Source organism: Dipodomys spectabilis, unplaced genomic scaffold (genome assembly GCF_019054845.1).
Source record: "Dipodomys spectabilis isolate Male_0828 unplaced genomic scaffold, ASM1905484v1 ptg000669l, whole genome shotgun sequence".
Lineage (NCBI taxonomy): Eukaryota > Metazoa > Chordata > Mammalia > Rodentia > Heteromyidae > Dipodomys > Dipodomys spectabilis.
Window position 1 is genome coordinate 1,304,948 of NW_024871346.1, and position 70,063 is coordinate 1,375,010.

The following is a 70,063-nucleotide window of genomic DNA, read 5'->3' on the forward strand; positions in this document are numbered from 1 at the left end:
AGCTAAGGCTCCTGTGTGGCCAGCTGGTGGCCAGCTGATGACACTGTTGAGATAGGGAGGGACTTCCTAGAGGAGGTAGGAAGCCCTTCAGGGGGCCTGGTCTTCCCGCTCCTCTGCTTCCAGTCACCATGGGGTGAGCACTGCACACACCACATCCTCTGGATGTGGTCCTCTGGATTGCCTCACCCTGGGCCAAGCAACAGGACCTAGTGACGGGGCAGACACCTCTGAAATTATATAGCCTGAATAAATCACATTTCTTGATTATCTCAGAAACATTGTCACAGTGTTTTGGAGTATTTACTGTCCCATCTGAACAAATTCAATACAACCCTGAAAATGTGCACCTGTGCACAGATATACATCAAACCAACCTCTAGTGGAGTCTCCTTTCAGAACTGCCTGTCCTTCAAGACAGTTTTCTTGGCTTTTTTTTTTTTTTTTAATTCTTTTGTCGGTCATGGGGCTTGAACTCAGGGCCTGGATGCTGTCCTTGAGTTTTTTCACTCAAGGCTAGTGCTTTACTGCTTTAACTGGTATCACTTCAGATTTTCTGGTGGTTAATTGGAGATAAGAGTCTCATGGGGACTTATCTGCCTGGGCTGGCTTCAAACTGCCACCCTCAGATCTCAGCCTCCTGAGTAGCCAGGACTACAGGTGTGAGCTAGTTGTCTTGGCATTAATGGGCATATTTACTACTGTCACCTCATCTTCCACCCTCCAAACCCAGGCTGGGCCCACCTGGTATGGTTTGGCTCTTGCCAATTCAGCAACTTTGTTGCCAACTCTGAAGGCAACTCCAAAGCAAGCTAATTCTCCAAAATCATTCTCAACAATGACAGCATCACCAGACTTAGTGCACAGCTTACCAAGAGAAAGCTTCTGAAGGGGAGAAATACTCATTTGAATGTATAAACACTGGCCTAGTTACTTTAACATTTGAATACAGAATTGGAAGCATCAGCTGGGCGCTCGTGGCTCACGCCTGTAATCCTAGCTACTCAGGAGGCTGAGATCTGAGGATCGCAGTTCAAAGCCAGCCCAGGCAGGAGAGACCGTGAGACTCCTATCTCCAATAAACCACCAGAAAACCGGAAGTGGTGCTGTAGCTCAAGTGGTAGAGCGCTCGCCTTGAGCTGAAGAGCTGAGGAACAGCGCCCAGGCCCAGAGTTCAAGCCCCACAACCGACAAAAAAAAAAAAAAAAAAAGAATTGGAAGCATCAGCTAACTTTATGTCCAAGGGACCAGATCTGGAAGCATCAGCTAGCTTTATGTCCAAGGGACCAGATCTGCTGCTGCAATGATGCAGGTTTTTCATGCAAGGTTCTGGGACTCTAATAAGCACTATATACCCCTTCATGCAGCAAAGCTGTCCTGAAATGGTCTTTATAAAATGAACACGTTGCCGGGCGCTGGTGGCTCACGCCTGTAATCCTAGCTACTCAGGAGGCTGAGATCTGAGGATCGAGGTTCAAAGCCAGCCCGGGCAGGAGAGACCGTGAGATTCCTATCTCCAATAAACCACCAGAAAACCGAAAGTGGCGCTGTAGCTCAAGTGGTAGAGCGCTCGCCTTGAGCTGAAGAGCTGAGGGACAGCGCCCAGGCCCAGAGTTCAAGCCCCACGACCGACAAAAAAAAATTGAACACGTTGCCCTACCACTAGCTTGAATGATTACTGGAGAGATTTTCTTTTTTAAGGGAAAAAAATGAGCAAGACTCAACAAATGCTAGTCGGCAAAATTGTCCTGGTAGGGAGCTCATCTGGGTGAGTGTGAGAAGCCAGGGCATATGTGTGTGTGTGGGGGCTCCCATGGGGAGATTCCCTTGGGATTCGCAGGCCCTGGTCTTCCTGAATTGCTTCTTCCAGCAAAGAAAACAGTTACCGTGGACAACCAGCACTATAGGAGAAGCTGGTGGTCAGCGGTCATAACCGGCACTATAGGAGGAGCTGGTGGTCAGCGGTGGTACCCGGCACTATAGGAGGAGCTGGTGGTCAGCGGTCATAACCGGCACTATAGGAGGAGCTGGCGGTCAGCGGTGGTAACCGGCACTATAGGAGGAGCTGGTGGTCAGCGGTGGTAACTGGCACTATAGGAGGAGCTGGTGGTCAGCGGTGGTACCCGGCACTATAGGAGGAGCTGGTGGTCAGCGGTGGTAACTGGCACTATAGGAGGAGCTGGTGGTCAGCGGTCATAACCGGCACTATAGGAGGAGCTGGTGGTCAGCGGTGGTAACTGGCACTATAGGAGGAGCTGGCGGTCAGCGGTGGTAACCGGCACTATAGGAGGAGCTGGTGGTCAGCGGTGGTACCCGGCACTATAGGAGGAGCTGGTGGTCAGCGGTGATAACTGATGGTTGGCAGGAATGGCAGGAAAGCGAGCTGCTCATTTGCTGGTGGTGTGTAGACAGCGCCAGCTTCCACCCCGGGGAGGGAAGGCGACTTCAAGGTCAGCCCGGTGGCCCTCGGTAACCGGGCAGCCCTCGGTAACGGGGCAGGGGCAGCCCTCGGTAACGGCCTTCTTTTCAGGATGGGCCGTCCCCTGCGGGAAGTCCCCTGCGGGAAGGACCTCGGCGGGGGTTTGCGGGCCGTGCGTGTGTGCATGCGCACAAGTGTGTGTGTGTGCATGTGCGCATGGACCACAGCCAGCGTGTTAGCTGGCTGGAACAGCGGGTTTGCGGGCCGTGCGCGTGTGCATGCGCACAGGTGTGTTTGTGTGCATGTGTGCATGGACCACAGCCAGCGTGTTAGCTGGCCGGAACAGCGGGTTTGCGGGCCGTGCGCGTGTGCATGTGTCCGTGTGTGCGGGTGTGTGCATGTGTGCGCACGCGTGAGTGTGCACGCGCGCGTACACGCGTTGCTGACTTTCCTCCAGCCTGGCTCCGGGTGGCACAGGAGCACACAGCACCCGAGGACACACCTCCACCCCTCACTCCACGCTGCGCTCTGACCTTGGCTCCTGGTAAAACCGCTCGGTGGTTGGTGCCCCTGGCCGGGGCAGCGCTCTGGGCTCCGGCACTCCCACGCCCCAACCTAGGCCCAGGGTGCGGCCGGCCTGGGAGCACGAGCCCCTCCAGCGTCCACAGCCGTCCGCAGGGCCCAGGTGCGGGGTCCGGGCTGCGGGCTGAGACCCCGCGCCCGCCCACTGGCGCGCCCGCTTTCAGCACGACTCTGCGCGGGGCCACAGCCCGGGGCTCCCCTCCCAGATGCCCCGCGGGTCCCTCCCCTCCCCTCTCCGGATACCCTCTCCCCTCTCCGGACACACCCTCCCCTCCCCGGACACCCCTCCCCTCCCTGGACACCCCCTCCCCTCCCCTCCCCGACACCCTCTCCCCTCTCCGGACACCCCCTCCCCTCCCCGGACACCCCCTCCCCTCCCCTCCTCGGACAGCCCCTCTCCTCCCCTCTCCGGACACCCCCTCCCCTCTCCGGACACCCCCTCCCCTCTCCGGACACCCCCTTCTCTCTCCGGACACCCTCTCCTCTCCCCTCCCCGGACACCCCCTCCCCTCCCCTCCCCGACACCCTCTCCCCTCTCCGGACACCCCCTCCCCTCCCCTCCCCGGACACCCCCTCCCCTCCCCTCCTCGGACAGCCCCTCTCCTCCCCTCTCCGGACACCCCCTCCCCTCTCCGGACACCCCCTCCCCTCTCCGGACACCCTCTCCCCTCCCCGGACACCCCCTCCCCTCCCCTCTCCGGACACCCCCTCCCCTCTCCGGACACCCTCTCCCCTCCCCGACACCCCCTCCCCTCCCCTCCCCGGACACCCCCTCCCCTCCCCTCCTCGGACAGCCCCTCTCCTCCCCTCCCCGACGCCCTCTCCCCTCCCCTCCCCGACACCCTCTCCCCTCCCCGGACACCCCCTCCCCTCCCCGGACACCCCCTCCCCTCCCCTCCTCGGACAGCCCCTCTCCTCCCCTCCTCGGACAGCCCCTCTCCTCCCCTCTCCGGACACCCCCTCCCCTCTCCGGACACCCCCTCCCCTCTCCGGACACCCTCTCCCCTCCCCGGACACCCCCTCCCCTCCCCTCCCCGGACACCCCCTCCCCTCCCCTCCTCGGACAGCCCCTCTCCTCCCCTCTCCGGACACCCCCTCCCCTCTCCGGACACCCCCTCCCCTCTCCGGACACCCTCTCCCCTCCCCGGACACCCCCTCCCCTCCCCTCCCCGGACACCCCCTCCCCTCCCCTCCTCGGACAGCCCCTCTCCTCCCCTCTCCGGACACCCCCTCCCCTCCCCGGACACCCCCTCCCCTCCTCGGACACCCCCTTCTTCCGGGCCTGCCTCCACCGGGCACCTCCCTGGAGGGCGCCCCGAGAACACAGCCTGCCGCTTCCTTTCCCCGACGCCCCCTCCGGGTACAGCCCTGGCTCCCCACCTCGCCAGCTGCCCACCTCCCCTGCTTCCCCCCGTCCCCGGCTCACCGACTCCTACCTCCCCGGCTCCCCCCTCCCCGGCTCCCCCCTCCCCGGCTCCCCCCTCCCCGGCTCCCCACCTCCCCACCTCGCCAGCTCCCCGGCTCCTACCTCCCCAGTTCCCGCCTCCGCGCTGGACTCACCAGCAGGAGCCGCCAAGCCCCGGCCCACGCCCGCGTCTGCAGCCCGCAACCGAGACCTGATCTGGCGGCGGGCGAAGACCGGGGCGGGCCTGGAGGGCGGGCGGGCCGGGAGGGCCGGGCGCTCGGCTCCGCCCCTCCAGGCCCGGGCGGGACGCGGCCCCTCCGCTCCGCCCAGGGCTCCTTTCAACTGCGAGCCCAGCCCGGCCCAGCCACAAGACCACCCCCGGGGAGCGGGGCCGGCCGGCCTCCGTGTCGGGCTAGTCCGCGTGCCCCGCGAGGGCCGGGACGCGGGCTCGGGTGCGGCCCCCGCGGCGCAGGCGCTCCCCAGCGGACAGCGGCCGAGCCCGCCGCGAGCACCGCCACGCCCCGGGTACCCAGTCCGTGAACGAGGGTGTGGACGGGGCCGTGCCTGGCTCGCGCGCGCCCCCCACGCTCACACACACTCACACCCACACTTGAGTATGAGGAAGCAGGTGTGCTTCTCAAACCGACCCCTGGACCCTCTCCCGGGGGCAGTGGCCCCGGGTCCGGGCCTGAGCCAGGACGGGTGAGCCTGCGCCCCTGGGCCGCGTGCGGTTAACGCGGCTCTGCTCGGTTCCCACGCAGCCAGGCCCCCCTTCTGCGGTGCGGGCACAGCCCGCTGGCTTCTGGGGTGCTCTGCTAACCCGAGAAACTGTCAGAGCCCGTCCCGCGCGGGGCAGGGTGGGGGGGAGGCCACGCCCACTTCCCTGGGTGTAACACTCAGCCCACCCCCGCGGGGAGGCCACGCCCACTTCCCTGGGTGTAACACTCAGCCCCCCCCCCCCCCGCGAGGAGGCCATGCCCACTTCCCTGGGTGTCACACTCAGCCCCCCCCCCCCCCGCGAGGAGGCCATGCCCACTTCCCTGGGTGTAACACTCAGCCCCCCCCCCCCCCAGCGGGGAGGCCACGCCCACTTCCCTGGGTGTAACACTCAGCCCCCTCCCCCGCGAGGAGGCCACGCCCACTTCCCTGGGTGTAACACTCAGCCCTCCCCCCCAGCGGGGAGGCCACGCCCACTTCCCTGGGTATAACACTCAGCCCCCCCCGCGGGGAGGCCACGCCCACTTCCCTGGGCGTAACACTCAGCCCTCCCAGCGCGGGGAGGCCACGCCCACTTCCCTGGGTGTAACACTCGATGGATGCGAGGTGTGGATTTTCCGTGTGTGTGCAGCAATTCAGCCAGCATTCCGTCTCGAGCCACAGACACCGGCCATGGAATAAATGGTCCGCTGGATATGCGACATTAAGGAGCGCTGTGTCCGTGTCCTTCACAAAATAGCTTGGTCTATTTTATGTTGTGTGCATACCAAACTGACATTGTTTTCATAGACCCTCTGCAGCGTTTACATAGCGTTGCTTTCCAAGGAGCTCAAAACACAAGTGATGGAGCCATACATAATTGCTAAACTTCCTATGTTTAGGTGATGCGGGAAGACAGAACAGTGACCCTTACCATAATAACATGCAGAAATGAAAATGTGACTGATTAAACCATTTGCCTGCAACATGTTGGTATATATAGATATCAACATGTGTAGTTTGAAACTGTTGTGCCCTAAAAGACTTTTTTAAGACCTACTTGTGAAAACTTAAACATCTCATCTCAGAAAGACTGAGGGCCATTAATTTCTTTACTGTCTTAGTGAAGGAAAGAAGACTGGAAGGATGAACTGGAAATTAGCTCATCCCAAGGTTGGGACACAGTGACTGGTAATTAATTTAACCTTTCCTTGCTTCAGGATCCTTCTGTGTGACATGGAAATACTTATGTTGCCTATTTAATCTAGTTACTGATAGAATTAGGTGACAGGACATAATATACAGTTAGCATTGTGGATTTTGCATAGTGAAGGCTTGATAAATGTAGGCAAAAGGCAATGTTTTGGTTTAAGTGGTGGTTTGTAGATCTTTGTTACAATAATTTCTACTTGGAGAGCACATGTTTTGCTGGACTATACAGGAAGAATCTGAGTCAACTTGAATATATATATATATATATATGTATATATGTATATATATATATATATATATATCCTAAAGTCAAATCTGTCTATTGCTTGGCATCTGTCATCAGAGAGCCATCCACCTTGGCTGTTCTATTGTAGATCCCCGGCCAACTGAACACCTGGGTAGAATAACCATGATACTAATTGCACCTACAGGATGCTAAAGAACTGGCCAACTGAACACCTGGGTAGAATAACCATGATACTAATTGCACCTACAGGATGCTAAAGAACTGTGATTGAACCAGGTTAAATCTAAGTAAGAGGAATGGTTTTCTTGTATTGTGTGTCTACTTTGCATCATTTCATGGTGGAATGGTTGAGGCTCACTAATACTTATTGAATTTCCATCTGGAATTGTTTACCATATACCAGGTTCTTAAAAGCTGCTTTTGCTAAAAAGCACAGACTACTTAGGCTCACAAATCAACTAGCATCAGGCAAAAGCTAAGTGTACCAGCCATTATTTGATGTCTGAGTCCTCTCCTGAAGTCACTTTATATCTCTATCTTGGATTCCAGGGAGAAGCAGACAGGAAGGACTGGACCACCATGCAGGTATCAATGACTCTTCCTGTAACACAGGTGCCTCTTGACAATCCTCTTAGATTTGGGACTAGAGAAGGAATGTTACTTGAACTTACCCAGATGAAAAACTAAGGCTTGACTATCAGGACTTCTTCACACCCTTAGGTAGTGTATGTCAGTAGCTACCTGCACATGCCCAGCAGTCTAGAGCTTATTTTAGTCCATCCTCTATTGTCAATGATCCTCTAAGGATCATTAGCAAGGCATAGATCAACCTCTGCTGAACTGCTGGGGTGGGGTGGGCATAGGCTGAGAACATCCTGAAGGGACAGAGTGTTCTTTTTTTTTTTTTTGATCCGGTCATGGGGCCTGAACTGCTGTCCCTCAGCTCTTCAGCTCAAGGCTAGCGCTCTACCACTTGAGCCACAGTGCCACTTCCGGCTTTTTTTTTTCTGCTTATGTGGTGCTGAGGAATCGAACCCAGGGCCTCATGCATGCAAAGCAAGCACTCTACCACTGAGCCACCTTCCCAGCCCCAGAGTGTTCTTTCTGTCTTCCGCTCTTTAGGCTCTCTCAGAGAGAGCATCTTGGCTCTCAGTCTGCTTGTAGGATGGAAAGATGAAAATGGCAATCTTGGGCAAGTTGAGTAACGATTGCATTATTCATGCTTGATTCTGACAAAAAAAATCAATTCAACATTTGACCAGTTTAATTCAACTCATGTTTACTGAGTCTGTTTTCACTGTGTAGAGGTAAGCCAAGGAGCCAAAGCTGGCCTGTCCATGTACCCATCTGGAAAGCCTCTGGCGTGGGAGATGAGATCTAGCTAAAGCAGCCTGGAGCACTCCACTGGGACCCCTGGTGTACCTCTCAGGGACCTGGATGTGGGCTAAGTGGTGAGTTTGGTTAAGGGTCGATGACCTTCTATCAAATGAGGTCAGCATCTTGGGCTGTGCCTCTTTTCGATACTTACATATCTATGCATCAAGATGGACTATATAGACCACATAATGCAGAGACATATGCAGTCTGTCATTCTAAGGTTTAATAAAATGCAAAAGGTAATAGTGTAATATTACTTATGTTTTAAAAATATGTATATCATATATATATAACATACATATATACATGTAATATATCTATGTGTAAATATATTTTAAAATAAGAAAAGTAAAAGTTGTCCATTCATAATATTTCTAGAATTTAATTCTCCTTTTCACAATTTTCAAAATACGCTTAATAAATACTTAAACGAATGGCTGTTGTTCATTGCTCCATGCCAACGTGTAATTCAAATGGGCTATATAATTAATTTGTAGCAAATTATGGGGCAGAGACAATGAAGTAAATTTTAGCAATAGTAGTGGTGTGTGGGATGCTTTGTGAGCACCCTGTGTTTATAAGCTCATAACAACAACAAATAATATTTACTGTTCCAATTGGATATTCACACAGCTACCCTGTAACGGCAACCGTAAGCTGCCAGTGCCACTCAGCCCTCAGTGGCCCAGCAAGAGCTGGTGGCAGGGACGTCAGCATCTGTGCCCACAGTTCCAGGAGCCTGCGTTTCTTAGAGGGACACCGAGCGGCTAATGGGCACAACTGACTCCCTTCCTCCCGTGTCCCATTTAACACATAGTCAAGGTCTCTTAACCCCTCTTTTAAATCAGAGCTCAAAGACACTTGCACCAACTCACGCATTTCTTACTGAGATTTTGTTCAGCAAAGCGGAGGGTGGGGCTTAGCTGCTTCAAATTACTCTCTCTTCCCTGTTAGACAAATCCAATTATCCCTAACGCCACTCCATTTGTGGTGAGGGGGTCAATATATTGTTTAGATCAGAAAGGAAGCGCTGTATTAGGATGCCTGGGGACACTAGAGGGACACCAGGGGCTATTATTCAGTATGCAATATTCTATTGTTCATCCTTTTGTCTGTCTAGAAAATATTTCTTGAAAACTCTTTCAGTGCTCTAAGTACTTTGCTGAAGGCTGAGGTCAGAGGTGCAGGTGGCAGAGGCGAGGTACTCCCATCTAACGGAGCACACAGTGCGATACAAGCGAGGGTGTGAGGAGCACGCAGACGGTGCCTACTCTCAGCTCACATAGGTGTTCAGTGTTGAAAGGATCAGCAAGCAGGTCCAGGGTGAACTGGCAGGAAGTGGGGCACAAACTCCTCCAGGCCACTTGCAGGAAATGTCAGCCGTCAGTGTGTTGGAAACCTGTGGACGCAGCCCCCGCTCACCCCCAAAGTGGAGGAGGAGAGGGTTTACCCACAAGCAAGTCATTTTACTGTTGATTACTTAACCATACACAGGGAATATAAACAAATATAAATATCGTCCTGTGGTCTCCAGTGGCGTGTCCTGAGTCATAAACTCCTCACTCAGGTGAACAGTGTTCATGAACAGCTCTTCTCTCTTCCATTCACCCCTCTAGTTCCTCAAACTAGCACCAACATTTAGCATCATTTCATACAGTGTAAATCTTCGTTCTTTCTCCTCTTAGGTAAATCTCCATGCTTCTTCTGCTGGGCTCCAAGTGCAGTGAGCTGAGCTCAGGGTCCGGTACCTAGCAGAGTTGGATCATTGGGTCTTCCATGAGGTCTTATTTAGATCTGCATTTGAAAGGCATTTGAAAGGTGTTAGATTGGAAGACCTTCTGCCAACTCGCTTGCCTTAGGGAGTACTCTAGGGAGTGAAACCGCTGACCTCCCTTGGGGGTGGGGGTGGGATCATGTTGAGGCCCTCAGGCCATTGTATTTATCAGTCTCCATTCTGAGGGAACCACGCAGTCCTCAGGTGTTAGGTTACTTGCTGTGGGAGATGAAAATGTGTAAGGAGGGAGCTCCCTTGGGGAGATGTTTTGTTTTTGAAAGTTCTGGCTGATAGCCTGGCTAGGGCCGTGAGAAATGGGGATAAGGAGACCAGTGGGCAGGGGCTCTCACCACGTAGACTAGGGGTGAGGAGAGCTTGGAGGACAGCGAAGGTATTGTGACTTGGAGGAGCAAGTCCAGAGGAACTCCAAAGGCAAACTCAGTAGCTCTTGGTAACTAGTTAGAGGGTTGGACCCTCTCACCTGTGCATTCCCATAGAACACTGTTAGAATATATATGTATATATATATATATATATATATATATATATATATTTAAATACTGGGGTTTGAACTCAGGATTTACACTTCCTAGTATGCGCTGTTGTTGAGCCACATATCCAGCCCCTTTGTGTGCTGCTTACTTCTGAGATAGTCTTGATTCCTGACTGTGATCTGCCTGTTTTATGTTTCCAGTTGCAGTTGGGATGACAGGCACCTGCCACCACACCCAGCTTCTCTGTTGAGATAAAACCTCCAGGACTTTTCTGCTATGGCTGGCCAGGGACCGTGAGCCTTCCAGACTTAATCTTTAGATGTGGTAAATAAAATTTTGCTGTTATTAAAGTCTCCTGCATAATTCCCTGAAGGATGAGAATGTATGAATATCGAACCCAGCTATATTTCTAGCACATTGCTCAGAGCCTGATAAAGACAGATCTTTTGACAAGATTATGGATAAGAGGATGAATGAATGACGTAAGTCCTACATAAAGGCCCAAGACACTGGTGGCTAGGGAAGCTGTCAAGGGAGGAGGTGAAGGAAGAAGTGGAGGTTTGAGTCTCAGAGTGGTTTCATTTTGATCATGCTGGGTTTGAGGTATAGATGGGATCTCTGGCTCCAGTTGGGGCCCAGGAGACAGTCTTAGACTGCTGTAATAGATTAGGAAGTTGTCAGCGAATGGGTGGGCATTCATAGTACAAGTAGGTAGAACAAATATATAGGGAGAAGCCAATGGCATAATGGACAGAGAAGTCCTTTTTATCCAGAAGGCTGGTAGCTTTTGATTTTCTCCTTATTTTTATTTTTACTGGCATATCATTCACATGACATAAAATATCATTTTAAAGTATATGATTATGCAGTTTTTAGTCGCTTTACAAATAACAATTTGATATCCTTATATGATTTTGTGCACTTATTCAGCTTATTAAAAACTAAAATAAAAGAAATTATGTCACTCTTTGGTAGAAGAGAAACAAGGGAACTGTTTGGCAGCGCCCAGATGTGTTGGAGTGGAGACTGCGGGTCTTTCTGATCATCACTGTGGCCATGCTACCTCCTTGGTAGACACCAGTATATCCAGAATGCAGGGCCTCATGTTATTTATTCTTTCAATGCCTGTATTTCTCAATTCTAAAAGTCTCAGGTTGGCCTTACGTTCAGGATCCTGTTCTGATGATTCATTTTAATAGAAGTTCTTTGAAAACAATGTTTCCTTTAGCTTGTAAACAACATTTTGTGGACCTTAGTTGTCTAAATTTTTTTTTTTTTTTGTCTGTTGAGGGGCTTGAACTCTGGGCTTGGGCGCTGTCCTTCAGCTCTTCAGTTCAAGGCGAGCACTCTACCACCGCTTGAGCCACAGCACCACTTGCGGTTTTCTAGCGGTTTATTGGAGATAAGAGTCTCACGAACTTTCCTGCCCGGGCTGGCTTTGAACCTCGATCCTCAGATCTCAGCCACCTGAGAAGCTAGGATTACAGGCGTGAGCCACCAGTGCCCGGCTTAGTTGTCTAAATTAAACTCAATGGCCAATAGAGTAGTCTCCAGCTCTGTGTGCTGATGCTGGGTTTATGTTTGTTTGTTTTGAGAGGGATCTTTCTATGTCACCCAGGCTGGTCTTGAACTCCTGGGTTCAGTAAGCCTCCTGCCGCAGCCTCCCAAGTAGCTAAGATTTCAGGCACACGCCACCATGCCAAGCTTCATTTATTTTAAAATAAATGTCATTGGAGTATTTCATACTCCAAATAATAAGGATGGCTTTGGTGTATGATAGTGAATAAAGAAAGAATATAGGGCTGGGAAGGTGGCTCAGTGGTAGAGTGCTGGCCCTGTATATACGAGGCCCTGGGTTCGATTCCTCAGCACCACATAAGCAGAAAAAGCCAGAAGTGGTGCTGTGGCTCAAGTGGTAAAGCGCTAGCCTTGAGCTAAAGAGCTGAGGGACAGAGCCTAGGCCCAGAGTTCAGGCCCCATGACTGACAAAAAAGAAAAAGAATATTTTAAAAGCTATCTTCCCTAGACCTCATAGGCACTCTACCAATACCTTCCACTCTCTTCCTAACTTAGCATAGAGAGAAGCAGGTGGCTAACCAGATAGATACAGGTCAGGAAAATTTTCCATTGGGGTTGGTTTTAGGTCAGAGATATATTTTGGAGGCTCATCAAAGCATGCAATGAAAAGCTTGGAAAAGAGCTGAACTTTAAAACTCTCGGCTTCTCAGAGATTTTTGTTTTGATCCTTGCAGCACATAAAATAGAAAATTACAGTGCCAATAGTTTTTCTTCCCTTTCTAAAATTAACAGACTACTGGAGGGCTGGAAGGATAATGAAAGCCCATATTTCTTTTGGTCTTCAGACACCTGTGGGAAGGAGAGCAGTCGAGACACTGTACTTCACTCTCTACAGGGCGGGTGAATGAGCAGTGCAATCATCTCTGCAGCTCTGCTTCTCTGCCTCATGCACAGGTCTACATCTTCCTATTCGTAATGTCCAGTGAGTAGGGTGGCGCATCCCAAAGCCTGGCTTCTACACTGTCAAAGTAACTGAATGCTGTGGACAGGAACTGTGGATTTTAAGACAGATGTTGCTATGAATCCAATACTAATGAACATTCAGCTTACTTCAGAATGCACTGGTTCTCCGGGGCCCTTTGCTCCAGATGCAGGCATCATAATTTTATGATTTGATTGTTTTTCCTTAGAGTTTTAGAATAAATGGATTGTTTCGCTGAAGTATAGTTAATCTATACTTTTTAAACATTTGAATAAAATATAATTTCCGTGCCCTTTTCACAATATGTGAGATAATGTTTTCAAATGGAATGGCAAATTTGCATGCTTCTACTTATTACTACTGGTTTTGGGAGACTTGCATGTCTCTTAAATTTTTCTTCCTTTGTGTCTTAACTGAAAGGGCAATTATTCTTTCTTTCTTTTTTTTTTTTTTGGTCGGCCGTGGGGCTTGAACTCTGGGCCTGGGCGCTGTCCCTCAGCTCTTCAGCTCAAGGCGAGCGCTCTACCACTTGAGCTACAGTGCCACTTCCGGTTTTCTGGTGGTTTATTGGAGATAGGAGTCTCACAGTCTTTCCTGCCCGGGCTGGCTTTGAACCGCGATCCTCAGATCTCAGCCTCCTGAGTAGCTAGGATTACAGGCGTGAGCCACCAGCGCCCGGCTGGCAATTATTCTTTCTTTGTAAACCAAAGTACCAAAACCATCACCTTCTCCATGCTTGCTGTATCTCCTCAGACGCTGTCCTGCTTACCATATAATTTTGTACTTCCCCATCCCTCAAATTCTCCCTGTCTAAACGTGACACTTTTAGGTCTGCTTTTCCCTTTGAAATGTCTCATTTTCATTTTTTTCTTTGTCCTTTTGTACTCTTCCCTGAGCACTCTCTCCTCAACTTGTTCTACAAGGGCATTAGCCAGATTAACCTTGCTAAAGTGTGACTTTTATATCATCTCTCCTTTACTCAAAAGCCCCCTATGACCTCTTTGTCCCCAGATGAAGCACGGCTTTCTTCCTGTGCTCGCCAAGGCCCTGCAGGCCTGTGCACCAGGGCCAGATGCACCTGATTGCGCCTGTTCCTCCAGTACACCCATCTGGCCCTCAGGCCTCTCTTGTGGGCACACCAAGAACCAGGCCATTGTAGCCACATCTCCCTGCAGGCAACAATGCCCACGCTGACCTGCAGTCATCCCTAAGAATCCAGCTGTGGATACTCAGCCTTCTTACGTTCCATGTATATAGTGGCATAGTATTTGCACATTTTCAGGTAAATTCAAAATCATCTCTAGATAGTATATAATACCCTACCAGGCAAGGTGCTGTGAAAATACTTAGACTAGCAGATGAGGTCTTTTCAGGGAAATGTCTGGACTGGGTGGGAAGGGGAAGGTGGCTGGAGTTTGGTTGTCTTAATTGTTCTGGAATGCTTCAGGCACTTTACTTTTCTCTCCCCATCTCTTGGCCTCTCTACATCCACCAATATACCATGACCACCGCCAATGGTTGACATTTATTTAGTGCTTCTACATGCCAGGTACTTTTCTCAACATATGTATGTGTACATGGGTGTGTGCGTGTGTGCCTTTGAAGTAACTTCTTTTTTATTTTTATTTTGGTGTCAGTCCTTGGGCTTGAGCTCAGGGCCTGGGCACTGTCTCTGAGCTTTTGTTCAAGGCTACCACTGGAGCCACAGCTCTACTTTCAGCTTATTTTTCTGATTAATTAGAGATAAGAGTCTCACAGACTTTTCTGCCCAGGCTGGCTTCAAACTGAGATCCTCAGCCTCCTGAGTCACTGGGAGGCTGGCTGAAGCCGCTGGCACTTGGCCTTTCTTAACATTTTATGTTTCTTATTGATTCAGTGAGTACTCAAACATTCTTTGAGATGGCTATTCTACCCTAATTTGAAAGAGGAGGAAACTGAGGCACAGTGATTGAGTCAATTGCTTATAGTCAAGCAGCCAGCGTAACCAACTTTGGCCTGGTGCTTGAAGCCCTAGAGTACAACAACTTGGAGGTATTCTGACACACCACAGGTGATGCCAGTCCTCCGGGTTTCAGCAAGCCTATCCCTGCAGAGTGCTCCTTAAGCTTTCTTAGCAGCTGAAGGCATAGATTTTGTGACCTATAAGCTTGCATGGCTTTTGATAGAATGTGGAAGTACTGACAGTGGATATGTAGAGTGCCTAAAACACCCTATCAACTACAGGTTTTGCAATGTATGTTGTTTTTGAATATAGATACATACTATTTAGGACATATTAGAAATGCTTATTATGGGTTTGTATGATACGTTTGATTACTTTTTGGCCCCTGGGGTCATAGAGCAATGGAAGGATTGCATACACTTTGTAATCTCTTTGTTTTTCGCTGTCCTGCAAACTTTGGCTTCCAGGGAGCCCCCTAGTGGCTTGGCTTATTGGCATGGGTCCCTTAAGGGTTAAATTGGAAATAAAACAGGAAAGCAAGAGTAAGAAAACCACAGGCACACTACTGTGGGAGTTTCTATGTGCATCTTCCTTTTGCATCAGAAGTGCGGGGGTGGATACACACTGGCTCCGCTAGCCCGGGCTGTGCATGAGGTTTATGTGAACGTCACTGTTTTTTCTTTAGATGCACCTGAGGTGCGAGAGACAAGCAATGAATGGTGCTTCCTTTGCTTAATGATCTCATGTTCTCTGTTAAATATGTATATCCTTCATGGCAGAAGATAAGGACATTAGAGCAAATTGGGTCTTTATCAAGGACCTGGCAGGATCCATTCATTAAATGAAATTTGTCTTTGTTTAGTCTCTAAATTTACCCCAGATTTTTGGAATGCTGCTACAGTAGAGCAGATTTACTAGAGAATTTCTTTTTTCTTTTTCTTTTTTTTTGCCAGTCGTGGACCTGAACTCTGGGCCTAGGCGCTGTCTCTCAGCTCTTCAGCTCAAGGCAAGTGCTCTACCACTTGAGCCACAGCGCCACTTCTGGCTTTTTCTGTTTATGTGGTGCAGAGGAATCGAACCCAGGGCCTCATGCATGCAAGGCAAGAACTCTACCACTGAGTCATCTTCCCAGCCCCTTACTAGAGAATTTCTAACTCAGTTTCCTCTTGCTACTTATGTGGAAATTGAAGCCCAGAAAAAAAAAAAATGTGTGTTAGTTTTAGGCTGTTACTCATTTGGACTTTCTACTGCAAATGACTTTGGAATTTATACTGCAAGTAAGCTTCCTGGTTCTTTTTTTTTTTTCTTTTTCTTTTTTCTGTCAGTTGTGGAGTCTGACCTTTGTACCTGGATGCTATCCCTGAGCTCTTCAGCTCAAAGCTAGTGCTCTATCACTTGAACCACAGCGCAGTGCCACTTCCGTCTTTTTCTGCTTATGTGGTGCTGAGGAATCGAACCTAGGGCCTCATGCATGTAAGGCAAGCACTCTACCACTGAGCCACCTTCCCAGCCCCAGCTTCCTGGTTCTTTTAGTGCTAGTGTCAAGATATTATCAGTGGTGCATTGATATGTTCATAAAATGACTTGTGATAAGCTGATAGAGATATTGTTAATAAGTATATTGTTAATATACGTTAATAAGTAACTATCCCTTACTATATAATTGCAGAATCTCACTTTGGAATTTAACTTTGTGCTTGATTATGCCAACTGATAGCTCATTTTTAGTATGGATTTTTTTCCCCCACTAGGATGGCATAAAACACATAGTAATGATGAACTGAATGACAGCTAGAAATATATATATATATATATATATAAAATCATACAAATAAGTAGCATACATATTTGTTTAGACATTTTATACTTGGGGAATTTATTACCACAGTGAGACTTGCAGACCTTCACACATGAACTAATCATTGATAGAAATTTCAGATACAGCGGGGTACTGGTGGCTCAGGCCTGTAACCCTAGCTACTCAGGAGACTGAGATCTGAGGATTATGGTTCAAAGCCATCCGGGGCAGGTAAATCCATGAGACTCTTATCTCCAATAAACCACTAGAAAACCAGAAGTGGCACTGTGGCTCAAGCGGGAGAGCACTCACCTTGTGCAACAACAGCGCCCAAACCCAGAGTTCAAGCCCCACGACCGACAAAAAGAAAAGAAAAGAAATTTCAGATACAGGACTAACAAATGCTTTTATCTCAAAATCTGGTTTTTTAGTTTCTGTTTCAGTAAGAGAAAAAACATGCAGGAGCATTGGGCATGTTCTTTATTGTGTATTGAGTAGTTACATGGGTGACCTAGGTTAAAAAAAATCATTTCAGATGGGAAGGTGGCTCAGTGGTAGAGCGCTTGCCTTGCATGCATGAGGCCCTGGGTTCGATTCCTCAGCACCACATAAGCAGAAAAAGCCAGAAGTGGCACTGTGGCTCAAGTGGTTGAGGGCTAGCCTTGAGCTGAAGAGCTGAGGGACAGCGCCCAGGCCCAGAGTTAAGGCCCACAACCGACAAAAAAAAAAAAAAAAAAAAAAAAAGATTTGTGCATTTTACTATATGTAAATCACACCAAAAACAAACTAAAATGTAATACAAATAACTGAGGTATCAACTGCAAGCGCAGTTGGACATGCAATTTGTCTCTCAAGTATAATTTCAGGTTTGCTAGGCAGCATTTCAAATTGTTGAGTGATGATCAGTTACTGTGCACTTTCCCTCCTGTTAATTTTTCAGTGAGCTTAATTACTTTAAATGATCTAGTGGTCTTTCCGTAAAGCGAGAGAGCCTTTGCAATGAAGGCAGGTGGTATCCACATCCAGGCTGTGGGCAGTACAGAGGGGAGCTCCTAGGGGCACAGACACTGGGCCCCGTCCCCCCTTTTCCACTCTCCGTGCCCAGATATCAGGCAGCGTTATTCAGATGGGTCTTGAACTGAGTAATTTTCTCCTACGGTCCTCCAATTCTACTTTCTGCCCCGGCGACTTTTAACCCCTTCCCCTCATACCGTTGGAGAGCAGTTATGATTTGCTTTCATGTTTTTACCCTCTTGCGTTGTAAAGCGAGTCCAGCCTCCAAGCTAATTTGGACGCCAGCAAGAGAGGTAACGAACTGCAGCTTAGAAGAAACACGAACTTATCAACAGCTGGGAAAGAGGCCGGACTACAACTCCCAGAAGGCAACGCGTCCCCGTGGCTGAAGGCCCCGCCTCCGAGCAGGGGCGGGGCGGGGCGGGGCGGGACCCTGCAGGCATCGGAAAACCCCGGCGAGAAGAGCCGCCCACTCGGACCCTAAAGTTCCGGTTAAAGGTGTTAACCAATCGGCATGTGGGCCCGCTCCCCGAGTGCCCGCCTCTTCCGGGAGGTCCGCTCTGGTGGCGGGAAAAGTTGTGAAGTTTTCGCGCCAAGGCGGAGCTGCGGCCCGGGTTCCTCCGCGCGGCTCTGCGAGTGGCGGTCCTGAGGTGGCAGGCATGGCGGGCACCGTGGTGCTGGACGACGTGGAGCTGCGGGAGGCGCAGCGAGACTACCTGGACTTCTTGGATGACGAGGTGAGCGGGCGTCGCGGCGCTGCCCAGGCCGCTCCCCCGGACCCGAGGTCTCGGGCCTGGGCGCGCGGCCCCCGCCCGGCCCCCGCCCGGCCCCCCAGCGCCCTGCGGCGCCGCCTCGGCCCCGGGCCGCGCCGGCCTCCGACCTCCGAATGCGCTCGCCCGCGCTCTGCGCCCGGTGCCGAACGAGGCGACTTCCGGTGCCGGGTAGACCCGGCAGGGACGGGGTCCCCATGGGCGCGCGTCGGGAAAGCTTGATAAGCCAAAGCGGTTTGGGCACGAATGATAGAAGGTCGTTCGCGGCTCATTCTTACTTCTGTTTAAGCATACAGAACGTGCTGGGATGAGGGATACCGTCAAGGAAAGACATGCCCATTTCCATTGTTCACTCAGTCCCTGTGCGTGGGTATGGATGGATGTATTATGTGCCAGTACCGGGGCTTGAACTGAGGGCTGGGTGCTGTCCGTTAGCTGTTTTATTTATTTGCTCAAGGCAGGTGTTCTACCGCTTGAGCCACAGTTCCCACTTCTGACTTTTTTTTTTTTTTTTTGGGTCCGGTCGTGGGGCCTGAACTCTGGGCCTGGGCGCTGTCCCTCAGCTCTTCAGCTCAAGGCTAGCGCGCTACCACTTGAGCCACCGCGCCACTTCCGGCTTTTTTCTTTTTTGCTTATGTGGTGCTGAGGAATTGAACCCAGGGCCTCAGGCATGCAAGGCAAGCGCTCTACCACTGAGCCACCTTCCCAGCCCCCCACTTCTGCCTTTTTGATGGTTAATTGGAACTGAGTCTCTTGTACTCTCTTGCACTGTCCCTGCTGGCTTCCAACCAAGCTCCTTAGATCTCAGCCTCTTGAGTAGCTAGGATTACGGGCGTGGAGCCACAGTGCCCGGCCTAAATGTACATGTTAGCAAGTTTTTTGAGCTCGTTTTCATGTCCCCTGAAGGCAGTGCCAGTGCTGAGGGCTGTGGATGAAGGTGGGGGTGATGGCATGGGCCCTGTAGTTATTATACTCTCCAGTAGAGGGCGAGGGTGAGCCAAGAACTGGTTAAGTAAGGCACACTGGGATTGAGCTGTTCCCAGGGTTCACTTAACATATCCTCACCCTCACCAAGAGCTGCTTCTGATTGGACACATTTTTGGGTTTGTGGCTGTTGTTTTGTAGGAAGACCAAGGAATTTACCAGAGTAAAGTTCGAGAGCTGATCAGTGACAACCAATACCGGCTAATTGTCAATGTTAATGACCTGCGAAGGAAAAACGAGAAGAGGGCTAACCGGTGAGTCCACAGGCCAGTCAGCGTCCTGGCACCGACTCAGACTGCCCACCTCCCTGGCCGTCAGATTGGAAAGTCTACTCAGGAGGGGACCTCATTGAAATGTGGTTAACCTAGAAGCCCTCATTGCCTTCCCTGCTCCTATACTTTATTTAGTTTTTAATTTGTTATTTTCAAAAGGAGATGGCTCATTTTTCTTCTCCGTCCAGTGTTTAGTTGAATCTAATATTCATATCTTTGATAAATTAGTCTGCAGAACTCTGGTTTATTTGATTGAATCATAAGATGGCAGGAGAAAGTAGGAGCTGGATCCCTGTTCCCATCCCACTTGAACTGAAGACCAAAATCAAGGCCTTGCACTCGCTATGCAAGTCTTCTTCCCCAACCCCTGAAGCTGTATTTTTTTACCATGATGATCTAAGAGTGGTTATTTCTATCATGAGGGTTCATTTTCTTGAGTTCTACCTGCTCTGCCTAATTATTCTTTCTTTTGACCCCCGCAGCCTCCTGAGCAATGCCTTTGAGGAGCTGGTTGCCTTCCAGCGAGCCTTAAAAGATTTTGTGGCCTCCATCGATGCTACCTATGCCAAGCAGTATGAGGAGTTCTACATAGGACTGGAGGGCAGCTTTGGCTCTAAGCACGTCTCTCCTCGGACCCTTACTTCCTGCTTCCTCAGCTGCGTAGTCTGCGTGGAGGGCATTGTCACTAAATGTGCGTGGGTTAAAGGGGCACTAAGGAAGTGGAGGTGGGTCAGGCTTAGTCAGGAGAGCCTTACGACTCAGATGGCTTCAGAGAGGCAGGGTGATGAAATTACATGGCAAAACTTGTGCAAGTTTACTGTGTCCATGTAAGTGACTGTGTGTTGGCAGAAGGAGGATTCTGCTGAGAGCTGATGGCAGTTTCATTTCCAACCGTGAACGACTGATTTTTAGTAGCAATCAGTGGTACTTAGCATCTGACTTGGATATGGTGATGTTCTGTATGTAGATATAAAAATTATATATGGCAAGTGTTATGCAATAGCTTAATATGGTTGGGAGAACATCAGATTTGGAGCTCATGGATTTAGATGTCACTTCTGTTATTTGTTTGTTTGGTGACTTTGTGTGCACATTTTTCATTCCAAGGCTCTCTAGTTCGGCCCAAAGTTGTTCGCAGTGTCCACTACTGCCCTGCTACCAAGAAGACTATAGAGCGGCGCTACTCCGACCTCACCACCCTTGTGGCCTTTCCATCTAGCTCTGTCTACCCCACCAAGGTGAAGGTCATGAAACAACTGGACTTCCTTAGGGGTTGGAGTCAGAATGATTTTTAATCCAAGTTATTGTGTAATTCTGAAGTCTTTGTTTTAGAAGTAAGCAGGATGGAAAGTAAGGACTAGTCTAAAGGAAAGATTGATTGCCAGTTTAATGTGGAAACTTTACAAATTTTTTTTTTCCAGTCCTGGGGCTTGAACTCAGGGCTGGGTACTGTCCCTGAGCATCTTTTGCTCAAGGCTAGCACATTCCCAGCCCTTTTTTTTTTTTTAAAGAATACTTTAGCTGTGCAATGGTTGTTCATACTTGTAATTCTAACTACTAAGGAGGCTGAGATCTGAGGATTGTAGTTTGAAGCCAGCTAGGGCAAGAAAGTCCATGTGACTCTTTAACTCCAGTTAACTACCAAAAAACTGGAGCTGTGGCTCAAATGACAGAGCAATAGTCTTGAGTGAAAAAGCTCAGGTACAGTGCCTGGGCCTTGAGTTCAAACCCCAGGGACCAGTGCAAAAAGTGAAAAAAAAGTGTAGCAAAGCAATTTTATGGTCTTAAGAAAAAGTAAAATGAAAACTACTTTTGTGACATAATGTTGCTCTATGATTTCACTGTGGATTTGAGAGAAGACTGGTAGACGGAGGGCTGCCTTTATGTGTCCAGATTGACTTGACTGAAGGATGATGTGAGGCTTCCTTTGTAAGACAGACGATTATTAAAACTGATTATTTGAGTCTAAATCAGTTTGTCAGAGAATCTCCTCCTCCTGTCAGATTTTCAAAGCAATCATACCCAGTATGGAGGACAAGATAGGAATTATACCCAGTCTTGTCTTTGACTTTGCCAGCTGATGGAGAAATCAAACACATAGACACCGGATACAAGCATAGATTAGCTTCAGAATCACCAAGTCTACCTCCAGCTGGCATGTTCAGCTCTCCTTGTTGAACTGCTTTTGTTCAGCCTTATATTTTGAGTTAGTCCTACTGTTTTTCTTACATTAGGGTAGAGTATCCATTTAGAGGCAGTTTAATTTAGATACTTTGTAATACTGCCTGCTACTTTGTAATACCACCTCTTAGAAGTAGTGCTGCTGAGAGCCTTGTAGAGAATGGCTTTGGGTGCTGCCTCAGTGTGTAAGCATGTGTGCAGCTTCAGTAGGGGAGTAAGAACCCCCACTTCCACGTTAATGTTTCCCTTTCCATCTGACCGCGACTCTCCGTTAGATAGACTGTTACCAGACCAGAAATGAGGCTGGAGAATGGAGAAGATAACTTGGTTTTAGTTTTGTTTCTAGATACCAAAATTCCATGAAGCCATTTCTCAGTCATGTTGCTCATGCTAGCTGCCCAATGGTTGTGCCATTTTAAACACAAAACTAAATTAACTATTTTTCTGTGTGCCTCTTTTCAGGATGAGGAGAACAATCCTCTTGAGACGGAATATGGCCTTTCTGTCTATAAGGACCACCAGACCATCACTATCCAGGAGATGCCAGAGAAAGCCCCCGCGGGACAGCTGCCCCGCTCTGTGGATGTCATTCTAGATGATGACTTGGTGGATAAGGTGAAGCCTGGTGACCGAATCCAGGTGGTGGGGACCTACCGCTGCCTTCCTGGCAAGAAGGAAGGTTACACCTCAGGGACCTTCAGGTATGGGCTCTGGAAAATGGCGAGCAGTTTCTATTCCTAGCAGTATATTCTTGGTCTAATTGGCTAGTTGGCTGTACGGGGGCTTGAACTCAGTGCCTGCTTTTTGCACTCAAGCTAGCACTCTACCACTTGAGTCACCGCTCTACTATCTGCTCTTTGGTGATTAATTGAAGATAAGAATCTTACAGACTTGCCTTCCTGGGCTGCCTTCAAACCATAGTCCTCAGATCTCAGCCACCTGAGTATCTGACTACAGGTGTAAGCTGCCGGCGCCTGGCTTAGTTGGCTGTATTTCAAAGAGTTCTAACGGTTGAGGGAAGCACCTGTCTGTGCAGTGGATGCCTCCTAAGCCTCTGTCCTTTCAGGTGGAACTGGTGACATTTACTGTCTTAGGCCGAGGGCAGGAATGGTTAGTGACATGATACAGTGTTATGGCTCACCTAGAAGCTTCTCACTTATTCCTATTCCTTCTCCCAACTTGTGTGTGTCAGCAGGAGATAAATAAGTGACAGAAGGAGACGTTGTCATCCTCTTGAGGTCTTTGACAGAGAGTTGATTGTTCGGTTCAGCACAGCCCCCCTGCTGGCTCCCATTTTGCCCCCATTTGCCTGTCTGGCTCTTGTCTTTGTCCCAGGACTGTTCTGATTGCCTGCAATGTGAAGCAAATGAGCAAGGACATTCAGCCCTCATTCTCTGCGGAGGACATAGCCAAGATCAAGAAGTTCAGTAAAACCCGTTCCAAGGTCTGGGCATCGTTGGGGATTTAAGGCTGGGAAAGGATTTGAAGAGTTTGGGTTCTAGCTGTTTCTATGTTTGAGCTAGAAGATGATGATGATGATGATGATGATGATGATGATGATTACCTTCTGTGAAATGTTGGTTGCTGGCTTCATCCAGTTTTGTTCCAACCAGAAGTAAAAGGTTTTCCATTTGATCTGTCATTCTGTTGTGGTGCCTGCTGGGCTGATCGTGAACCCAGTATGAGAGTGGGAGTTAGGCTTTCTGTTTACCTTGGAGTGGGCTGGGACAAGGTGGCGGGTCAGTGCACCAGTCTTAAGTGTAGGGGAAGAGTGACATTGGTAGTTGATTTAAGTGCGATTGTCTCTGTTTTAGTTCTCCATTTCATTTTTTTCCTGTCCTTTTTTCTTTTTAAAGACAGGATTTTTGGGAATGGGGGGAAAGACAGGATTTGCACACTAAGAATTGAACATGTGATAAAAGTTACTGCCAAAGGATAATACATTCATAATAAATCCCAAATGTTTTGAACTTTGCCACCCCCTTTTTTTTTTTTTTTTTTTGCAAACCCAGCGTCTGTGTATGCTAGGCTAACACTTTACCACTGAGTTACAACCCAGCTTGTTCTTTTTTTTTTTTTTTTTGCTTGGTTGTGGGGCCTGAACTCTGGGCCTGGGCACTTCAGCTCAAGGCTAGCTAGCACTCTACCACTTGAGCCACAGCGCCACTTCCGGCTTTTTATGCTTATAGGGTGATGAAGAATCAAACCCAAGGCCTCATGCATACGAGGCAAGCACTTTACCACTGAGCCGCCTTCCCCAGCCCCTTGTTCTTTTTTCTTGAGGAATAAGCCTTGAAACAAACTTTCGGATCTAGGCTGTGTCTTCACCTGCTCTGATACGTGTTCTGATGTGTGGTTTATTGTAGAGCAGGAGCTTCTGCCGTAAAGTACAGTGTTTGGGTTTGTGTAGTTCACGCTCCACAGAAAGAAGTCCCTGAGTGTCACTAAGTTTTTCACTCCATTGGTTCTCCTCCAGGACATCTTTGACCAGCTGGCGCGGTCGCTGGCTCCGAGTATCCACGGGCACGACTATGTCAAGAAGGCAATCCTCTGCTTGCTCTTGGGAGGGGTAGAACGGGACCTTGAAAATGGCAGCCACATCCGTGGGGACATCAACATTCTCCTGATAGGTATGGTGGCACACTAGACTAAAGCCAATCATCTCCCCAAGTGTGTGGAGAGATGGGGCAGCTAAGACTGTCGTGTGCAAGCTTGTGCCTTGTGTACCTGGTCACACTTCAGTCCCATCCCGGGTCAAGGCTACAGTGGATCTTATTCTTGATTTATAATACCTAAAATGCCCCAGTACCTACGTAAATTCAAAAGGCAGTTGAATACATTCTTGTGAAATGGTAAAGGAGAAAGTCAAGGAAATAATATTTAACAATGATTGTATGTCTGTATCATTCTGAGAAGTATGCTGGAAGAATAGAACTTGGCGGCTGGGGAGAAAGGGAAGGAATTTCCTAGAGAGTCATCACTGCCCCGTCCATAGGAGACCCATCTGTCGCCAAGTCTCAGCTTCTGCGGTATGTGCTGTGCACTGCACCCCGGGCCATTCCTACCACCGGCCGAGGCTCCTCTGGAGTGGGGCTGACAGCTGCTGTTACCACAGACCAGGAAACAGGTACGGCCCAGTGGGAGACTGAGCAGAGTCTTTGAACGTGCTGTGGGTACAGGCTGTGTGTGGAAGATACATTTGGAAGGTTGATGGGGCCACATTGTATAAGTCAGGGTATCCTGCAATAGTAGATGAGTTATTTAAGTCTCCGTATGATCTTTTGATGTCAGGGCTACCTAGAATGTGATTTGAAAGCATTTCCAAAGAGAAAGCTTAGTACATTACAAGGGAAATGAAAATGAAGATTAGACAGCTTCATGAACAGAGGAAAGACTTGAAGACCAGTGAGAAGTAGAAGTCTAATTGGTTGTCACTTGAGGGTGAGGTGAAGAAAAGGGCTTTCCAAAGCTTGCTTGGTAGATGCTAGGTCTAGGGGTAAAAGTGGGACAGACAGTTGTGCAGGCTGGAGTTTAGATGGTGATGCTCTAGGATTTCCTTCAGTCTCCAGCAGCCATCTCTTGTATGCTGCAGTGAGAGATGCCTAACAAGGAGGCCAGAGTCCTCCCTTCCCCGTCCTTCGACCCTGACCACAGCAGGCATTTTCACTTCCCCTCTCCCCAGGGGAGCGCTGTCTGGAAGCGGGGGCCATGGTCCTGGCCGACCGTGGTGTGGTTTGCATTGATGAATTTGACAAGATGTCTGACATGGATCGCACAGCCATCCATGAGGTGATGGAGCAGGGCCGGGTGACCATTGCCAAGGCTGGCATCCACGCGCGCCTGAATGCCCGCTGCAGTGTTCTGGCAGCTGCCAATCCCGTGTACGGCAGGGTGAGTGGAATCAGGTCCTTGATCATTGTCCCTGCCCCTCTTGGGTTTTACCTTATCACTGGCTGAGAGTGTGGGGAACACAACTGGTCAGACTAACCTAAGCCCGCTTCTGAATTACTGCCCTTGGCTCATAGTGGCAACTTACCACCATGATGACAGAATCCTCTGGAAAGTGAGCTATTTAAAAAAATTCTCTAAAATGGGAAAATAAGAGTTTTCGTTTTCTTAAATCCCAGGAATGTGCTGGATCCCTAAGCTGTTAGGATTCATAATGACCCGTGAGACATTTATTGAGATTTTTTTACTCATTATCTTCTGAGTAAGAGACTCCAGGGTCTGAACTTTAGACCTATTGGTGTGTCTCTATCCTGACAGCAGGTATGGGAGGTGGATCATTTCAGATTCCATCCTGCATTGAGACTAAGAAGATCTCAGTTGAGCTTGGGAAGGAGGGGGCAGAACTTGAGAGCCACACTCAGCCTGTAAGAGGTTCCTGTATGCGGAGGTTGGCTTCTGAGTTAGCTCAGGCTGCTTGAGCTTCAGCCAGCTTGTGAGTGGAAGAGATGGTTTATAGATTTTTAAAAGCTGTAACATACGTTGTTTTTTTGCTGCTTCTTGTCTGTTGTGTTCTCGGTGGTCTGGTCTCCCATTCTTGTCTGTTGTGTTCTCGGTGGTCTGGTCTCCCATTCTACTCCCAGATTTGACGTGGCTTCATGTTGTGCCTGCTGTTGATGTTGTTCCGCTTTCTCTCTGTGTTCCCAGTACGATCAGTACAAGACCCCCATGGAAAACATCGGGCTGCAGGACTCACTGCTGTCCCGATTTGATTTGCTCTTCATCATGCTGGATCAGATGGATCCTGAGCAGGATCGGGAGATCTCAGACCATGTCCTCAGAATACACCGTTACAGGGCCCCCGGGGAGCAGGATGGTGATGGTGAGGCCCTGGGACAGTGAGGGTGGCCAGCAGAAGGGGTCCTCACTGCCCGCCCGGCGGGGCATGGTGTTGGGTATCTGGGGGGATGCTGCAGATGCCCTCACCTGCCCCGGAGAATGTCAAGTTTGGGGTTCCAGAGTGCCTTTGGCCAACTCAGTGGGCCAGGTAGTTCCGCCTGCTTACTTCCACCAGCTTCCCCATAGGTTCTCCACAGCTGTTACCTCTGGGTCTGGTCTTCCTGTGCTGGAGAAGCATCTTCCCTTGGGTTCCCCTCTTTCTCACTCCCCTCTCTCAACTTGACTTTACCAGCCCTGCCCTTGGGAAGCGCTGTGGAAATCCTGGCCACCGACGATCCCAACTTCAGCCTGGACGACCATCAGGACACCCAGGTTTACGAGAAGCATGACAACCTGCTGCATGGGACCAAGAAGAAAAAGTGAGCATTTCTTGTCCCACGCGAGGGAGCCTGCAGTTTGTGTCTTGTTAGAATGCAGCACTCTGCTCAGGCCAAGGAGCCATAACCCTGGGGGCCATTTTTCCTTTGCACGTGTATACTCTGTCTTGGCTGATTGTCTTGGAAATGTTTGTGGGTGACTCAGCTCAGGGTCAGATCTTTTCCTAAAATAGAAACTGACAGCCTTCCCAGCAGATGGTGTGTGTGAAGTCTTCCTCATACCTGGCATTGTGGTATAGCACTCAGCAGAGACTCGGCCAGTGGGTTTGGCTAAAAGAAACTTGGGAGCAGATGTTCAAGGCCATAGGAATCCTGGGGCACAGTGAGAAGCATTTGTACAATGAACTAGACAATACCTAATTTTCTTCTTAAACAACCCAACTTAGACATACTACCTCAAATTAGTATGAGCAGGTGGAAGGGCTTTGTGTGTGTTCCACAGAAGCAGTCATTGTGAGGGGCCTGTGGTGAGGTACGGTGGGGAAAGGGCACTCAATGTGTATGGCCCAGGGAGAAGATGGTTAGCGCGGCGTTCATGAAGAAGTACATCCACGTGGCCAAGATCATCAAGCCGGTCCTGACCCAGGAGTCAGCTGCCTATATTGCCGAGGAGTACTCGCGCCTGCGCAGCCAGGACAGCATGAGCACCGACACCGCGCGGGTGAGGGCCCGAGGGAGCGAGGATGGGGTTTAGAGGGGATGCTGGGCAGGAGTCCCTGCTCTCCCAGAGCGTGACAGCACTGTGATCCTTCCTGGTCTCTGCACACTTCCCTCTCTGCTAGTGCCTGTCCTTCTCCAAAGGAAAGTGAAGTAAGGACTCCAGCAGTAACAGGTACAGGTTCCTCATTCAGGGAACACAAGAGGCTTCTGGAAACCCCCCTTGACCCTGTTCTCACCCACAGTGGGAAAAGACAGGAACTGTCCTCAGAGAGCTTAGATTAGAGAAGGAGAGGCCGAATGTAGGTACAGAGATCATACGTATTTATTAATTACGCATCTATCTATATACATGAGCCTCATGTGGTTCTTATAAAGGAATGAATGTGAAAAGCTTGAGTGCAGATGAAGACAGTTGCTATGTTTAGCATTCCTTGGAAGAGTGTGGCTGTCAGGGAAGAGGTCCCAGACTGTGATGTTAGTACACTGTTTTCGACAAATCAGTGAGTTGAACATTTGTGATGGTTATGCTAAGCGGTTTCTGGTAACACAATATAGTTTGCCCTTGAACTCTTGAGGCTAGTGTAGCTCACATACGATTTTATGGCAGGAAGTCCCATGCTCAAAGTCCTCATCTGGTGACACAGACTTCCTTGTTTGGATTTAGAAAGGATCCTAGACCTTCTAGTCTAGCCTCATGCCTACTTTGTCTTCTGCTAGAACCGTTTGCTCCTGTGACCATGTGCTCAAAACAGAACTGCATGGGAATTTTAGAATAAAATTCTTATAAATTCTTTAGAATAATATTATTATTGGGCATAAATTTGCTCTTCGTCAACTTTTACCCATGACTTTGAATTTTGTTCTTTAAAGATTACATAATGCTTGTCTTCATATTAAACTCCTCTCTTTTGTCCTCTCCCCATGAACGGTTCTGGGTTGTTAAAAGCCCTCTAACGAAGCCAGCAACTGAGCATAATTCACTATTTTAGCTGTGGTCTTGGTGGATTTGGGTTCTCTAGCTCTGCTAGTACAGGCTAAGATTTCTACTTTAAATGGCATCTTCAGTGAAAACTGGTCTTTGAATATTTGTATGAACTTCCTGGAGTATTTGGTGGTAGTCTACCAGATACTGGAAGAAATCCTGTCTTGTTTTCTTTCCCAGACATCTCCAGTTACAGCGAGAACCCTGGAAACTCTGATTCGGTTGTCCACAGCCCATGCAAAGGCCCGCATGAGCAAGACCGTGGACTTGGAGGATGCAGAGGAAGCTGTGGAGCTAGTCCAGTATGCGTACTTCAAGAAGGTGAGCCTTGGAAGTAGAGCTGGCCTCAGGTGCTAGTGTGCCAGCCCTGAGTGAAAAAGCTAAGGGATATAGTGCCCCAAATCTGAGTTTAAGCCCAGTATTGGCACACACAGACACACACATACACAGACACACATAGTTTATTTCTGTTGGTAGCTCACATTTACTCACATTTATATTCCCAGTTACCCAGGAGGCTGAGATCTGAGGATTGTGGTTCAAAGCAAGCCTGGGATGGAAAGTATGAGATTCTTTATAAGTTGTGGCTAAAGAAGTAGAGCATCAGCCTTGAACTCAAAAGCTCGGGCTCAGGCCCTGAGTTCAAGCCCTAGTATTGGCACAAAAAAGATGAAGGGGAGCCTCGACTCCCCTTTCCTCCTTTTTTTCCTGTCTTTCCCTTCATGTAATGCATTAGTCCTTGTTGTAAGTATATCTAACATATTTTTCCTGATTTTTTTTTTTTCCCTCTTGCTAGTTTGGAGTTTGTGTTAAATTTTCATTAAACATTTCAATTACAAAGAAATAATTTCCCGTAACCAGAACGGTTTGGACTTTTACCTTCATTTGCTTTTTATTTCAGCCAACATTTATTGAGTACCTACTATGTGAAAGGCCTTCCAACGTTTGGAAGGACGAGCGCCACCCTCTGCTGGCCATTGGTCCTAGGGGAGGGTTGGTAGGCCATCAGAACTGCTGATGATGTGGAAGGGGTTCTTTGTTCTGTTCACACATCACCCATGCCTACCTTCGGTCTAGGTCCTGGAGAAGGAGAAGAAACGTAAGAAGCGAAGTGAAGATGAATCAGAGACCGAAAATGAAGAAGAAAAAAGCCAGGAGGACCAAAGGCAGAAGAGGAAGAGGTGAGGCAGAGTGGAGTTACTAGAAGAAGGTCCTGTTTGTTGGGAGAGAGTAGAGCCCTGTGCTGCGGGGTGGCAGTGGGCTCTCCGGGAATCTGCAGGGTTCCGGGACAGGGCCTGAGCACAGGCGGGAGGGAACGAGCCCCAGCTGTGTCTGGAGTGACGCTTTCTGTCACATCTGTGGATAGGCCAAATGGCAGTAAACCCACTCATTCCACCTTTGGGATATACACCTTTGTGCTGGGCCTGAGCCCTGTCCTGTGCGTTTTTGCTCAAGGCTAGCACTCTATACCACTTGAGCCACAGCTCTGCTTGTGGCTTTTTTGGTAGTTAACTGGAGATAATTGTCTTATAGGCTGGCTTCGAACATCAATCCTCAAATCTCAGCCTCCTGAGTAGCTACGATTATAGGCATGAGCTGCTTGCAATACTTTTTATTATTTTTTCCCCCTTCCTTGTGCCTGTGTCTGAATTTTAGGAGTAATAGGGAAAAGCATTGGGAAACAGCCTGTTTGCATTCTAGCTAGGAACTGCCTCAGCCTGCATGGTTAGTGTAAGCCTCGGCCTAGACTTCACTTTGATTGTAGATAGTTCTGTTTCTTTCTCTGTGGCATGATGCTGCTGCCGAGAACTTTCCTTTTCCCTAACTACGGTGTATATTTTAGGAGGAAGACTCGTCAGTCAGGTGCCAAGGACGGGGACTCCTATGACCCCTATGACTTCAGTGACACAGAGGAGGAGATGCCCCAAGGTGAGTGAGCATTGCGGGTGCAGCAGAGGTCTTCCTTTGACTCCGTATCTTCCTAGTTGCCCTTTGCACATTGACTCCTGCTTAGGGGCCTGTGTGCAGGGGCTTGCCGCAAGAACTCCCTTCTCCACACACTGTGTTCTTTTGTCAAATCTGCTCTAAGTGCTCCAGATAACGTATGTTGAGGGCCCTTCTGCCTGACTCATTTTTTTCAGAGAGGGTTGGTTGGTTGGTTGGGAGTTTCTGGTGTCATTTGCTTTTGAACTCAAGTCCTGGTACTTGCTAGGCAGATGCTCTACCCCTGGAGCCCCCAGCTCCAGACTCAATTCCTCTGTCTCTCCGGCCCTCTAAGAACTGAGGGAGACAGGAGCACTCCAGGCTCAGAGAAGGGGGAGGGGTGGAGAAGATTGCCTCTCTGGTGATAGTGGCAGTGTTCACCTCCATCTTCTCCTCCGTGCTCTGTCCATCCTCTGAAGTACACACTCCGAAGACAGCAGACTTACAGGAGACCAAGGAGTCCCAGAAGGAGTCCCAGAAGGAGTCCAGCGAGTCTCAGGAGACTGCGGAATCCCAGAAGATGGAGTTGGAAGAGTCCAGGTGAATGGGGATGTGGCTCCTGGGCCTCCCGAGTTCCGGCTGAGGGAGGACCAGCTCTGCTATTGTAACGCTTACCAACAGTGTTTTTAAAAATGCTTGTATGCCAAGTGGAATGTGGAACTTACAGGACAGTTGGGAGAATCATATGGAGAACTCCACCTAGAATCCCACATTGCTCAGTTTGCTTCTCGATTCTCTCTCTGTGGGAGCTTGATTATATCCTCAAGGGATCAGGACATAAGGGTAAAATTTGTCTTTTTATACTTTTGGATTCTTTTCAATAGGATACTTTTTCTTTTTTCAAAATGATCATTTGGGGACTGGGAAGGTGGCTCAGTGGTGGAGCGCTTGCCTTGCATGCCTGAGGCCCTGGGTTCGATTCCTCAGCACCACATAAGCAAAAAGAAAAAAGCTGGAAGTGGCGCTGTGGCTCAAGTGGTAGAGCCCTAGCCTTGAGCTGAAGAGCTTAGGGACAGCGCCCAGGCCCAGAGTTCAAGCCCCAGGACTGGATCAAAAAAAAAAAAAAATGATCATTTGTTTTTTAGTGAATTTTTGCTAGAGTTTGAGGAAACATTTTTTTCTGTAAACTTATAGTTTACTGGTCCCCAAAGAAACCCCATAGATAAGGTTAGCTTTTCTTTTTAATATATCTGGAACTCAGTGCAGTGTGTTCAAAAAAATCAGAAAAATCTTGAGAAGTGTTTAGGGGAAGCCATGATAATCAATTGTAATTGCTCCTCCAGAAACAACTCTGTCCTAAAGTGCTATATTATCTTCTTATGGACTTCACTCTTAGTGGTAACAGGTTGTAACAGGTTTTCCCTAGTATGGAAGTGTCAACATCTTTTCAATCAGTTTAGTTTTGGTGGTTCCATATGGCCACTGTTTCCAGTGGAGCCTTCCTCAGTGTGTTATACTCATGTTAATAGGGAGTGAGGTCCTGGAAGTAGGCACTTTAAAATCCATCGTAAGTGCTGGTGAATTGGCCTCCAAGACGGTGGGATTGGCAGTGTACAGCAACTTTAAAGGCCTCAAGGCTAGGCACCAATGCTCATTGCCTCTCATTTTAATTACTCGGGAGGCTGAGATCTGAGGATTAAGATTTGAAGTTAGTTCAGAGAGACAAATCCTAGAGACTCTTATTTCCATTTAACAGAAAAACCAGAAGTGGGGGTGTGGCTCAAATGGTAGAGAGCCAGCCTTGAGCTAGAAGCTAAACAAGAGCGTGAGTTCAAACCCCAGTACACACACACACACACACACACACACACACACACACATACTCCTCTGTTTTAATTTTTCTTAACTGTACTGGAGTTGAACTCAGGGCCTCGTGCTCTCTAGGAAAGGTGCTCTGTTACTGACCCACACCTTTGTCATCTTTTTTTTGCTTCCTGCCTGGGTGCATGCTTGGATCGCCCTCTGCCTGTATTGGAGGTCTTGTAGTTTGGATGACTGGTGTGTGGCACCATGTTCAACTATCATTTAAGAAGGGAGGCTCACAAACTTTGCTGCCCAGGCTGTCCTCAAACCACTGTCCTCCCAATCTCAGCCTCCCAAGTAGCTAGGATTGCAGGCATGAATCTCTGGCTCCACATTGCCCTCTAATTTTCAAATGATGTTACTTCCTAATATGCAGGAATCGATATAGTATAGTAGGTTAGCTTTAACTTAGGCACAGGTAGAGGTGGGGGAAAAGGGAGGAGTTGGGTGGCCCTTAATAAAGTTTTCCTAGTATGGGTTTTGGCTGCGTTTGGGTTGACTTACTCCTGTACCCTTTTCCTGTCTTGGGCAGGCTGAAGGCTTTCAAGGTGGCCCTCCTGGACGTGTTCCGGGAAGCTCACGCCCAGTCTGTGGGCATGAACCTCCTCACAGAATCTGTCAACCGCGACCGAGAAGAGCCCTTCTCCCCCGAGGAGATCCAGGCTGCTCTGGACAGGATGCAGGATGACAACCAGGTCATGGTGTCAGAAGGCATCATCTTCCTCATCTGAGGAGGGCTGGCCCTGGACTGGAGGCCTGCGTGTTTCCCACGTCCCCATCCCAGTCAGTCTTCACCTTCATTCTCCAAGGATCGTGTTTAAATGGCTGAAGCTGAGGGACGTGGTGATGTGCTTGGTTGAGGACTGGTGATGAAAGCTGTCCCGCTGGGGGATGGGGGCAGGAGGAAGGGTGGGGGCAGACTGTGACCATCTACCCATCTCCGCCCCTCCGACGCTCCTTCCCCTCTCCCCTGCCCAGCACACCCAGACCATTCACCCCTTCCTGGCTCCACAGACCCAACATTATCTTATGTAAATAACAGGTCTGTTTAGGGGACAGGTGCTTTTCTGTGTTGGCTGGCTTTTCAGTTCTCCATATTGGTCTGGAAAAAGCTTTGAGTCCTGCAGAGAGGATTGGAGGTGGATTTCAGAGTCGTTAAGCTTTCTTTGCAAATAAGGCTAATTGTATTTTCAACCTAAATATTTAGGATGTGAAATAAAACTTGTGTACACATGGTCTTGATGCTTTGTGCTCTTTATAAATTTTTTGTTTCGAAGGAAGGGAGGCTTGTGCGTGTATGTTACTCGCCTTGGGGCCTGGATCACCGCTGGCCCAGCTGAATTGGACGTTCAGTCCTAAAGATGAGGGCGAGAAGGAAGAAAAAACAGGTCCCAAGCTTCCGCAAGTTGTTAACAAAACTAGTAAAGTCAAACTTGAAAACAAGCTAAAAAAATAAGCAATTTAAACAACAAAGCACTCTCAAGAAGTACCGGAAAGAAGAGAGGAAACTAAGGCAAGCTGTAAAAGATGCTGTTTCTAAGAACCCCATTCCGTTGGAAGACCCAAAGGAAAAAGGACCAGTCAAAAGGACTGAGAGGGAAGAGGAAGAAGAAGAAGCCCTTCCCTTAGATATGATGGATGAAGATGACGTACAGTTAATGAAGGATTTAGGGCAGAGAGCATCTTTCCTAACGAGATCTTTGTTCTAGGTATTATCTCATTTGAGTTATAATCATCCACATCTATGCACTGTCAAAAAGTAGGTTCTGAGTTACACTTCTTAGGTGATTAGTTCAGGATGCTCACCCAGACTCAGTGTTTACAAAGAATGAACTCAGATTGATATCCAAGTTACTTCCTAAATAAAGAAATATCTGAGCAAAAAAAAATAAATAAATTTTTTGTTTCCTTACGAGCTCTGCCTGCATGCTTTGCTGCTTGCACATTTTCACCCAGTAACCACAAGGTGGCAGCAGCCTGCTGTGATCGTGAGGAGCATGTCTTCAGGCTTTCTTCCTCAGTAACAATACATATTTGTCAGTCAAAATTGATCATGCACATCAAACCCTGCCAAATTAGAATAGTTAAGTCTCACCTCAGGAGGGCAGAGAGTGAAAGTCTGGGAGAATTGACTCCCCGGCTTTGCTGAGCTGGAATCAAAGCCTTCCACAGAGAAATGATACTTAGGTCAGACACCCTCAAAATGGTCTTTTAAGTTCTTGCTAGGTGCTATTCTCTTGTAGGGCACTTTGGACATTACCAGGATTTCTTTCCACAGAGAAAGGGAGAGCACAGGCCTCATCCTGGGGTTGTGTGGTTTGAGTAGCTCCTCGATAGCCTTTTTTACAAAAGGTAGACAAAATGATTGGGTAGTTTCACTTATGTTTTTCACAGTATGACATCCCACTGGAAGCTGTACCATTACCAAGGGAGCTGCTCAAGTTCTACATGGAGGAGGATTTTTGTTTTGCTAACATTGGGATTTGAACTCAGGGCCTTAGACTTGCTAGCCTGCTACTTTTTATCACTTGAGCCACAACCCAGCCCTGCTTTATCTCCCAAAGTATTTTCTGTCCTACTGCCGAGTTTTTCTGTTGAAATGAGGGTCTCGTGTTTGCCTGAGCTGGCCTCAAATCCTGGTCCACCTGATTGCCACCAAGTCAGTTGCTGGGATTTCAGGAAGAACCTGAGATTGACTGAGTACCAGCAATAAGCCAGAGGTAGTGTGCACCACATTTGATGACAAAATAGGACTTGAAGAGGAATGGACTAGGGATATGTCTGTGTGATAACATCAATGAGAAATAAAATGCAAGGCATGTGTAATGTCTAGAGAGGGAGGAGGGACTGGGTATCAGGAAGTGGCTACTGCTGGGCTTTAGGGGTCTCCTCAAATGGTGTATTGGCTGACTGCCTTGCAAGTATGGCTCTCCCTCACGCCAAAAGACGTCTAGGCAGAGTGGGGGGGAGGAGCAGGCATTCTCAGCATCTTGGTGATGCCAGGTTTTCCTTGCGAGCTTTTCGGTGCTCTTCCAGCTAGCCAGAGACTGGCACATTCCCCCCGCCCCCATAATCATGCCCGCGGTATTAAAATTCCTTGACTTAGGAACTCAGTGAACTTTTATAATTGAGCGCAAGAACGCTGCATGTGGCTTGCCAACAAAACAAGCTGGAGAGTGTTTTAGGGCCAGGTTCTTGCTCAGCGTCTTGGGCTCCTGTGTGGAATCTTGAGAGTGGTGTAGGCCGGAGCTCAGGCACACCGCCTTCCTGCAGGGCTCAGCTCCTCATAGAAAAACAACCACCACACCCCTCCTCCCACGAACTGTGGACACGCTTCAAGACGGAGTAGAAGTCTATGTTTAGACCTGCCATCTGAGATGGTTAAGTAATTTGTGGGGCCTAGAGAAGTGAGGTTTATGTATGTATGTATGTATGTCGGTCATGGGGCTTGAACTCTGGGCCTGGACGCTGTCCCTCAGCTCTTTAGCTCAAGGCTAGCGCTCTACCACTTGAGCCACAGTGTCCACTTCTGCTTTTTTCTGTTTATGTGGTGCTGAGGGATCAAATCCAAGGCCTCATGCATGTGAGGCACTCTACCACTGAGCCACCTTCCCAGCCTGAGAAGTGAGTTTTCTACCCTGGAAAAATTGTGGGAACCTTATTCCGTAATTGTGGTGTGTGTGTGTATGTCAAGCTGGGTGACTGAAACGTTGGAGAACAGTGCATGGTCTGTCAGTAAACTGAGGTTGAGCCAGTTGTTCTCGGCGGCTCCTCCGATCCCACAGCCCTGGCTTCACTGGGTAGAACTAAAGTTGAACTGCTGAGAGAGGCGGGTCAGAGTGGGTGCCTTAACACCTGTTAACTAGCCTTCCCTCAGTATTTGCAGGGGAATCTCTTTGGGGGTGCCTTGGAGGAAGCCAACGTCTCTTTTAAGATGGGGTAGGTTAGCAGGGCACTGGTGGTTCTTTGTAACCCTAGCTGCTCAGAAGGCCGATATACAAGGATCAAGGTTCAAAGTCAGCCAGGCAAGAAAGTCCTAGAGACTTTTTTTTTTGGGAGTCGGGTCGTGGGACTTGAACTCTGGGCCTGGGCGCTGTCCCTCAGCTCTTCAGCTCAAGGCTAGTGCTCTACCACTTGAGCCACAGCACCACTTCCGGCTTTTTTTCTTTTTGCTTATGTGGTACTGGGGAATGGAACCCAGGGTCTCATGCATGCAAGGCAAGCGCTCTACCACTGAGCTACCTTCCCAGCCCCCTAGAGACTCTCCAGTTAACCACCAGAAAACCAGAAGTGGTGCTGTGGCTTAAAGTGGTAGAGCACTAGCTTTGAGTGAAAAAGCTCAGGGACAGTACCCAGGCCCTGAGTTTAAGCCGCATGACTGAAGATGGGGTATTATTTGTATGTAACCTGAATACATTCATCTTGTACTTTAAATAATCTCTAGTTTACTTATACCTCATTTGTTGTAAATGCTGCTTTTTGTTTGCTTTTTTTAATTTTTTATTATTTTTTTGCCAGTCCTGGGGCTTGAACTCTGGGCCTGAGCTGTTTTTGCTCAAGGCTAGCGGTCTACCACTTTAAGCTGCAGCATCACTTCTGGTTTTCTGGTGGTTAACTGGAGATAAGAGTCTCTCGGACTTTCTTGCCTGGGCTGACTTTGAGCCAAATCTCAGCCTCCTGAGTAGATAGGATTACAGGTGTGAGCCACCGGCACCAGGCTGTAAGTGCTGTTTTATGTAGGAAGTAAGGATAAGGAGAAAGTATGTCCAGTGCAGACATATTCAGAGTGGTGACAATATTTTCAGTTGATTTGGCTGTATCTACAGAAACAACCTGTGCTACTGAAGGCTGACAACAGCTTTTAAGGTGGCACTCTAACTTTCTTAGTTTGTGAGTAGCGCTGCAGGATGTTTTCAATGATCTCAAGGGATTTTATTTAATTGTTAGATTTTAGAACAAAATTCAATTTTAATTTGTTGAGATATAAACCTAGTTGACTTCTCTTTTTCAGGTCAGATCTGACAGCTCGGAGTTGAGTCTTGGAGTCTTGTAGGTCCATTATTACCAGCATGGAATCCTGGCTCATTCTCTTTAGTCTTTCCTTGAGGCAAAGAACTAAGATTTTTAAATTCTTCTCCTGAATATTTTTACTATTAACTCCTGAGTGTTTCTCCACAGTCTGTAGGAGGATATTAGCCTCTGCTGAGATTTGCTATTTTGATAATAGTTTGCTCAGCGGGATTTTTTTTGTTGCAAACTAAGTCTTCCCACCTGTAAGTACCACTCTAACCTTGCTGTAGAAAGGGCTTTAACCTTGCTATAGGAAGGTCAGCTCAGGCAACTTGTATGTGTTTGCTCCTATGCTAATAATTGATAGACCTAGAACTTGTATGTGTGTGCTCCTATGCTAATAATTGATAGAGCCTGGAATGCGTGTATGTGTGCTCCTATGATAATAATTGATAGAGCCTAGAATGAGCCATTATCAAGCATGATGAAATCTCTAAAAACAAAGTGTAAAACTTTATGTACATAGTTCTTTTTATTATGATTGGTAACAACATGGAATATTTAGGAAAGTAGAAAACTGAATTTATTACTTTAACTGCTATATTGTAACTATTTATAAGTGTGTGTGTGTGTGTGTGTGTGTGTGTGTGTGTGTGTGTGTGTGCTGTTACTGGGCTTGAATTCAGGGCCAAGCACTTTTACTTAGTTTTTTCACTCAAGGCTGACATTCTTCCACTTGAGCCACACCTCTACTTCTGGTTTTTTGTGGTTCATTGGAGATAAAGGAGTCTCTAGTTTTTTTCTGTCTGGGCTGGCTTTGAACTACAATCCTCAGATCTCAGCCTTCTGGTTTAGGATTACAGTAAGACACTGGCTCCAGTCTTAGAAATTATTTTTTTTATGAACTTTAAAACCGATTTTAAGAATGACATTTCACTGTCTGGCTAGGTGTGTCAAAAGTTTGAGATTAAGGATTTGAGACTGGGATTAATAAGTGATAGTCTGTAGGAATTTGGGGATGAAAAGTGTTTTGAAACTTTGAATTTAAAGTCAGCTTTCTGCAAATGCAGTGCTGGGAGAAAGGCAGGCACCCGTACGTTCCCATGGGATCCTGGTGGTGAGAGGAAGCTCAGTTGATTATAGAGTTACCCGGGGTGACATGTGTGCAGCCCCAGCTTCCAGCCGGGGCTTCATGCCCAGAAACAACTTCACACACATGCCATGGGTGAGAGGGAATGGCCGTGCTGGTGGGGATCAGCACCCTCCGTCCCTCATGAAATCTGCCATCCTGTGGTGTGGATTTTATGACTCCAGTTTAACTTTATAAATACTGTCTTCTGACCAGTGTCCTGTGCTGCTATCTTTAAGGTGCTGGGAGCAGGGGCGGGGGGGGGGGGGGACTCAGAGCTGTGTCTGTGTCTGTGTCTGTGAGTGAAGCTGGTAGGCAATTCCACAAGTCCTGTTGGGGCCAGGTTCAGAGGAAAGCAGAAGACCTTCCACGCATTTGTGACTGCTCGTTTTCCAAATTCTTTATCTCCTCCACAGGTCCTCTAAGCCCTCAACCCCGCAAAGACGAGCTGTCTCTCACAGGAAACACGGCTTGTCCTGTCCTCCTGTCCTCTGAGGAGAAGTCATCCAAGCGAGGACCACCCAAGAGTCCCCATTCTGACTCACATCCGTTTGGGAGAGAAGACGACACATGTCTCAGAAGTAAAATGGTTTCAACTCTGTTCCCATCCTTGTGTCAGTACTGGGTTTGAACTTAGGGTCTGGGTGCTTTCCTTGGGCTTTTTCACTCAAGGCTAGCACTCTAACACTTTGAACCATAGCACCACTTCTGGTTTTCGGTGGTTAATTGGAGATAAAAGTCTCACAGACTTTCCTGCCCGGGCTGGCTTTGTACTGTGATCCTCAGATTTTAGCCTCCTGAGTAGCTAGGATTGTAGGTGTGAGCCAAAAGTACCTGGTACCACTTAGAAGTTTGAGTCTGGAGTTGATACAATTAGTTTCCACAAAAAGAGGCACTGTGTTTCCTCACACCATGAGTGTATGTGTGTGTACTCATGCATCTGTCCAACACACGCTCCCACAACTGAGACTACGTGCAATTACTCAGGATTCTTTAATGCTGATCCTTTTCTGCTTGAGTAGTTCCATAAAATTGGAAAGTTGCTGGGATCTTGGACGCTCCTGTCCAAAAAGCCTCCTTTCCATGACTCCTCTGATAACTCATCAAGGCTCAGTGTGGCTTTCTGCTGTCAGATTAATCCCTCTCCCCTTCGAAAAAACTTTCAAATAATTGAAAATGATCATCTCTTCTCCCAAGTACCAGTGGTTTAATAATTTTGGCAACTTGTCTGTTAGGAATTGAAGGTTAAGAATGAGGAAGTGAATAAATTAGAAAGAAATAAACCAGTATTGACATAAAATTAAGCGACTATTTATTGACCACCAGTTATAGATAGAGTAATTTGCTAGGTTGAAGTAGGAGTGTTAGGAAGACAAAAACTGGAATGCATCGGCATCTTCAAAGGGTTTATGATCTGAAGAGTAGTCAGGAATGAACACTGCAAACTTCAGAAGGCCGAAGCCCATCCAAATAGCCATTGACATGCATGACAACCAAGTCGCTGAATGAGGTGTCATTAGAGTGAATGCAGGGTTCTGAAGAGGGGGAGACAGTGGATTTTCATTCGGAGCCAGATAAGCGGGAGAGGGTGGGGGCTGGCGTAGAACTGGACCTGGAGGGATGACTCCAGGACTAAGACTCTGGCTGGAGATGTCAAGAACTCCCAAATTAAAGCAAAACAAAAAAAAGGGTTGTGGAACAAAAGTTAACGATTGAGTTTCGTACAGGTGGAAGTTTGAGGAAAGTGACTTCGCTTGAATAGATCAGGTTGAGGTTGTGCTTGAGATTTGGGTCAGTGCCTTGGGAACCAGCAGTTTGTAGGACCTGATTCATCATCCCAAACCTCTCCCCCCAAAAAAAACTTTATTGATCCTCAGTTGCGGGGAAAGTCCCAGGGCAGAAATTGCTCATCCCCTCATGGCCCTCTAGAGTCAAGTGGAGGAGAGACTTCGGTGGGAGGAAGGAAAGTTCATTGGTGTTCCACGCAGCCGGGCCTTCCCCACGCCCTGTGCTGGCCCTGGGTTGACTAATTCAGCCCGCCTCAGTGCAGGAAGTCAGCCTGTGCTGAGTCAGTGACGACAGTCTGCACGGAGCCTTGGGTTGCCGCAGCTCGCTTGCCGACGCCAGGATGAGCGGCAGGGCAGTCATGCCTTCCCATTAGTCTCCCTGTCTCAAACCGGCCAAAGAACCTTCTGGGGTAGGTTCTTTGCTGCGAGCATGCCAAACCTGAAATTTAATTCTTTTCTCTTACTCCCATAGCTTTTCAAGGATATTTAGTTTTCAAAGGTCAGCTTCAGGAAATGCGTTCAGTGTGAAATGTGTTCAGTGTGTGTGCTGGTACTGGGGCTTGAGTGCAGGGCTGGGAGCTGTTCCTTAGCTTTTCATTCAAGGCTGGTACCTTACTACTTGAGACAGCTCTACTTGTGGGTTTTGGCTGATTAATTGCAGATAAGAGTCTTACAGACCTTCCTACCCAAGCTAGCTTTGAACTACAGTCTTTAAATCTCAGCCTCCTGAGTAGTTAGGGTTACAGAAGTGAGCCATCGATGCCTGGCTCTTTTGTTGTTTCTAGACAAAGCTGGCCTTGGACTTGCAGTCCTGCTTCAGCCTCCCGGGTACTAGTTACAAGGATGTGCTGCCATGCCCAGGGCACCATTGCAGTTTATGTCCAGTGTGTTCCTCAGGGCTCCTGCATGCGCTGCACCTCAGACTTCATGTGACATCTTGTAAAAACACAATCTGACCCAGTCAGTGTGGGTGGATGCCCAGGAGTCTCCATTCAAAGCAGCTTCCCAGGAGCAAGAGGGTAGATTCTGGTGGTCCTGGAACAAACCTCAGTCCTTTAGATAGCAGGCCTAGGGGTTGTGCCAGCGCCCGCTTGGTCCACACTTGGGACATCCTCTCCCGAGGCCATCATCTTCTGTCACTTTCTCCCTGCAGACATCCAAAGGCCTTCTGCATGTAGAGACCCGGAGGTCACCGCTGGGCGGTGTAGATACGGAAAGGAGGGCCTGGGGTTTTATTGAGTTGCAAGTTAAGTCTCACTTCCCTAAGAGTCAGCATGGGTCGACACTGGCACAGCACATTCACCTGAGGGGTAAGCATTCGCAGTTAAAAGAGGAGTTAGTTGGTATGGGTTGTGCTTTACGTGGAGATTCTAAAAAAAGCTTCTAGTATGTTTGGATACAAAAAAAAAGGCAGATTCCAAGAGTCCAGAAACTAGAAATATACTTTTATTGGTAATAAAAGCAGAAGAAATGATTGTATTAAGTTGGGGAGGTCTTCGTGTATCGAGCAGCAGGCAGAGGTGGGTGGACCTGCACCAGGGGCCAAAAGCCAAACCACTCACATGATTAGTATGAATAGCCTAATTTCTTATACTTATGAGCGGAAGTCAGAGAATAAGAGCCTTGATACTTTGAGGCCGTTCACCTAATGTTCTTATACTTGATTCAAAAGAATCTAACATAAATATATAGTGGTTGAATATCCACCTTACACAGGCTGTATACAGGAACACTTGAAAGAGTGTTTCAGTATTATTTGGAGATAACACTGAGGTTAAAACTAATTACAGGCTAAGAGTTTTTGTTTGTGAATAAGTTACCAGGAATGTCAGGTTGCGTTTTGAATTTAATTCTTATTTACAATAGTCATTAGATCTAGGCCTTGCTTAACTGTTTTAATGAGGAATCAGAGCCTGGGTAAAAACTAAAAAATAAATAGGAAATGATGCAGAATCCTTTAAGGGTCTCCCCCAAGTAAGTCTAGACTAAAATATATAACAGAATAAACACAGTCCCCATCCCTGTGGTTTTGCAGGACCCCCCGTTCTGGGTCAGCGGGGAGACAGCTCACTGTTGTCAGAGATGCGGTCTGATGAAAGTGCCATCAGTTCCCCACACATCTCCATAGTCCCCAGGCAGGGGACAAGAAGTCATGGTGGTGACACACAGGTGTTACCTATGTGACGCTGGCCAAAGCTGGTCATCGAAGGAGGAGAAATGCAGTTTGTACTCTATGTTCCTGGAAGGGAAATGAACAAACAGCATTTTGCTGCATTCCCCCTGTGTTCTGCCTTCCTTTTTTTTTTTTCTTTCAATAATTTGTTCTCAGTCCTTTACTCTCTCCCCAAGGAAGAGTAGACTCCATCCATCAGAGTGTCAGCTGCAAATCTAAGGTTTCTGGATGGCGTACTCGAATTTATTCTGTAAGGTCTGGCTGAGCAGGTAGAATGGAAAAGACTAGAATAACAGGAGAGTAGAACAGTAGGATAAGCTAGGAGAGTGGAGTAGAACAGAAGGAATACTAGAACAGGAAGAGACAGTAATATTTCCACCTAGAAAGAGAAGGACTTAAGAAATGTGCAGGAGGGCTGGGAAGGTGGCTCAGTGGTAGAGCGCTTGCCTTGCATGCCTGAGGCCCTGGGTTCTATTCCTCAGCACCACATAAGCAAAAAGAAAAAAGCCAGAAGTGGCGCTGTGGCTCAAGTGGTAGAGCGCTAGCCTTGAGCTGAAGAGCTGAGGGGCAGCGCCCAGGCCCAGAGTTCAGGCCCCATGACCGGACCCCCCCCCAAAAAAAAAAAAAAAGAAAAGAAATGTGCAGGAATTTTGGCCCGTAGCAATGCTGAAATCCTGTCTGGCTAGATTATGGTCCCCCCTAATGAGACATGAAAATCTCTTTCGCAGCATCCCATTCTGACTTTGGAAGAGCTCACATTCCTGTTGTTGGTAGTCCCTTGGCTCTACTTCTTAGAGGTCCAGAAGAACTGATTTTTCTTCTGGTAATCTCTCCAGCCACACATAAAATGGTACCAGGAACTCTTGCACAGTGGTTTGGGTCTGAGGAAAGGAATGGTTTCTGATTCATTTCGAAAGTGCTCTCAAAAATTCAGTATTCGTCTTATATAAATCATATTCATTTGAGGTACAATTCTCAGAACATCTGTATTTTTTTTCCCTTTTACCCTATAACTCTCTTCCTGCCTTGATTTAATGCCAGATGATTAGACTTCTATTTATTTATTTATTTATTTATTTATTTGTCATGGGGCTTGACCTCTGGACCTGGGTACTGTCCCTGAGCTCTTCAGTTCAAGGCTCATACTCTACCACTTGAGCCACAGTGCCACTTTTGGTTTTCTGGTGGTTAGTTGGAGATAAAAGTCTCACGGGCTTTCCTGCCTGGGCTGGCTTTGAACCACGATCCTCAGATCTCAGCCTACTGAGTAGATAGGATTGCAGGTGTGAGCCACCAGCGCTGGCTTCATTTGTGTATTTTTGAGACAGGATCTTTCTGTGTAGCTGCCTGGCCTGTACCTCATAAACCTCCTCCCAAGTGCTAGGATTATAGGCATGAACCACCACTCCTAATGCTTAGAACTATATTCTTTTACACTTTATTCTGAGTCCCTTAGGACTAAATAAGAGGGCTTGTTTTATACTTTATTTGATTCTTGCTATTAAGAAATTTAATTGGTTGAAAGGTTTTATTGGGCATTTCTCCCTTGAAAGCCTTTTCAGTATTACCTTTTGCTTTTGGAGAATATAAATAACTTGTTTTTTTCTTTCTTTCTTTCTTTTTTTTTTTTTCCCAATCTTGCAGTTATCTGGATTTCTTTATTCCCTTTCTGCTTATAAACCTGTCAGGTCTTTCCTGAGCTCATCTTTTTTGTGTTACTTTGTCAAATGTAGAAAATAGTACCAACACACATAACCCGTTCTGTTTTCCTGTCTCCCCAGAGCCACAAGTTGTTACCCACAGGAAATGCCTTCCACAATACTGTAGGCAATAGTTTCACCAATAAAGTAACAGATCATTGTTCATCCACACGTGCAGTTTGACTGCCCCCGTGGCCTGCCATCTGCCCACGGCTACTGTAATCTCTCTGTACAGCATTAACTGGCCTTCCTGGCATCAATTTCTGTTTCTCCAGGTAGAATGCTGTTTTGAAAGCTGCCTTGCATTCACCTTTTCTGGAGTTGGAGTTACAAAGCTGAGCTTATGCATTCAAACCATCAACGTACCCGACAATCTCGTGTCATTGCCTTGTTGTGAAAATGTGTGCTCGTTTTCTCTTTGTCACTAGATTGAAGCTTACCAAGGTGGACTCTGTACTTAAAGTTCATTACTCAGTCTTCCCAACAAACCTGCTGTATGGCTCCAAGCATATGTTACCATGTCTAAGGGTGTGTGTAACTATTCCAAAATCACAGAATTACAATTTTCTAGTGTTTCTTTTTTCTCTTTGCCAGTACTGGAGGTTGAATGCAGTCAAGGTTCACACTTACTGAGCAGGCTTGCTTGCTTGGTGCTCTACCTCTTGAGCCATGCCTTCGGGCCAACTTTGTGCTGATTATTTTGGAGATGAAATCTTTAGGGCTTTTAAAATATCTCTATCTATCTATCTATCTATCTATCTATCTGGCCTGGGATGGTCTCAACCCATGATCATCTGGATCTCAGACTCCTGGGTAACTAGGATTACAGATGTGAGCCACCAGTGCCTGGCCTTCTGGTGTTTTTTTCAGTGGGCTTGTAGAGATGACTGTGGAGGGTCAGTCCATAGATGGCAGCTCCAATGTATTATTAAAACTCAGAGCTGGGCAGCTTGGATGATGAATTTGCATTTTCCATATTCACTTGTGTGTTCACTATTAATATGCGCCCAATATACTAATATTCCTGACTTAAATGATAAGAAATGTTTCATACATGGGGCTGGGAAGGTGGCTCAGTGGTAGAGTGCTTGCCTTGCATGCATGAGGCCCTAGGTTCGATTCCTCAGCACCACATAAGCAGAAAAAGCCAGAAGTGGTGCTGTGGCTCAAATGGTAGAGTGCTAGCCTTGAGCTGAAGAGCTGAGGGACAGCGCCCAGGGCCAGAGTTCAGACCCCAGGACTGGGGGGGTGTAGGGGAGAAGAAATGCTTAATACATGTTACATGAATGAATGATCTGATGCTGTTTGAATCTGGTAACAGCCAGTTACTAGCTGTTACCTGCCAAGACAGTTATCTTTGTCTGGAAGGAGAAAACCCTGTGGCTACTTGATGTACACAGGAGCCTTTCTTCCTTCTTATATGAAGGGCTGTTTTCTTTTCCCTTGCAGGCCAGCAGATTCTCTCATGTTGGACGCAGGTCCTCTTACTCCCAAGCGACTGTCAGCATAGCTGGTATGTTCTTCCTCACTTGGGCTGTAGCTCTGACCAAGGAGACAACCGAAGAGGTATGGGTTGAGGGGACAAAATACCCCTCGAAATAAAAAAGCAATGCAGTAAGGGAGGAAGGACTTGTTTTGGTTCAAGTTTTCGGAGGTTGTCACCCATGGTCATTGGCCCTGTTTTTTGTGGGTTGTGGTGAGGCCAAACATCGTGGCGTTCAGGAGCACATACCCGCTTCATGGGAGGCAGAAGGAGAAATGGGCGCTGTTATGTCAGGGAGAGAGGGAGAGAAAGAGGAAGGAGAGGAAGGGCTGGCTGGGGACAAAGTATATTCTTCAAGGTCATTTCCCATCACCATTCAGCGTCCATGAAGCTATGAATCAGAAACGGACGAGTCCCTTGGGGATGCCAGAGCGTTCCTGGTCCTCTCAATGTCCAGAGGCCCTGTCTGTGAACAAGACTGCACTGGGGTCCACAAATCTAGACATGTCAGGTCCAGATTGCACCAGTGGGTGCCTCAATTTCCACCAAACAAAGGGCCGAGTTCTCACGTGGCTTGGTTAGCTTGTGTGATGCATGTGAAGCTGACATCTCCAGCACGCCTCTCCAGCGCTTCATCACGTCTGTGCGAACGCTGTCGCGCCCTACTTCAGGCACTTGTTCTGAATCTGTGTTTGCATAATTTAAATTGGATATTTGTGGGTATTAGATTGGAAATAGAGGCTACAGAGACTCTTGAGGAGGGGCTAAAGTTATTCTATACCTATGAAGGCTCTGGAGAACTTTCCTAGAGCTTCTGTGTACCAGAGAGATGAAATCTGAGCTCAGAGGTAATGAGGAGAAAATCACCTAGACTTTGCCCTGTGAGCCTCTTTCCTAGCCCTTTTTGCTTTGTTTGTTTGTTCAGATGGGGTCCGGCTAGCTTTGTACCATGGTCCTCCCACCATACCTCCCGTGTCGTTGGGATTGTAGATGTCGACCACACATCTGGATTGTTCTTTGACACAGGGTCTCAGGAATTTTCTTTGCCTGAGCTGGCCTCCAACTGTGATCCTTCTATCTGTCTCCCAAGTAGGACTTAACATTCTGACTATTCAAGAGAGGAGTGCGGAGAAGACTCGCCAGGCACAGAGAGGAATTATGTGGACAAAAGGCCCCAGATCCCAGCACAAACATGCTCATTGCAGCATTGTTCACCATAGCCAAGGTACAAAACCAACCCAGATCAGGAAAACATGCAATATACACACATATTGTATGATATGTAAGGAAATGGAATGACGTGGAAAAAATTGTATTAAGTGAAGTCAGCCAGATCCAAAGAAACATACTCTGCATGGTTTCCCTCATTTGTGGTAGCTAGAATGCGCCTCTCCTATAAGTCTACAAGTAAGCACACTGAATGATTAAAAAAAATATGTACCTATACACACACCGGGATGTGATCAATTATATAGGGCTCTAGACATTCACAGTCAAAGGAGGATCTGCATAGGAGCAGACCACAAAGGCTTGATGGCCATGTGCATGTGATCGTGTAATATTGTATAGGAACCAAGCGACTTGGTTGAAATTGCTGTTGTTGCTGTTTTCCTTTTCTTTTCCTTTCATCTTGTTTGTTAGTTTGTCTTTGGGAGGGGTGGGGGGCACAGAAAAGGTGATACAAAGGGTGAACAAATACAACAGAGGTACTCTCGGGACAGATGTGGAACATGAACTGGCTATGTTATGGGTGGGGATGAGAGGGAAAACCTGGGCGAAAGTGAGGGAAGGGCAGACATGGTTCAAAAAGAATTGTGTTCGTACCTGATTCGTGTAACTAGCCCCTCTGAAGGTCACCTCTACAATAATAACAACAACAGCAACAACAACAAAAGGCCCATGATCACCGACTTGATAGTGGTAGAGGCCTTTCACCAACCCCAGAAGACTCCTTTGCCATTTTGTTCAGTTAAAAACAATGGAGAAAAGGTTGCTCCAATAAGTTGATGAAAGAGGAAAATAACTTGATGTTCTGCCTTTTGAAAAGAGCATGTACAATTTGACCTGATCAACACGGAGACTTAATAATGGAAGTCACAGCCTCTTGGAAATGATGGTATCATACAGCAGATGTTTGATTAGGGCTTGCTGAAGGTCCCGTGTGGGCTGTGAGAACTAAGAGGAGCCAGGGTGAACACAGAGGATAAAGGGGCCAGCCATGGCCCAGATAGTAATGTCCATGCTCAGTGCCTGTAACACTGGACAAATGAAGCCTGGTTAAATTGGTGTGGGAGGTGGAGACTCAATAGAGTACATTGTGTGTACGCACGGGCATGTCAAGATGATCTCCCCCCCACACTTAATTGATGCTAATAAAAAAAGCATTTATTGAAACCGAACTGAACAGAGACAAATGAGCACTTAAAGGCTTCTATTTGCTAATTAATTTTCCTGAAGAAAAGTGATCTTTAATCATATAGTCAAGCTAATGGCCATTTGCATGTCTTGTGCATAAACAACTTATGATTAGACCCCGTAGTCTAATTATAGGGTGAAAAATTAGTTCAAGGAGACCATAAAACTATCTGAGGATGTAATTTGGGAATCAGTTACTGACACTGTTTATTTTGCGGAGTTGGCTTTCCCATCTGTAGATGGCTGTAAAGGTAGACCTGCTGTTTCCCAGCAAGCCCCACCCAGGGGGACATCTCCCTCATCCGTCATAGCTCGGGTTGCATGACAGGCAAAGTAGCTCACAGGGTGCGTGACACCACACAGCCTTTGGTGAATTCTGGGAGAGGAAATGTGCAACTTGGTTCATCTCTGTAGTAGATTAAGAATTTCACGGTAACTTGAGGGTAGTGGCAGGGGTGGAAGGGGGTAGAAGAAAAGGAAGATTTGGTCATTTTTTTGTCATCTTTTTTTTAGGGTCTCCCTTTGATTTCCCTTCAGGAAACAGAATAGAAAAAAAAAACCACCCTGCATTAGTCAGTAACTCTGGGTCAACCACAAGTGACAGAGAAGCAGGTCAGTGGAAACAGCAGCAGTGATTGTTATAAAGCTGACAGGTGTTCCTGACGACACCCAGGGAGACGACTCAGGACGCGCTCCCTGCACCAGAAGCGCCGTGAGCAGACTCACCATGAAGAGCCCGCTGCACACCGCCATGGTGAGTGCTAATGCTCATTTCAGCGGAAGGACGATCCTGCCTAAGATTTCACAAGAGTAGAGACCTAAGATTTCAGAAGAGTAGAGGCTTAAGATTTCAGAAGACTAGAGGTCTATGATTTCAGAAGAGTAGAGTCAATGATTTCAGAAGAGCAGAGGCCTATGATTTCAGAAGAGCAGAGGCCTAAGCTTTCAGAAGAGCAGAGGCCTAAGCTTTCAGAAGAGCAGAGGTCTATGGTTTCAGAAGAGCAGAGGCCTAAGCTTTCAGAAGAGTAGAGGTCTATGATTTCAGAAGAGTAGAGGTCTATGATTCCAGAAGAGCAGAGGCCTAAGCTTTCAGAAGAGTAGAGGTCTATGATTTCAGAAGAGTAGAGGTCTATGATTTCAGAAGAGCAGAGGCCTAAGTTTTCAGAAGAGTAGAGGTCTAAGGAGTGAGACTTCCCCGAAGTCTCTTCTGCATCATGTCTCATACAAACAGAGCTGACTCGAGTTTTGACTCTTGTCTGATGGAGCAAAACAAAACTCAGTAGAAAGGTAACGATGGGCTGTAACGCGGAGCTCTGTATCTGATGGACCCTCGCAGGGGGTGTGGCGTTGGCCCCGTCTCTCCTGCAGCCACTCATGATAGAGTTAGGTGCCACGCAGCTTGTGGCAGGAGCTCAGTCAGCTCTGAGGGGTATGCACATGGGTCCAAGTAGTTTCATAAGTAATGCTCTCAGTTCTGCAGTGGTGCCCTGGATGCGGGAAGCAAGCTTCAGCGTTGAACTTCTGGACAGCTCCTGGGAGGGGGAAATTTCCCGTGATCTTGCTAACTATTTTGTTGTTCTTCATCCTCTTCTTTGTCTTCGCGGCATGAGGGATAACAATGCGATGGAATGTGGGCTCCGGCCTTGCATTCGTCAGTCCGTGTGGGAAGAACTGGATGTGGAGCGCAGGGAAACCAGGCTTCGGGAGCATGTACATGTCCTGTCTTTCCCTTTTTCTCCTTTTACAAGCCATGCTGCTTAAAAGAGCTCCAGTTCCATCAAAAGGACCACAATACTAGCTATGACATTACTTTTGTTTTGTATTTGTGCATTATTTTTGAAATGAGAATCTAAGAGCTATACTTATAGCATAGACTTTACAGTCTGACAGTCTTGGCTCCTCCACTTGCTAAATGTGTGGTTTGGAGTTCCTTAGCCTCTCTGTTTCAGTTTTCTCAACTGTACAATGCAATAAGAATGGTATCTCTCACACACATACACACACACACACACACACACACACACACACACACACACACACACACACACATATATAGTAATATAAAGCAACAGATAAAGATAGCAAAATCATTCAGTAAGGGTTAAGTATTAACATTAATATTAACATTTCTCCCCCATATTCTTGAGTTAGGGTCTAGCTATGTACACAGGCTGGCCTGGAATTCACAGTCCTGCCGCAACTTCCTTAATGTTAAGGATTACAGGCATGTACCACCATACTTGGCTCAGTATTACTATATTATCCTTGAGGTACTAACCAATTTACTGGGATAGTCAGGGATTGCTTTTTCCCATTATACAGATGAGCAAAAGCTTAATTAAACTGGGGGTGTTGCTTTAGAGGACACGCACAAGGTCTGGGCTTAAATCATAGCTCTACAAAGAAGACAAGACTGAAAATCAACCAAAAGCTCAAGTGAGTGGTATAGTTAATATCACTGGATACTGTAAACACAAAACCTGAGACATGAGTGTGGGTTTTCTGCTCTTCTTTCAGTGACTCAGAGGTCAATGTAATGAGTTTAAAGACATTACCTTCAAGCAAATCTCTTACATAGTTTTTGCTTCCAATCAATTCCCTTCTTTCCTCTCCCTTTCCTTCCCTTCCACATGGCTTGTGCTCTACCACTTGAGCCACAGCTCTACTTCTGGCTTTTTGGTGGTTAATTGGAGATCAGAGTCTCATGGACTTTCCTGCCCTGGCTGGCTTCAAACCTTGATCCTCAGATCTCAGCCTCTTGAGTAGCGAGGATTACAGGCGCGAGCCACATTGCCCACCATCTCCTTGCACTTGTGACCCACAGCTGCATCAGCACCGCGGCGTTGCAGGTCACAGTGCCTGTCGTCAGACAGACTGTGACGTCTGTGAGCCCTTCTACTTGCTCTGGGAACCTGGAGTCCTAAGTGATTAGAGCGGAAGCTCTGAAAAGACTGCAGTTGGGCCTTAATGACACAAACATGACCAACTCTTCCATCTGGAGAAGCCAAGTGTGCGGTAGGTGTGGCCTCTTCTATACCATCTGCATGGCAGGCGAATGCTGTCATTCTCTATTGTAGCACAGGAAAGGAAGACAGAAGAAAGCACCAAAAAAAAAAAAAAAAAAAAAAAAAAAAGCAATGGCCTTCAATAGCAATAGCATTGACCACTGATACTTAGGTTGGAGTCTCCAGAAGGGCGCATTGACCACTGATACTTAGGTTGGAGTCTCCAGAAGGGCGCATTGACCACTGATACTTAGGTTGGAGTCTCCAGAAGGGCGCATTGACCACTGATACTTAGGTTGGAGTCTCCAGAAGGGCGCATTGACCACTGATACTTAGGTTGGAGTCTCCAGAAGGGCGCATTGACCACTGATACTTAGGTTGGAGTCTCCAGAAGGCGCTCGGAGGGTGGTGAGCTTAACCAATGATGGTTGTCTCATTGAGGCAATCCGTGCATGCTCTGTAGTTGTTAGGATCTAGTGTTTTCTAGAATACCCAATAATACAGAAGGAAAAATAGTAATGACATGTTTGAAGCATGCTAATAATTTCTTCTAACTCATATTACCTCAAGATCTAGTTATTTTAAGCCTTGATAATGAGAATCAGTGCATAGGTTATAGAAGAGGAAAGAGAAAACTCAGAGGAAGAATTTATCATGAAATCTGAAGAAGTGACAGATGGAGGAAACCAACGGCCTTCTTATCTAAGTCTGCATCTTATCGAAGTTTTCTCATCTGAGTTGTGCGAGCTTGGCGACACTTTGTCAAGACAGAAGGACTGTGGGGGACAGTTGCACATCTGTGTTGTCCACCGTGTGACACTTTACAATGTCTGCAGTTGCCACCTGCGCTGTCTTTATTTGGACAGGCAGGACGCTATGTTTAATGGGGATCACCGAGTACACTGAGTCAGAGCTAGCGAAAGTCCTGGTACTGATTTCTGGGACCCTAGACCTGAGACACTACACTCTAGATCTCAGTGCTCTGATCATTTCTTGCCTCCAGCCTCTGCAAAAACATGGAAACCATTTCGGATCACTTTTCCTACCTGGCAAAGGTGAGCCCTAAGCACCTCAGGTCCAGGAAGTGCAGCTCAGCATCGGCTCTAGGCTCTAGTTCTGCAGGACCGCCCACCCTGGGCGGGGTCGGTGGCATCCCTGGCATCTGTGTGATCTTGGGGTGAGCAGCGTGTGGCTGTGCAAAGGGATGTGGGAGAGATTTCTGCTCTTCTTTTAGTGGGATCCTCACCGAGCAAGCTCTCTGTGCGTTCCTCTTCACACCAGATAACCTGATCTTTCAGCATTGGTATAAAAACGGGTGCTGGACGACAGAGCAGTCATTTCCTATCCTGGCTGTCACACGTCATTAGTGCTCCTGCTTCTTTCAATTAGATAATTGGACTCTGCTAGTGATGGCTTTGCATAATGCTTCTCTTAATGCCCTGAGCTTCATTAACTGCATTGTTCTGTTCATTCACTCACTCTGTTTCATTCATTCATTTAGAAAGTCCTTATGGAGCTGACTCTACTATTCTCTCCCAGGAAATTTCCATCTAGTAGGTGGAAGTCTTATGCAGACACAAATGTGCCATCACCAGAGAATATAAAAAACCACTGCCTGGGCTGGGAAGGTGGCTCAGTGGTAGAGTGCTTGCCTTGCATACACGAGGTCCTGGGTTCGATTCCTCAGCACCACATAAGCAGAAAAGGCCAGAAGTGGTGCTGTGGCTCAAGTGGTAGAGCGCTAGCCTTGAGCTGAAGAGCTGAGGGACAGCGCCCAGGCCCAGAATTCAGGCCCCATGACCAACAAAGAAAAGAAAAACACTGCTGGAAAGACGGATGATCCAAGCTTTATTGTTTAGTGATGCTTCTGGCAAACCACTGCCTGAGAGACGGATGGTCCAAGCTTTATTGTTTAGTGATGCTTCTGGCTGAAGCCGGTCTGGGCTGGGGCCAGGCTGGCAGGGTGGATTCAACAGCCGAGCAAGCTGCGTATTCTAAGAGGGCGATGGCTGGGAGGAGGAGCTGTGGGAACTGTAACCAAAAGGTCTACTTTATCAAACCTCTGCGCTTTTCTTGCGAGAGAGCACGTTACAGAGAACATTCCGTTTATATTATTTATATAGAGGTTCTTCCTTTCCTTTGTGGTAGTGCCAGGGTTGGAAGGCAGCGTGTTGTGTTTGCTCGTCAGGCTCCGGAGTGAGCCGCACGCCCTCTTGTTGATTTATTTTTTCTGAAAGTGTCTCCTTCATCCTCAGCACGCTTGCACAGCTGGGACTGCAGGCCTGTCACCCCTGCTTTGTTGGTTAGATGGGGGTCTTGCGATGACTTTGTTTAGGCTGGCCTTGAATCTCCATCCTCCTGATCTCCACCTTCCTCCAGTTCAAGCGGCTGGAATTACAGGTGTGCACCACTGCTACGTACCACTCTTGTTAACATTATTACAAAGTGAGTCTTATCCTCCAGTCGGGAAGAAGAAAAGCCCACACAAGGAGGCCAGGAGGGACGGAAACCCAGTCCTAGACCTTGACGTCTCTGTCTCCCGGATGGGAGGTCATGGATAACCGGGCCGGTGAGGTTGGTTTTCAGCTTGGCAGCCTGGTGTGATCAGGCACGGCGTTCCATTCTCGGTGACGATGACCATACACCAACTGGGGCTGGCCCGTGCCTTTCCTGCCCGCCATCCACACCAGAGCCCGTAACCATGGCAACCCTTTCCCCCTCCCAGGTCCAGTTCCCGCTGCTCTTGACGTTGGGCCTCGTCCTCCCGAGGGAGGTGGCAGCTCTTCACATCCCCCAGGCTGGGGCTCCTGGCCTGGGAACTGCAGGGCGGAAGGCTGGGCACTGCCCCGCCTTGGAGGAGAACACAGTCCGGGTGGACATGCGCATCCTCAGGCAGAGCCAGGGCACCACCGTGCTCCAGGACTTCCAGAACCGCTCCACCTCCCCGTGGGATTACAAGTAAGCGTGGCGGGGGAGGGGCCGAGGGAGGGGGAGGGAGGAGGAGGGGGGACAGGTCCCCACCCAGCTTGTGAGAACTAGAGCAACACATTGGAATCATCCAGTAGAAACTTAGAGCAGCTAGAAAACCCTATAACTAGCCATGGAGTTGTGTTTTCTCAGGAAGATGGAGGACCACAGCTTGAGGCTGGAGATGTTCGCTCTCCCGTTGCATACGGAGCGAGTGGACATGCCTGGGCTCACGGTCCCTGTCTAACCTCTGCTCACAGTCACCCTCCACACGGGGTCCGGGCACCGGCCTCAGCCTTTGCTTGCTGTTTTGGACTAGGTCTGCCTGTGTGGTTAATGGTTTTAACATCTGTTTTCCCTTTTTTTCTCCTCAATTCTGCCCCTTTCTTCTTCACGAAGAAACTTTTCACACACTTTTTTTTGGGGGGGGTCAGTTATGGGGCCTGAACTCTGGGCCTGGGCGCTGTCCCTCAGCTCTTCAGCTCAAGGCTAGCGCTATACCACTTGAGCCACAGCACCACTTCTGACTTTTTCTGCTTATGTGGTGCTGAGGAATTGAACCCAGGGCTTCATGCATGCAAGGCAAGCGCTCTACCACTAAGCCACCTTCCCAGTCCCTTTCACACACTTTTAGATGCCCATATGAGGCTAGGTGGTAACGGGGAAAATCAGTGTAAGGGATCTGCTCTGATTGGAGGTGTGGGGGGGGGCGCTGTGAGTGAGAAGCGGAGGCTAGGTGGGTTTTGCCTGGAGATATAGATCCTCAAATGTGGCTGTTACTCCTCAAAGATCCACATATCTGAGGCTATCTACAGGGTCATCTCTATGTGTGTCTATGTGTGTGGAGCTTGGTTGTCATTGTGGGACTCGAGGGATGAGAGGGAGAGGAAGAGAGCACATTCGAGGTGAATAATCCTGAGAATCCATGGTGAGGCTGTGAAGGAAGAGGACGTAATGAAACTCACAGGAGGACGTAGCGAGGACGGAGAAAGTGAGAACTGAGGGGTTCAATCTGGTTGTGACACTGTGCATTCATGTATGAGATGCCAGGGTGGGCCGCCTTTGAACAAGTAGCCTACACGAAAAAGATGAATGACAGGAAGGCAAAATGGGTTCTGTCTGGTGTGTGTGTGTGTGTGTATGTGTGTGTGGCAAACAGAGGGTGAATATAGTTAAAATAGTTTACTTACATGTCTAAAAATGCAACAGCGATGCTGGTGGAGACTGGTTTGAAGGGGAAGGGAGGGGGTGAGGGAGGGTCACGGGGGTAGAGGTGTATGTCTGATCAAGGTACCCTTGTGCATACCTGGGCTTGCCAATAGGGAAACCTTTTTGTAGAAGCCGTCGGTGCTAGTAGAGGTACAGGTCCCAGGAACACGCGGCCCCGGGGATTGCTTGGTGCAGGCTTTCTGGTTGGCTCACCAGGGCACCCGGTGGTATTCTGAAAACACACTGCTGGTTTTCAGTCTCCGGGCAACAGGATGAGTATTAACTATACCAATAACAACGCAAGTGGAAGTGGGCTGGAAGCTGGGATCCTCGCTGAATGGCGACATTGTGTGTGGGGAGCGACAGGCCGATCTCTCACCAGATCACTGAGGCGCTCAGCCCCATGAGGGGACAGGGGGTGGCAAGCTCCATTCACGACGGTGAAGGGGCCTGCATCGGGGAGTGAGGCAAGGGCGGGCGGGGTGGTGGTGGTGGTGGTGGTGTGCACACCCGTGAGACTCAGGCCTGCAGGCCCCGCCTCACCGCCCCCCTTCGCTTCTCTCTCCCAGCGTCACCCGGGACCCTCACCGCTTCCCCTCGGAGATCGCGGAGGCCCGGTGCAGACACGCGGGCTGTCTGGACGCCCAGGGGCGGGAGGACAGCTCCATGAACGCCGTGGCCATCCAGCAAGAGATCCTGGTCCTCCGGAGGGAGCCCCAGGGCTGCGCGCACTCCTTCCGGCTGGAGAAGATGCACGTGTCTGTGGGCTGCACGTGCGTCCGCCCCGTGGTTCACCAGGTGGTCTGAAGGAGAAAAGAAATGTCCCCTCCTCACTGGCTGCGCCTCGCTCTGGTCTTCGTGGTGCCCGAAGCTCTGCCTTCCATACTTTGTAGTCCTGACACACCCAGCCCCTGGCCCACGCTCTTTGATGGCCATTTCCAGTCTCGTGGGGCTCTGTGGGTGAGGATGGGGGTGGGGGTGGAGGGCAAGAGGAGAAGGATCATATCACTGGTAACAGCATTTCCTGGATACGTATAAATGAGATTGTTCTGAGCTACTAGATATTTATCTTTGTGAGGGAACTATCCGTGTATTTATGATATGTTGATTATAAAAGGTTGGCAGAACTATTAATATTATCTAGCACTAATCTAATAAAAGTGATTAATTGAAAACATAATTGCAGTGTCTTTTTTTTTTATGCCAGTCCTAGGGCTTGAACTCAGGGCTTGAGCACTGTCCCTGAGCCTCTTTGTGCTCAAGGCTAGTGTTCTACCACCTGAGCCACAGTGCCGCTTCTGGCTTTTTTGAGTAGTTTATTGGAGATAAGAGTCTCATGGGGACTTTTTTTTGCCAGGGCTGGCTTTGAACCGCGATCCTCAGATCTCAGGATGACAGGCGTGAGCCAGCGGCGCCCGGCTGCAGTGTCTTTTCCAGTCTTCGTGTGTGCTCCAAGACCCGGAGCCCTGAGGATTCTGAGGTTGTGCATGCTTGCATCGTGTCTCCTCGCGTGGGCGCTAGTGTTAGACTTACTTGATTATCGATGGTGTTGGAGGGTTGGTTAGCGGACAGTTGAGAGAATGGCACACACAGAACCTGGGCTCCTGGCTATAGCATCTGACAAAGCGAATGTTTCCTGCGCAGTGCTGGCCACTGAGATGCGGCGTGAGGTAAGGGATGTGTAGGGGAAGAAGCCGCAGAGTTGGCGGCAGCCCTCCCCAGAGCCCGGCCCTTTGCCGGCTTCTTGGGGCTTTTGGTGTCTTTGGAGGCCCCCCTGGGGGTCTCTTGCCTCTGTCTCTTAGGTGTCCCGATTTCGATTTCCCTGCCTCTGTGGGCCATCTTTTCCCTTTCGCTGCAGCCTTGCCACTGGCTGCCCCGTGTCTGCGCTGCGGACCGGCTAGGAGCGAGGGGTGGGTTGTGGGGTGTGGCTGGAACATGGAGGGAGGGCGGGGCCCGGCTCCCGTGTTGAACTCTCACCTCGTCTGTGGGTGGGCCAAGCTAGGGAGGCAAACTCTTCACTCATGAATCTTTGGCTTAAGGGATCAATCATGACTTAAAATATTCAGACTCCTGAAGCCTAAAATTCCTTTCTCTCAGAAGCTTGCCATAGAGTTCACAAGTCAACGTTGGTATTCGAATCTGCAAAGGGAGAACAATCTTCTTTCCTTATGTACGTACGTATGTATGATGCATGTATATCAGTTCATAGCCCTGTCTGGTCTTGAGCTTGGGATTCTCCTCTCTTCTCCTCCCGAGTACTGCGATTCCAGGATGCCACCGCCCTGGTGTTCTCTGTTCGTTTCTCCGGGAATAGCCCTCCTCGGAGGGTCACGTGTGTAAAAACCTCCTGTAGCAGTTGATTAGAGGAAGTGTGGAGATGAAGTTTCAGGGAAGAACGTCCCACCTCTGAATGGGTCAGGTCACTGCTCAATGACACGTGTACACGTGTAATTTCAAGCCAGCGTGCCACTACCACGCTCAAGGCGCCCAGGGTTAGGAGCGCACAGAGGTCGGACGGCAGCTTGCTGGGAAGCCCAGGCAGCAGAGCCGGTCCACCCTGCACCAGGGGTGGGCCTGCAGCAAGATGAAAGGCTGGAGGACAGAAAAGTCTGCCAGGTCAGGGGACTGTGTGAAGTTCGCCTCCCCAGCGTCCTGTCCCCAGCTGGAGCACACCCCGGTATTTCTTCAGTGAATGCATGAAGGAGTGAATGAACCGTAGATGGAGAACAGGAGGCTCAGGAGTCAGTCACTTGTGGGTAGCTTTGAAGCAGCGACAGGCCGCTAGCTCCCTGTGGCCTTCACTAGGGGAATTCCTCACGCTGCTCACCAGGGGGCGCTCTGCGCTCACCCGTTCTCGGGCTCTGGGAGCAGGTTGAAAAAAGGCTAAATAAACAGATGCTTATTGTAGCATGGGTGTTCTTCAATGGTTTGAGACAGGCTAAGAAGGACAAGCAGGCTTCCTTCTCCAGCTCGGTGCCAGATAATGCTTGTGACTGTTTTAATTACTTTTTAAACGATAAGCTGTAGAATGTTGACAGAGAAACCCCTCCGCACTTTCTGATCTGCCTGTTGAAAGCCTCTATGTATTTCTGTGTCGATAATGTGTTTGTCTCAGGTAAGTTACTTCTTGGGATGCTGATAACACCTGCCTTATGGAACAGTGCCGTGACTAAAAGAACAAAACTCAAAGCACTCCGGCTCGCACTCCTGGTCAGTCTTACCGCTACGGCGGGACGCATGTTCCCGCCTTCTTCTTCTTCTCACTTTCAAAGCCAAGTAAATCAATGTTAGATAAGAGTGGATTTATGAGCGGTCCCGGACTTGTGGTTGTCACAAAGCGCAGAGACTTCTGACTCCCTGGCTCCCTTCTGAGGTTTCCTTCCGTGCTAGCAGCTGGTGACACACCACAGCCCTTGGTCTGGCCTGAGGGTGAGACCAGCGCTTGTCACCGTGACCACAGCCCCAGAAGCCCGTAACCATTTCCCACCACCGACATCTCATGGCTTTGATCAAAACCAGCTCTGGGAAGCGCAGCTCTGGACGGCTGTGTCTGCAGGCTCGAGGCTGAACCGCCATGGACCAGTAGCCTGGGGACTCCAGCCTCTGCTGATTCCACACACTCAGGCTTCTCCTGAGAGGAAAGAAACCCCTAGATTTCACACAGAGCACTTGTCAAATGCCTGACTGCTCTCTGCGGTTGCCTCAAACCCCAAGCGGGATCTGTTGCGAAAGGCAGGTTAATTTGAGTTTCCTGCTTTTGACGACGTCTATATGTCGATGCCAGTTGTCTGCTAGATCCTGAGCTTGAAAAGGCCTAGAAAACAGAACTTAGCAGAAAAGAAAACACATCTTTTTCTTTTGGACCCAAGAAAAACTCTTAAGTAACTGCAATTGGGGCAGGAGAATTCGGTTGAATTGCGGTTCTTGTCATATGGGAATGATTTTTATTAAGTGATGTAAGATATAATTACGGCTATTATTTAGTAAGCAAATAGCAAGAGATTCCCTATTATTCTTATACCAGAGCCCTTTGTGATGAAAGCTAATGCCTGCTTCATGGTTATCATAGAAAACACCTTCTTTTAGCTGCATGTACTAAGTCATTGTAATAATTATCTGAAGCAAGAAACAATAAGCAGGGCTGGGAAAATGGCTCAGTGGTAGAGCGCTTGCCTTGCATGCATGAGGCCCTGGGTTTGATTCCTCAGCACCACATAAGCAAAAAAGAAAAAAGCCAGAAGTGGAGCTGTGGCTCAAGTGGTAGAGCACTAGCCTTGAGCTGAAGAGCTGAGGGACAGCGCCCAGGCCCAGAGTTCAGGTGACCGGACCTCCTCCCCCCCCCCAAAAGAAACAATAAGCAGCCTCACTATTTGAAAGGTGCTGTTAGTACTTTTCTTAAGATTATAATGTTCATGTGGTGTTGAGACTACTGAATTCCATCACTAAGGTACCTTGCTTCTAGACACAAATGATTTCCCTGTCCTGGAGGTTTGGAAGTCTGGGATTTTCAGTGAGGGTCAGTCTCCCTGTGAGTGGTCAAGAAGTGTGTGCTAATGTAATATCCGCTCAGTCATGCAATCAGGCCATCTCAGAGAGCATAGAAAGGTCATTGGAAATGTAACTAACACATCCTTTGCTTTACCTTCTTCCCTACGTACCTCAAATTACAACGGCCCTCATCCTGTCCTTTAGCCACACCTACATCCCCTGGGGTTCCTGGGAATCTCTGAGCATCATTTCTTCGGCCAGTTGTTTGGTTTTGGGAAGCCACTTTCTGTCCCAGCCAGTTGTGACTGGTAGCTTTGATCTGGCCCTGTTATTTCCAAGGAGAAGTCATGACGTCAGTCCAGGTCACTTCCGCCTTGTTCTTACTGGAGGTGCTTTGGAATTGCCCTGTGAGCATCACCGGAAAACCAGAAGTGGTGTTGTGGCTCAAGTGATAGAGCGCTCGCCTTGAGCTAAAGAGTTGAGGGATGGTGCCCAGGCCCAGAGTTCAAGCCCCATGACTGACCCAAATTATGCAAATCAAGCAGAGTATTAGAGCAAGCACAGATCTCCTGGGTGCAGCGCTCGATTTGCCTGCCCGGAGTGTACACTTAGAATTGTGATGGAGGGAGCACTCGATGATCTTTTACAAAGACAACAGAATCTCCAGAGAACCTGGTCTCTCAAAGCTCTCCACATTTGGACCAATCAACGGCCCCGATTCTATGTATTTCTTAGAAAAACAACAACAACAAAAACAAATAGAGCTTTCAAGGCACACTTTACACAAGGCAGAAAAAAAGCTTGTCTGGTGGAAATGCCAATGTTCAAAGTTTATTATTTGCACCAGCTCCTTCTTCACGATGGATTCTAAAGTCACATATAGCCAAGTTTCTGGTTTTTGCTTCAACTGGAGAATGGTGCACAATTCTGCGCTGCTGTCCTAGCAGAGTGCTCTTCTTCTGTTTGTAACGGTAAAACCCCGGCTACCTTTCCCTGCAGAGTCAGGCAGAGAACACGTGCTCCTGTGCTTGGGTGTTGACTGTCTGTCTGTCTGTCTTTTGCAACGCATTAGGCTGACAGGTGGTGCCCAAAGACAGCGCCCTCTTGACGTGTGGGACCTGGGCATAGTACTGCACCCGGGAGAAGATACTTTGCAGAGATTAACGTAAGGACCTCGAAGTGGGGAGGCTACTGGGATCGCCTCTGTGAGGTCCTGCGCGTGCTGTAAGGGTCCTTAGAAAAGGGAGACGTGGGGAGGTTTGACCGCAGAGATGGGGCGATGCGACACGAACCAGCCCAGCTGCCTTTGAGGATGGGGGAGGGGCCACCAGCCATGGGGTCCAGGGTGACCCCTGTACAGCCCTTTATTTTATTTTTGGCCAGTCCTGGAGCTGGGGCTCCGGGCCTGGCACTGTCTCTTAGCTCTTTTTTTTTGAAAATTAAATATATATTTTTTTATTGTAAAGATACTGTATAGAGGGGTTACAGTTACATGAGTAAGGTCATGAGTACATTTCTTATTGAGACTTGTTACCTCTTACTTTGTTTTCCCCTACCATCCCTTCCCTCTCCACCTCCTGAGCCCCCCCACCCCAAGTTGTAAAGTTCATTTTCAACATAGTGTCTTGTATGTCTCATTGCTACAATGGGTCAACCTGTATTCTTATTTCAGCATTTTGTTATTTCCTCTCCCCAGTTTAGAAAAATGTATATACAAGATGCAGGGCACCAGAATCAAATACAGTAAAAATAGGTTATACCATGGGGGAGGAACACAGAAAAGGAACAAAAACAATCACATAGGTCATTATTCCCTTAGCTCTTTTGCTCAAGGCTGGTTCTCTACCACTTGAGCCACAGTGCCCTGCAGCTTTTTCAGTGGACTGGAGATTCTGTAATGGAGATAAGAGTCTGTGGACTTCCTTGCTCAGGCTGCCTTTGAACCTCCATCCTCAGATCTCAGCCTCCTGAGTAGCTAGGATTGCAGGCGTGAGCCACAGGTGCCCGGCTGGCATGTGCCCTTTGAAGGTACCCTGTCTGTGGTACAAACAGGAAACTAGTAAAACACTGTGTGCCTCTGAGCGTTCTCCTTGCAAATCTTCCTAGCTCGAGTAGCGCTTCTGTAACTTGCATAGTTGACTAGCCTACGCCTTGTGTTCCTAGGCTGAAAGATTATGCGTTGTGATCATGAGGCCTCATCTATCTGCTTCAGCCTCTGTGTCTCGGGCTCATTGGCTTCAGGTCTTCACCGAATGCAATCAATCTAGTACAGGTGACTCGGGTTATCTGATGGCTAGCTCAGTCGAGCGGCTCCACCTGCGTTCGGTGGGAGAGGCCTCTGACTGGGCCGGTGGTGGCTGCCTGGGACGTGGGCGTGCTGTTTTGCTTTGACTGCCCCTTGCTTCCTGTGGGAGCCATGCAGAGCTTCCCGGGACCCACAGGGCGCGCTTGCTTGACCGGGGACTGCAGGAACCTGTGGCTTCTTACAGTAACCCCAGGGGAAGGAAGTCGGCCTCCGTGGAGCGGAGCGGAGCGGGCCTCCCATCAACTCCAAGCCAGACGCCTGACCCACATTGCCAGCTGCACCATGACCTTCCAGGCAAGCCCAGTGGCTCAAGGTGAACGTGACCTTCCAGGCTCTCCCAGTGGCTCAAGGTGAACGCGCGGACATCCACATTGCACGACAGTTATATTTAACCTGAAGATTATTTCAAAGCCCTCAGCTTTATCACATTTTTGTTTGCAATAGAGCAAAAAGGTGGAGGGGAGAGGGTGTCTGCATTTTCGTGGGCAGGCTTTTTGGTGTCTTTGGGGAAAAGCTGCCCCTGTCCCCTGCAAGGCTGGGGAATTGGCACCTTCAGGATGCCAGTGGCCCATTCTCACCTTGGCATGATTTGTGGGACTGTGGGAGAAACATGGGCCTCCACAGTGGATTTCTGTGACTTTTTCCACCAAGACACAGAACAAGAGACATCATGGTCAACAACAAAATGAACAAACAAAACAACAACAACAGCAACACACCCACGAGAAACATGTTTGACCCCTTCCCACGCCGCTGCGGAGGCTTCCGCTCTTGATGCTCCTGCTCCGAGCCGGAGACAAAGATCCATCAGCAAATGAATTCACCACATCTGCTCAAAATGGAGCCCTCAGCCCCCACCGTCCCCCCACCACGTTCTAGTGCCTTCCTTCTGCCAACATGGCCCTGGAGATCCTGCCTTTCGCACGCATTTGGCAAATACTTCTCAGGAGATCTTCTCCCGCAGTATGCAAATGGTTCCAGGTGCTTCAGGTGAGCCTGGGCTGGGGCTCACCTGGGAGGAGGAGGAGCCCCGCCCCCCAGGCCCAGCCCCTTCCAGGGTCTGTGCGTGGGGAGTTGTGGCGGCAGGGCAGTGGCTCTTCCCCCCCCCCCCCACGGGACGCCGGGACGTGCCAGCTTTCTTGGGATAGCTGTGAAGGCCACACACACAGTGGCATCTGCGGCAGCATGGAGTCACTGGGGCCACCAAGCCTCGGCCAGGAGCGGGGAAGAAAGTCCTCTCACCTCCGTGGGAGTTCACGCGGGATCTGCACACGGCCAGCATCCACGGGGCAGGTGAGGGCAGCATCTTGGAGGTGGTTTATTGGAGAGATGAGTCTCATGGACTTTCCTGCCAGGGCTGGCTTTGAACTGTGATCCTCAGATCTCAGCCTCCTGAGTAGGATTCCAGGTGTGAGCTACCACTGATGGTCAAACTGTGTGTGCTTGCACGCATGCGTGTGTGTGTGTGTGTGTGTGTGTGTGTGTGTGTATGTGTGTGCAAACTAAGTAGATTGGTTGAAAACGAAAAATCCAAATTTACACAAGTGACTACAGATTGAGTCATGAACAATTGTGGAGTAGTTTTTCTTTTCTTTTTTTTTCTAGAAGTGAGGAAGTTTATTTTAATTTTTCTTCAGTCCTTGTCTTGAGGCTGGTGCTGAAGGCAGAAAAGCACCTTGAAGGAAGCGAGAGCCTGTAGAGAGCGGCAGGGGATGAGTGCTCCTTCTGGCTCTCCACGTACACCATCACCCAAGATGAGGCACCTGGAGCATGCGTGCGTGTGCTCACACACACACACACACACACACACTCATGTTGCTCTGGGAACAGCTCTTCTATAGTGTGGTGAGCGGCACTGTGTCGAGCACCGGTTTATCAGGCAGTTTAGACTGCGGGTTAACCACACAGCTAGCTCGGAGACCAGGCAGACGGGGCCGTGGAGGCTGGGGGCGGGGAGGATGCAGAGGTGAAGTCTACGTTATCTGGGACAGCGAAGTGCTTCCTTACTGTTTGATTCAACATCGTGTGTTCAAGGGCAGAGAGCGAAACCCACAGAGCATATGACATGCTCCTCAGGCCGCTGCAGCCAGACTCTAGGCCGAAGGACGTAGTAAACTCATGCTGAAGCCCAGTGGGTTTTCCTAATAGTGCATTTCGTGGTAGCAAAAGTATTATAACATAAACTATGGTCGGCAGGTCTTTATTTATTGGCGCTTTCAATTGTGCTGAATTGTTGGCTCATCCTGGTATCTCAGGACGTAATCTGAATGTGTGATTCAAATCAATGTGTTGATCTATCATCTGTCTCTGTCTGTCTAATTGATCTAGTTTAAAAAAGATTACACAGCTTTCACTAACACTTGACAGTGGGTAGTTTTAGGCTGTCTTTTCTAGTAGTTTCTTTAGCGTTAGCTTGTCTTTAAGATGAATTCATATTGTGTTTCAGTTCTTGTTCTTTTTCATTGTCGAATAGTATTCCAGTACTTGGATATCTTCGCAGTTAATTATTGGTATTCCAGTTTGTTGCACACTTGGGTCATTTGGAATTCGAACATGTTGTTGCAGATATTCCCTGCATATTTAATGTATGGCCACAACCTTCATGTCTTTTGGGTCGAACCCAAGATGCGAAGTGCACATTTAGCTGCCAGAGATACTTCCTAAAGTGATTTGTCAAAAGGCAAAATTACAACCGAGTTGAAAGTTTGACTTCGCTTTTATCTGTGATCAGGCCATACCGCATTCTCTAACACAGAGGAAATGCTCTGAGGAGCTGAGCAGGGGCTTTGTAGAACTTTCTAGGTAGAAACAGGCTGGAGCTAACAGAACAAAAAGTAGATTTCATGACTTCAAAGTTACATTCCTTGTAGGTTAAAACAGGGGGAGAGGCAGTAAGTCCAGCCCCTAAGGAAAACGTTAAGAATAGAACTTCCTGTGGTCTAGCCATAGCACTCCTGGTGTACACCCACCTTCAAGTCAAAACCAGCTCACTCTAGAGGCACCTGCGCACCCAAGTTTAGAGCAGCACTGTTTCCAATCCCAAGTTATGAAGTCAGCCAGGATGTCCTTTGGTGGACGAATGGATGAGAAATATCTGGCTTGTGTGCGTCACGGAGGTTACTTAGCTGTGAGAAAGAACAAAATCACAGCCTTTGCACCAGAGTGGACGGAACTGGAGATCATAATGTGAAGCGAAATCAGTCCAACTCCGAAGAAATCTTACATTTTCTTCTACAAGTAGAGTCTAGGTGGAGGAAAAGGACATCAAATTAAAAGGGGCTTCTTAGGGATGTGGAAGGGAAGGAGGAGGGAGGGTCACAAAGTTTGTCAGAGTGCTGAGTATGATCAAAGTACCTTATGTGCATGCGTGGAAGTTTCCTAGGGAAATGTCTTGTAATTGATACATACTATTAACCAAAGAAAAGCACACATACAAAACCACAACCACTGTCACAACCACAACACACAGAGGGGGCTTCCTCGGTCCGTACGGGGTTGACCCAGGCTGCCTGGACTCTGTCTTTCTGTCTCTGTGTCTTTGTCTCTGTGTGTCTATCTCTCTGTCTCTTAGGAAAACTTGCCAATGTTCAGTTTAGTCTCACTACGAGAGACTCCATTCTGGTAGGTTCTGATGCGCTGGGGCTTAGTGCAAGAGGCCAGGCCAAAAGAATTTCTGCCAATAAACGGTTTCATTTCCAAATCTACCTCGATGGATGGACTCCCCCCCCCCCCCCCCCCATCGTTTGCACACTCGAGTCGGTGACCTTGCTTCTTATTTAATTTGGAAAACAAAGACAGCCAGAAAAGAATGCCTGTGAGTCCAGAGCGCCCTCCTACCTGCCCGGGTCTGTGCCTCCTGATGATGACTGCAAACCCAGCTAGCGCCGGTGCCGCCGTGGTCCACGGGTCCCCAGCCCTTCGGATCTCCTCACGTGAACGGCTTTAGATTTCTTCCCCACAGACGTGTCTTCATAGTTCTTCCTTAATTTACGCTACACAGACCTTCACGTAATACGCCATTTGTTGAGTATAGTTGTTGTTCTTGGCTACCACTGGGACTTGAATTCAGGACTCTCATTTGACCTTCTTGTTAGCAGCTAGCATGTTACCCCTTGTACCATGCCTCCAGTCCAACATTTTGTTAGTTGGAGATGGAGTCTAGAAGACTTTTTCCTCTTTGGGCTGGCTTTGAACTGTCATCCTCTAGGTCTCTCAAATGGCTAGGATTACAAGTATAAGCCACTGCTAAGTATTTTATTGTTATATCTAGTGCTGCTATTCATACATGGACTTATTATTTTTTTCTAAATTAAAAAATAAGGTATATGCCTTTTTAAATATCACATGGAATCTTCCAGGGTAACAGCACGAGGTACCTCTACCTCCTGCCCTGAGGCTTGAGATGAGGGCCTGGGCACTGTCCTTTAACTCTTTGCTTGGCTGCCACTCTACTGCTTGAGCACAGCTCCACTTCTGGCTTTTTGTCTGGTTGATTGGACACGATAGTCTCCTGGGCATTTCTACCCAGACCGGTTTTGAACCATGATCCTAAGCCTCGGATCTCAATCTCTTGAGGAGCCAGAATTATAGGCATGAGCCACTGAGGCCTTTCTTAGAGGCTAAGATCTGAGGACCGTGGTTCAAAGCCAGCTTGGGCAGAAAAGTCTTTGAGACATTTTCCAATCAATCGCAGGAAAAGCTGGAAGTGGTGCTCAAGTGGTAGAGCGCTAGCCTTGAGCAAAAAGAGCTCAGGGACAGCTCCCAGGCCCAGAGTTCAAGACTCAGGACTGGAAAAAAAAAAAAAAAAGGAAAAAAGTTCTTGCTTTTTGGAACAAATTACAGGCTTGTGTGATTTCTGTATTTGAAGCTCTTTAAAAATAGACTTGGTGGGCTGGGAAGGTGGCTCTGTGGAAGAGTGCTTGCCTTGCCTGCATGAGGCCCTGGGTTCGATTCCTCAGCACCACATAAGCAGAAAAAGCCAGAAGTGGCACTGTGGCTCAAGTGGTAGAGCGCTAGCCTTGAGCTGAAGAGCTGAGGGACAGCGCCCAGGCCCAGAGTTCAAGCCCCACGACCGACAAAATGAAAAAAAAAATGGCCTTGGTGACTGGTCTTTCTGCTGTCTTTTGGCAGAGGAGGTGCCAGCGTTTGTCAGCGGGTGATTTCTTGTCCCCCTGGAAGAGGCTGGTAAGGCCTGACTTCCCAGGACCTGGGCAGCAGCCTTTCCCCGGAGGGCTTTCCAGTAATGAACTTAGGGCTGTCCACAAGAGTGCGTCACCGGCACCGCCTGGTGCACACCCGGGGTTTGCAAACCCCAGAGCCTCGTCACTCTCCTTACTCTTTCCAGGAACTTCAGAGAGCAACCTACCTGTGGCACAAGCAGTGTGGCGCACCCCCTTTGATCTGAGCCGTTTCCATCGGCTTGCTCCTAACCACAATGAGGCTCCCCACCCCCTCAGTAAGAAGGAGCTTCACGTGGAGAACCAACCCTGTCAGACGCGCCCGACGTTAGGCCCTGCCCAGGGAGGTGGGTGAGGAAGAGGATGTCAGGACCAGCATCCACCTTGGAGGCTCTTGGCCTCTCCCTTAGTGGTTAGCACGGATTTTTCTGATTTAATTTTCTTTTTTTGGGGGGAGGGGATGGGTTCTGTGCTTCCTGACCGCGACTGTAAATGTTTCTTTGCAGATAAATAGGAAAAACACATTCTATGCGTGCTCTCTCTCCCTCTTTCTCTCTCCCCCTCCTCGCCTTCCCCTCTCCTCCTCCCCCTCCTCGCCTTCCCCTCTCCTCCTCCCCCTCCTCGCCTTCCCCCTCCAACAGTGCAGTGTCTGTCTTCTGAAACTCTGCTGTTTATCATCTGTACAGTGATTTAGCCAGAAAGTGATGATGTCCTTTTTTTGTTGTTGCTGCTGTTGTTGGTTGTGGGGCTTGAACTCAGGGCCTGGACGCTGTCCCTCAGCTCTTCAGCTCAAGGTGAGTGCTCTACCACCTGAGCCACAGCGCCACTTCCGGTTTTCTGGTGTTTATTGGAGATAAGAGTTTCATGGACTTCCTGACAAGGTTGGTTTTGAACCGCAATCCTCAGATCTCAAGCCTCCTGAGCAGCTGGGATGACAGGCGTGAGCCACTGTGCCCGGTAAATTTCTTTTCTTTATAAAGTGCGCACCTGCATACCTCTTGTTATCGCATCACAGAACAGCCTTGAGAAGTCAACTGTTGCTTCCCGACCAAAGGCTTCTCAGGAATATAATCCAGGGCCTCCATGCAGGTCGAACCCATTTCCCCCTCTCTCAGAAAAAAACAAAATAAAGCCTTTCCTTTTTCTGTTGTGACCATTCAAGGAAAACCAAGCACTGCACTGTGGGGTTTTAGTGTTGTTTTTCTTGGGGGGGGGGGGGTCCAGTTGTGGGGCCTGAACTCTGGGTCTGGGCGCTGTCCCTCAGCTCTTTAGCTCAAGGCTAGCGCTCTACCACTTGAGCCACAGCGCCACTTCCGGCTTTTTTCTTTTTGCTTATGTGGTGCTGAGGAATTGAACCCAGGGCCTCAGGCATGCAAGGCAAGCGCTCTACCACTGAGCCACCTTCCCAGCCCTAGGGTTAAGTTTTAAAATCCAAAAATGTTAAAATAAAAAATGTTAGCGGCCTGGGCCTGGGGAAGGCAGCCGCCCGCCCGGGGGAGGCTGAGGCCGTGGGAGAAAGCCGTGGGGTGGCACTGGTGAGAGGGGTTGGGGGGGCCGAGCCCCGGATTTGGCATCAGGAAGGAAGGAGGGAAAGGCCGTGGACTTCCGGGTAGAGCCAGAGTTTGCTGAAGAATGGAGGGACGAAAGGGATGGCTTTTCAAGAAGCAGGGAGCCAGTGGGACTGCCCCAGAAACTTCTGGAGGCTTCTAGAGGCTTCCAGAAGCAGGGCAAGCTGGAGGGCTGGGCCGAGGAGGGTGGTTATGCCTCCACAGGTAAAAAAGGACTGGAGTTGAATGTGGGTTGGCTCTTTTTTTACTGGAGTTGAGTTTTTTCTCACACTTCAACCTTGTTCCGCCCCACAGACTCTTTTCTAGGTCCTTGGGTGTGTTGAGGGCCAGAGGCCAGCCCTGGGAGGGCATAGGCTCCTGGGGCGGGAGTTGTTCTAGGATGGAATTGTGTGCCTTGTTGTCTTGGTGGATCTCCATCTCCCAGGGCTGAGACTCTGCACACCCTGGTCTGAATGGGGTTCCTCTTGCACGGCATTTTGGGGGAAGTTTTCTTATTTTTCCCATTTGATCTTTAACTCTGTCCCTGGGGCTCTTGCTGTGTTTGCTGAATCCACCGCGGAGCGACTCTGTGCACAGCATTGCCTGGTGGGACGGGGGCCTTGGCTCAGGCATCTTGAAGCAGGTGAAATGGAAGCATCTGGCCTGGGTAGCTCAGAGGTCTTCTTTGTTTTGGTCTGCAGGTGGCTGCACATGCTCCTCCAGATAGACAAGAGGAGAACTTACTGACATACAGATGAACTGTAGTATCTTTGGGGCATCAGTGTCAACAAAATGTGTAGATGTAGTTTATGCATGTTTCCACATACCTCAGTTCATCTCTAGATCTCACAAACACTGTGCCAACAACAGTGATTCTGTATTGTTGAGAAGAGAATAATGATGGGAAGAGTCTGCTCACGTTCAGTAAGGAGGGGGCCATCTAGAGTGTAGCTAGGCTTTTGAGCTTTACTGGGCAGAATCTGAGGACATGGGATCCCAGAGAGGAGCGCGTAGGAGGCTTTTAATAAGAAAGAACAAAGCAATGAATTTTCAAACTTTATTATTACAGAGCAATTAATTGCAAGGGTTTAATAGAACAGAGAGGCTTGCCGCCTCCTACAAAAACCTCAATAATTAAAAAAGCTTAAATAAATAAATAAGAAATGAGATTGAGTCCTTCAGCTATGCCTATACTTTTGTTGTTGCTCTTGTTGGTTGTGAGGCTTGAACTCTGGGCCTGAGTGCTGTCACTTTACCACTTGAGCCACAGTGTAGCTTCTGGTTTTCTGGTGGT

At 48.5% G+C, this 70,063-nt stretch overlaps 2 protein-coding genes across 2 annotated transcripts; both read left to right on the top strand.

Annotated features, from left to right (window-relative positions):
• The first annotated feature begins 18,019 nt into the window (after positions 1–18,019).
• Mcm3 (minichromosome maintenance complex component 3) lies at positions 18,020–33,616 on the top strand. The gene is made up of 17 exons (XM_042671951.1): positions 18,020–18,194; positions 19,353–19,465; positions 19,966–20,174; positions 20,591–20,721; positions 22,127–22,365; positions 23,000–23,108; positions 24,141–24,294; positions 24,660–24,791; positions 25,347–25,555; positions 26,318–26,492; positions 26,802–26,928; positions 27,457–27,607; positions 28,769–28,909; positions 29,666–29,769; positions 30,432–30,517; positions 30,991–31,111; positions 32,907–33,616. The coding sequence occupies exons 1-17, from the start codon at positions 18,117–18,119 to the stop codon at positions 33,103–33,105; spliced, it is 2,478 nt and encodes an 825-aa protein (XP_042527885.1). The 5' UTR covers positions 18,020–18,116; the 3' UTR covers positions 33,106–33,616.
• A 16,060-nt stretch (positions 33,617–49,676) lies between these two features.
• LOC122101532 (interleukin-17F-like) lies at positions 49,677–56,059 on the top strand. The gene is made up of 3 exons (XM_042671876.1): positions 49,677–49,781; positions 53,802–54,034; positions 55,822–56,059. The coding sequence occupies exons 1-3, from the start codon at positions 49,677–49,679 to the stop codon at positions 56,057–56,059; spliced, it is 576 nt and encodes a 191-aa protein (XP_042527810.1).
• The last annotated feature ends 14,004 nt before the right edge of the window (positions 56,060–70,063 follow it).

Coding starts and splice junctions, on each gene's coding strand:
- Mcm3 (XM_042671951.1), top strand. CDS start 18,117: ATGGCGGGCACCGTGGTGCTGGACGACGTGGAGCTGCGGGAGGCGCAG. Junction 24,295..24,659: donor CATCAACATTCTCCTGATAG/GTATGGTGGCAC, acceptor CCCCGTCCATAG/GAGACCCATCTGTCGCCAAG. Junction 31,112..32,906: donor ATGGAGTTGGAAGAGTCCAG/GTGAATGGGGAT, acceptor TGTCTTGGGCAG/GCTGAAGGCTTTCAAGGTGG.
- LOC122101532 (XM_042671876.1), top strand. CDS start 49,677: ATGAGGGATAACAATGCGATGGAATGTGGGCTCCGGCCTTGCATTCGT. Junction 49,782..53,801: donor AAACCAGGCTTCGGGAGCAT/GTACATGTCCTG, acceptor TCCCCCTCCCAG/GTCCAGTTCCCGCTGCTCTT. Junction 54,035..55,821: donor ACCTCCCCGTGGGATTACAA/GTAAGCGTGGCG, acceptor TCTCTCTCCCAG/CGTCACCCGGGACCCTCACC.